The sequence below is a fragment of the Melozone crissalis genome, unplaced genomic scaffold (genome assembly GCF_028551555.1).
Source record: "Melozone crissalis strain CALT ecotype California unplaced genomic scaffold, PUWL_Pcris_2 ptg000198l_1, whole genome shotgun sequence".
Taxonomy (NCBI): Eukaryota; Metazoa; Chordata; class Aves; order Passeriformes; family Passerellidae; genus Melozone; species Melozone crissalis.
In genome coordinates this window covers 704,662-771,221 of record NW_026535962.1, presented here as the reverse complement: position 1 = coordinate 771,221, position 66,560 = coordinate 704,662, and the positions used below count along the sequence as shown (strand labels likewise).

Sequence of the window (66,560 nt, the reverse complement as noted above, 5' to 3'; positions counted from 1 at the left end):
GGAGATAAAATTCTCCACTTCTCTGAGCTGCCTATTTGAAGGAAGATCTCAGAGGGAAGTACTGAAGCCGTGGCATGTTTGAAGAATTAACTGCAGCACAGATAAAAAGCTTTAGAAGACCCCACAGGAGGGCTTTAATTTGAACAGTGAAATTCAGCTTAAAGAGCATGAATGGCTAAAAGAAGAAAAAATAATTTCCTGGTTTATAAAACCCTCTGGAAATAACAACCTGGGGAATGTGTTTATTTGCCAGGGGAGCCTGAGGTCTCTCCCCCTTTTTCCTCCAACCACTGGGCAGCTCTGGCCAGTCCAGCCCCCTCCATGGGGGTGCTCCTTCGCTTCAGTGCAGCTATTTTCCAGAGGTACGGAAAATTAACTTGCTAAAAATAGAGAACTGGGCACAGGAGGGCTCCAGCTGGAAAGTGGGATGAGTGCAGCAGCCGGGGTGTGCAGGGGAGGCAGCCATGCCCCAGGCTGCTCAGGAGCAGCTCTCGTAGTAGGCGACTTTCCTCTTGATGCTGTCCCGGATCCTGCCCACCTTCTCCTCCAGCCCCGACAGCCGCGACACCCTGGACACCAGGGCCTTGTTGCCTTCCTGAATTTCTGACTCCAGAGCTGAGGAGAGAGAGCAGGGAAGGGAAGGGTTACACGGTGGGGTTGGGCTGAGCCTCCGCCTTGCTCCTGCACAGCTCTGACAGGGCAAGAAAACCAACATGCTGCCCTCCCTCTAAACAGCCCCCAGACACCACTCCCTTCAGTTCTGAATGCCAAAAAATGGAAATGAGTGTGTGGAGGAAAATGGGAACACAGTGGCACTGCAGGCAGGGCTTCCCTTCATGGTGGCACCCTTGAAAACTCTCCATTTCCTGGCACAGCAGCAGCAGCTCCAGCCCACATCCCACCCTCTCACTGCCCAAAGTGTGCTGTCTCCTGTCACAGACATCGTTTATGGAAAATCCTTTCCTTAGGAGTTTTCCTCCTGAGAAGCTGGGAGGCCTCAGGAACAAAATGCAAACAATGGTTATCTGCTGCTGTGCAATGCAACAGGTGCATCTGTGATTGGTCTCATGTGGTTGTTTCTAATTAATGGCCAATCACCGTCAGCTGGCTCTGATTCTCTGTCCAAGACAGAAGCTTTTGTTATGATTCTTTCTTATTCTATTCTTAGCCAGCCTTCTGAAGAAATCCTTTCTTCTATGCTTTTAGTATAGCTTTAATATAATATATATCATAAAATAATAAATCAAGCCATCTGAAACATGGAGTCAGATCCTCGTCTCTTCCCTCATCCTCAGACCCCTGTGAACACTGTCACAGTCTCCCTCATCACACCACAGTAATCCAAGCCCTTCCCCATGGCGCAATAATGGCACGGAGTTTTGAGAGCCTTACTTTGCATCCTGAGCATGATGCCCACGGTCTCCTGGAAGAGCGCCTGTGCCTCCTGGCCGATGCTCTGCACCCTCGTGCCCCGCTCGCCCAGCGCCGGGCCCTGCCCCAGCCGGCTCTGCAGCTCCGAGTACAGCTCCTTCACCTGGGCCAGGGCCTGGAAAGGCACAAACACTGCAGCTAACACCCAGCAGCCTGGGCACGGGGCATTGCCAGTGCTGGATCCTGCCTGCATGTTAAATGGATGATAAATGTTAAACAGAGCATTGTCCGTTACCAAAGGTGTGCCCATTTGTGATGCACTCACAGACCTACAGACAGCTCCACGAGGCAGGAGGCCTCAGGCAGGACAGACCAGAAATGGCCCCAGCAAAGGGCCTTAGGATTGGGAATGGCTCTGGAGAGGCTCAGCAGCAGGTCGATGCTGTGGTGTGACAGCTCAGCAGCCATGACTGCACAGGAACGTGCCATGGCATCACCGAGGGCACAGCTGGCAGTGGGCACATGCTGAGCTGGTACCTGCTGTGAGCTGGTACCTTCTGGGCCCTGCTGGCCTGCTGAGAGCCGGTACCTGCTGGGCCCTGCTGATGCCTGCTCTGAGCTGGGCCCTGCTGTGAGCCAGTACCTGCTGTGACCTGGTACCTCCTGGGCCCTGCTGTGAGCCAGTACCTGCTGTGACCTGGTACCTCCTGGGCCCTGGTGGCCTGCCGTGGTTTGGTACCTGCTGTGCCCTGGTGGCCTGCTGTGCCGCCGTCCCCGCCGTGTCCCGCGTGTCCCCGGCCCTCAGGCGGTTCTGCTCCGTGCTGCGCTGCAGCTGTGACAGCCGCTCGGCCAGCCCGGCCAGCCCGGCCCCCATGGCCACCACGTTCTTCTCAGCTGGCCCGAGCACGGCCTCGATCTGCGGGCACAGGGATCAGAGTCACACCCAAACCCTGCCCGTGCCAGCCCTGCTGGCTGAAGGGCACGCACGGGGCACGGGGAGGCCGCCAGGGTCCCTCACCTCCTCCACGCGCTCCCGGATGAAGCGCAGCGAGGAGCCCGAGCCCCTGAGGGCCCCCTGCGCCTCCAGCAGCACGGTGTTGGCTCGCTGCAGGTTCCCCAGCACCTCCTCCACGCTGCCCTCCACCGCGTTCGCCCGGTTCCTGCGGAGAGGTGGGAAGCAGCCAGGAGTGAGGGTGGAAAAGGGCAAAGAATGGGAGTCCAGGGCACAGAGGTTTGCTTTAAAATCTTGGGAAACAGGAGAGGATTGCTGCTGGCAAGGTCACAATGTCCCACCCCCAAAACCCACACATCTGGACTCCAGCAGGTCTCCTTGTGAGAGGAACATCAGTTCCATTTCACAGCCTCAAGTAGGGGAAACAAACTAAGAAGGAAGGCATTTATCTCCCCTCCAAACTAGTCTGAAACGTTTATTTCATGATGCATGACAAGGTGGCAAAGGGAAATCAATAACCATGGGAGCAGCTCCAATGAACAGTTTGCTGCTCACAGTGGGACAGCTCGGGCTGGGTGACAGAGCCCTGGAGAAAGCCAGGCTCCCCTGTCTCATCACTTCCAGCAGGTTAAGCAGGTGTCAGACACTGCCAAGGAGTTTACAGATTTATCCTGCTGACCTTCTCACTGGGGTATTGCTGCAAGTCAACTTGTGACAAAGCAGATGCTCCAAATCGGCAAGGACACCCTGTAATTACTTTTTAAGGGACAGTGGAATAATTGTCCCAACTTTCACCCAGAAAACAAATAGCCCATTAACTCTCCCCATGCTCTCTTGTGCAATTAGGATGTAGGTCAGCAATATCAGCTAATACCAGGGCAACGCTGTCATCTCCCAGCAAGGCACTCGAGATAAGAGCAAAGCCTCCCCTGCTTTCCATAAAGCCCTTCTTGTCCTGGAATCTATAACAGGATCTATTCTGGGGAGATTTATCTGCACTGGGGCCCTGGGAGGTGTCTGGAGATTGCAGACTCATTCCTTTAGGCACTGGATGGACACAGAAGATCCTGGCCTAAAACCTGGGATTGTGCAAGTCAGGAGAGCTCGGGCAGAGCAAGATTGGAGCCCAGCTGAGCGCCAGCAGCTGCAGCCCTGCCAAGGGACCCTCGGCTGGCCATGGCCTGAACCCCCACCCACCTGGCCTGCTCTGCCTCCTGCTGCAGCCTCTTGGCCCTGGCCATGTCCTCGGCCGTCTGGGCAAGGATGTCCTCGGGGCACTGCAGCTCCGCCGCCAGCTTCTGGATCTCGCTCATCCTCCTCCGGACTGCGGCAGCATCCGTGGGGAGGCGCAGGGACAGGACTGACTCACTGATCTCCTGGATGGAGGCAGGGTCCGTGTCCTTGTCTGCAGACAGACAGACAGCGTCAGGGAAGGGAGGAGGAGGGCAGACACCCATGCACGTCTCACACACATCTCCTCATTCCAGGCAGCCTCCAGCATCCCTTCTGGACCCACCTCCTTGAGTTCCACGCACTTCTCATTCACACCAGCAAAGCCTTCAGGAAACAGCTGAAAGGATGCCTTGAGTTTGGCAACGCTAACGCCATGGCTGAGCCCACAGCAGCCAGGCAGCCCTCACTGAGCAGAGGAGGGTGTGTTTCTAGACAAGCCTTTTTTCATTTCACAAATACAAGTTAATAAATCAGAAGCAGGCAGAGCCCAAGGGACATTAGCCCCGCGATTAGTTCAGAAATATCTTCACTCATCATTAACACCAGGCAGCACCAAATGACCTGATTTTCTTATTTAGCTAATGCTCAGGAGGCTCATTATGTTATCACAATCTGTCTGTGAACAATAAGTCATCCCATCAGTTTGTAGGACAATACGGAATCCTCATCTGATTAACAGCCTGCTCCCGAGAAGGGTCATCTGTCTGTCTGTCTGCATCAGCGAGCGTGGCCAGAAAACCTCAGTGCATCAGGTCACTGCTGGATGGAAACCCTCATCCCTGGAGCATCCTAGATGCTCTGGGCTGGTGACAAGGCTGGTGACACAGCTGGGACTGTGACCTTGGAGGTCTGTGCTGAACCCAGTGATTCTGTGACCACCCCAAACAGCAGCTGTGCCATGCAGAAGGCAGACTGCAGCCCTGCCCAGCCCTGCCCTGGTACCTGCCAGGAAGGCGCGCAGGCGCTGCAGGAGCTGCCGTGCCCGCCTCACGTCCCCCTGGAGCTGTGCCCTGCTGAGCCCCAGCTGCTCCGCCAGCCGCCGCGTGCTGCTCTGGATCTCACTGGCCGACAGCTCTGTCCTCTGGATCTGCACACAGAAATCAATCACTGCTGGGGCCTCTGCTCCCTCCAGAGCCCTCAGCCCGGGCCTGGGCCAGGCACGATGCTATAATGCTATAAAGATGCAGCTATTCCCTGCTCTCACTGTGCCAGAGCTTCAAAGGGCTGTAAAGGTTAATGACTGAGGGTTGGGTCTGCAAAGGAAACTCTCAAAGAGGGACAGCACCATTCAGCTTTTAAAAACACCCTTTGAAATGAATTTTGAATCGCTTTGAAACCTCATTTTCTCTTTGCAAGGCACAGAAAGAAGCTGCAAGAGCCCTAACCCATGAACTCTCTCTGGTTACATCAAATGTGCAGAATCTGAGAGTTTTCCATATTCCCAGCCCTCCTGCCACACTGATCCCAACCCAGGAGGGAGAGAGGTTCCCTGTGCTGTGCCCAGTGCCTTCAGCTGGGGAGGCAGGAAACACACAGAAATCCACTCCAAAATCCCTGGGTTTCTGAAGCTGCCCAAGGGGTTAAGCCCTGAGGTGGGTATTCCTCACTCTCTGCTGTGGTAAGCAGAGCTCCAAGCATGGATGGGCAGTGCCCACACTCACCAGCTGGGCACGGGCAGTGCCCACACTCACCAGCTGTGCACGGGCAGTGCCCACACTCACCAGCTGTGCACAGGCAGTGCCCACACTCACCAGCTGTGCACGGGCAGTGCCCACACTCACCAGCTGGGCACGGGCAGTGCCCACACTCACCAGCAGTGCACGGGCACTGCCCACACTCACCAGCTGTGCACAGGCAGTGCCCACACTCACCAGCTGGGCACGGGCACTGCCCACACTCACCAGCAGGGCACGGGCAGTGCCCACACTCACCAGCTGGGCACGGGCAGTGCCCACACTCACCAGCAGTGCACGGGCAGTGCCCACACTCACCAGCTGTGCACAGGCAGTGCCCACACTCACCAGCTGTGCACGGGCAGTGCCCACACTCACCAGCTGGGCACGGGCAGTGCCCACACTCACCAGCAGTGCACGGGCACTGCCCACACTCACCAGCTGGGCACGGGCAGTGCCCACACTCACCAGCTGGGCACGGGCAGTGCCCACACTCATCAGCTGGGCACGGGCACTGCCCACACTCACCAGCTGGGCACGGGCAGTGCCCACACTCACCAGCAGTGCACGGGCACTGCCCACACTCACCAGCTGGGCACGGGCAGTGCCCACACTCATCAGCTGGGCACGGGCACTGCCCACACTCACCAGCTGGGCACGGGCAGTGCCCACACTCACCAGCTGTGGATGGGCAGTGCCCACACTCACCAGCTGGGCACGGGCACTGCCCACACTCACCAGCTGGGCACGGGCACTGCCCACACTCACCAGCTGTGGATGGGCAGTGCCCACACTCACCAGCTGGGCACGGGCACTGCCCACACTCACCAGCTGGGCCGTGTCCCGCAGCCGGGCGCTCAGGCTGCTGAACTCCTTGGCCGCCCGGCCGGCCGCAGCCAGGGCGCCGCTGGCCAGCGGGAAGAGGCCGTGGCAGGGCTGGCCAGCCCCGCAGGTAGAGCTGTTGTCCCGGGGGCACAGCAGCCCCTGGCAGCGGGCAGGGGTGCACGGCTCCGCTCGGGCCCCTCCGCACACCTGGGCAGGGAGAGAAGAGCTGGGGTTGGGCAGTGCCCGGGTGGACGCACCGTGGTGCCCATGGGGAGGCAAACTGAGCCCCACAGGGGTGGCACACCCTGCCAGGGGAGCTGGGACTGCTGAGCCCGTGCTGCAGGAGCTGTGTGGGCACGGGAGGGAGCCCAACGGGCTGGCACTGACGCAGGTGGCACAGCCCAAAGCGCTGGAGATGTGCCAGTCAGAGAAGGGCAGGCAGAGCTGGATGCCCCCACCTGAGCCAGTGGCACCTGGTCAGCATGGCATCACCAGCCTGAGCTGCAGCACAAACAGGAGCAAAGCAGGAGCCAAGCCCCAGTGGCTCCCGATGAGTAACAGCACGCCAGTGTGGAGCAAACCTCCCTGCAGAACCACCCCTGTGCCCTGCTCGCTTTGGGGAGAGCTGCACCTGGGAGCAGCCCCTGGGAGCAGCAGCAGCTCTGTCTCTGGCGTCTGTCAGAGCTGCCCCAGGCTCTCAGCGCAGCAGGGCACCTCCACGTGCCCAGCCAGCCCAGGCTGGTGGCTCAGAACGTGCTGGTGCCCCCAGCAGCAGAGAGGGGAGAGAGGCTGGTGGTCTCCACAGCAACAGACACTGAAATGGGTCTCCATGGCAATAACAGAGCGGTGAGGGAGGAATAAGGGAAACTCAGCCAGAAATTAAGGGGGTCTCAGAGATACAGAAGTGACGTGAGAGAGTCCCTGCAGGGAAAAGGGCAGGCTGGGAGGGGGTGGAGGGCAGAGCTGTGGGATCTGTGACCCCCGGGCAGGGGATGCTCAGCCAGCTCTCCAGCTGAGTGTGTCTGGACGGTGCTTTGTGTCCTGCCGTGCCTGAGGAGAGGAGCAGGGCTGCAGGATGGGATCCTGAGCTCTGCAGGGCCCCTCGAGAACCACGTTACAAACCCTCTTTGCATCCTCACCTGGTTGATGACAGGGGTGAGGTCGGGCCCCGAGGCCAGCTCTCCCTTCAGGGCCAGCAGCCGCGCCGTGTCCCCAGCCAGGTCCCCCTGCAGCCCCTGGGCACTGAGGCGGCTCTGCCTGGCCTGGGCCAGCAGCCCCGGGGCTCCCCCGGCCAGGCTGGCCGCGCTGCTGGAGCTGCGGTGGGCAGAGCGGATGGTCTGCAGGGCTCCTGGGGAACCGAGGTGACAAAAGGCACAAATGAGTCACAAATGCAGCACAGCCCCTCGGGGAGGCACTGCCCCTGCCCTGCGCTGCATTCCTGCACAGGACAGGGTGCAGGGTTAGTCACCAAGGCATCACCAAAACTGCTTTTGGTTCCAAACACCTTCCAGCCATTCCCTCAGAGAGCTCCTGAAGGACTGGACTCAGGGCTGGAGTGTAAACTGAGCTCAGGGCTGAAACTAAACTGAGCTCAGGGCTGAAACTAAACTGCAGCCAGCCCAGGCACACCCGTGATGCTGGCCTTTGGCAGGGCAGGACAGATTTCAGAGCCTCTGCCCGGCTCCTGAGCAGCCCCATCATTGCCCTCCAGCACGGGCTGGAAGGAGGTGGCCCGGACACTGAGCTCTGGGCAGACAGAGAGGTGCAGAGTGAGCAGTGCTGGCTCCCTTCCCCAGCCATGGGCCAGGCTGCGTGGGAAGCACCTGGAGAGGAGATGTGTTTGCTGTTCTGAGGCTGACAGCAGGGTAAAATCTCCCTCTCATCCACCAGGCAGGGAGAAACCCCAGGCAGTCGCGCTGAGGTAAATTAATGACTGCAAATGAAGAGATGTTGCAGCTGCAGAGCTGTACCTGACAGGTCCGTGCTGAGGCTGCTTTCAAACTGGGTCTTCTTGCTCTGGTACTGGGAGCTGGTGACAAACAAGCTGCTGTTGAGGGCTTCCAGCTCCCTCGACAGAGAGGCAGCCTCATCCAGGAAATGAAGGTCGGGATTTATGCCTCGGAGCTGCTCCCTGGCAGAGAACAGGAACAAAATGAGAATTAGGGAGAGCAAAGCAGACAGACAGCAGGGCTGAGAGGGCCACCTGTGCTGGGGCACTGCCAGCACCTGGCAAAGGGGCACTCCTGAGCCCAGAGACAGCTGAGGACACGCCAGGGCCTCACAGGTTTGATGAGGGGAGCTGGGCTGCAGCCCCTCCACAGCAGGGCTGTGCGCATGCAGGGACCAGGAGTGATGGATGTGCCCTGGGAGTGCCACCACACAGCCCTGACAGTGCCACCACACTGCCTTGAGAGTGCCACCATGCAGCTCTGAGTGCCACCACACCGTTCTGAGTCCCACTACACAGGCCTGAGTGCCACCACACCGCCCTGAGAGTGCCACCATGCAGCTCTGAGTGCCACCACACCGTTCTGAGTCCCACTACACAGGCCTGAGTGCCACCACACCGCCCTGAGAGTGCCACCATGCAGCCCTGACAGTGCCACCACACTGCCCTGAGAGTGCCACCATGCAGCCCTGAGTGCCACCACACCGTTCTGAGTGCCACCACAGCCCTGAGAGTGCCACCATGCAGGCTGCCCACACTCCTCCTGCCTTGGGGACATTGTGCACAGGACAGGCACAGGTGGAAGTGGGACAGGCACACGTGGGAGTGCTGCTCTTCTGCTTCCCTCATGAGCAGAGCCAAGCACGGCAGGGACAGAAACGAAGCAGAACCGTGCAAGCAGCTCCCAGAAAGGAGCTCCCAGAGTGGATCAGGGCTGTGCCGCACAGGCAGCTCCCATCCCTCACCTGATGGCAGTGAGCTCGCTGCCCGCCTGGGCCAGGCCCTGCTGTGTGCCAGGGGGGTGCCCCAGGATGCCCAGCGCCTGCTGCAGGTTGTCCTGTGCCCGCGCGAGGCGGGGGCCCAGCTGGGAGCCCCCCGTGCCCGCGGGCAGCCGCGCCGTGGCGTTGGCCAGGCCGGCCTGGCGCCGCTGCAGGAGCTGGATGTCCCCGTCCAGGGCGTGGAAGCAGGGGTGGCAGGGCTGGCAGCCGGGCTGGGAGCTGCAGTGCCCGCGCTGGCAGCGGTCACAGCGCTGCCCGGTGACCCCGGCGCGGCACAGGCACCGGCCCGTGGCCGGCTCACATCCCCGCTCCTCCGTGCCCTGGAAGTCACAGTCACACTCTGTGTGGGACAGGGGAGGGGAGGGAGAGACAAGGTGGTGGTGAATAACTTCATATAGCTGTGTAAAACCAGCCCCTTAATTAGGGTTAATGAGTCCCACCCCAAGCTGATGTCCACCCTCTCCTGCTGGCACAGGCAGAGGAATGGGCAGAGCCCCCAGCCCTGGAGCTGGCACAGCCCCCTGACCCTACAGGGCCAGCCCAGGGGGCCCAGGACTCACCCAAGGCTGCCCAAGGGAGGGCACCGGTGGGTAAATCTGTGCTCCCACCAGGGAGTACCAAGCCCAAGCAGTACCTGTGCACCCTCCCCGAGCATCCCTGTAGTGCCGGGCTGGGCACTGCTGCTGCCCCGCGGCCGAGCACGTCTGTCCTGTGAAGCCGTCCCTGCACGGGCACTGCCCTGTGAACTGAGAGGGCAGCACGTCAGGGACAGCTGGCACCGCTCTGCCCCAGCTGCTTCTGACCACCAAAACCACCCATGGACCATTTCCCCTCTCAGTGTGTGCCCAGGCCGTGCCCGAGGTGCCCCTGCCAGGCTGCAGCTCTGGCACAGGATGCAAACAGGCTCCAAACAGCCCCAGCACCACCAGGAGGGGGCTCAGCCTTGTTTCAAAAACAAAGCAATCGCCCACGAGCAGCTGCTTTGCCATCTCGGGTCTCCTCCCCACGCTGAGCTCATTTGGAACCTATCTTAGGCTCTTAGAATTTGTCATGGTTTGGGGTTTTTTGCATTTAACTTTAATTTTCCCAGTTGCCTCTTAAGCCTGAAGTGGCACACATGCTTTTCATTGACAAATGAGCGTAATTAACTTCCCTCGCCTGGATGAAGATGTCTTATTAGGACTTCCTTGATAAATATCAGGCTTGTTAAGTGACTTAATCTTGCCTCAATAATTACCGCTTCCTTTCACTTTCCTGAATAGCCTGTCGTGGTGTTTTCTAAGAATCAGGAGAAGCAAAACAGGAGTGGGATGCACTGGGGAACACGCAGCACTTTTTGTGACGGTCCCTATGGATGGGGCAGGACAAAGGAGCCACCCAGCAGGTGGGCTTGGTGCTCTGACAGGTGACAGTGAGGGGACACAGAGCCATGGCAGTGCCACCGTGATCTGGGCAGCTCAACCCTGAGAGCCCCTCCCAGCAACAAGTGGGAAGGAGAGAACAGGGGAAGGGAAGGGAAGGGAAGGGAAGGGAAGGGAAGGGAAGGGAAGGGAAGGGAAGGGAAGGGAAGGCTGCAGCAGGAAGAGGAGCCCCCAGGAGGAGGCTGCAGTGGGCTGGGGGTACCTGGTTGCACTGGGGGCTGCGGGAGCCGCGGGGGTGGCAGGCACAGGGCTGGCAGCCCTGCCCGCTGCTCAGGCCCCAGTGCCCGGCTGCGCACTGCCCGCAGTCAGTGCCCACCACATTGGGCAGGCAGGAGCAGCTGCCGGTGTCGCCGTCGCAGGGCACAGTGTCCTGCCGTGTGCCCAGGGCATTGCAGGTGCACCCTGAAACAGGGATGGGATGGGTGAGGAGCAGCCTTGGGGGGAGCCCCCAGACACCCAAGGGGGGCTCGCCTCCCTCCCTGCCCACCTGAGCTCAGGAGATCTGATCTACACCAGGCTCTGACAGCATCCTCCAGACAGGAGAGCTGCACCTGCATCACCCCCTGGACCCTGGGAGCACTCAGGACACAGCTGCACCCCCCAAACCCCACCTGCCCTGTGCTTTTTGTTAAACTGACACCTGAAACCACCCCCAGAGCTTTTATAAACCTTTACAAAATGGGCCCTTGGCTTGAAAACCACAAACCACAGCTGGGCAGGACAGAGCTCCCTTTTGTAAGGGGCACCCCAGGGGCAGAGGGTGTCCCAGGGGTACTCACTGCGGCATCCAGCAGGGTTGGCACCAGCCAGCTGGGCAAAGCCTGGCTTGCAGAGGTGGCAGCGGTCGCCCTGCACGTTGTCCTTGCAGACACAGCGCCCCGTGGCCGGGTCACACACAGAGCCGGGCACGGTGCCCTCGGGGTCACACTCGCAGGCTGCAAAGGGGCAGGAAAGGGCCCAGCTGAGGGGGCAGCTCCTGGGGCAGGTGCTGGGGGGTTTTTGGGGGGCACTCACGCAGACAGGCCTCGGGGTGGCTCAGCTCCCGCCGCGGGTTGCGGAAGAAGCCGCTCTGGCAGCGCTCGCAGTTGATGCCCTCGGTGTTGTGCTGGCAGCTGTCACACACGCCCCCGCCGGCCCCGCCGCTGGCCCGGTACAGCTCGGGGTCAAAGTGGCACGAGGACGAGTGGCCATTGCAGTCACACCCTGAAAAACCCCAGCAAACGGCTCCGATGGGGCCAGCACCGTGCAAATCCCCCCTGGCTGCAGCAGCGGCGGCACTAGAGGGTGCCCAAGGCTCCCGTGTGACACGGTGACACCCGTGACTGCCCCGCGGTGGCACCAGGGCGCTGCTGCAGCCACGAGGGGCAAAGGTGCTGAGACACTGAAACACCGTGTCACAGCAGCCCCGCAGAGCCCTGGGAAGGGCTGGGAGCTGCGGCCGGGTGGGATTTGGGGTGGGGGGATTTGGGCCAGGTGGGATTTGGGGTGGGGGGATTTGGCCCAGGTGGGGTTTGGGGCCAGGTGGGGTTTGGGGCTGGGAGCTGCAGCAGGTGGGATTTGGGGTGGGGGGATTTGGGCCAGATGGGGTTTGGGGCTGGGAGCTGCGGTCGGGTGGGCTTTGGGGCAGGGGCATTTGGGCCAGGCGGGATTTGGGGCGGGGGCCGTACGCTGGCAGGCGTGGGGGTCGCTGTCCTCGGCAGGTGCCCAGGGCCGGGCGTTGAACAGGGCAGCGCAGCGCTCACAGTGCAGCCCCACCGTGTTGTGCTGGCACACGCAGTGCCCGGGCACCTGCTGCACAGACAAGGGGTCACACACCCACCCTGGGGCAGCAGCTCAGCGCAGAGCCTCACCCGTTCGTGGCCAGCAATGAGCCTCCCACAGCCCATTCCTGGTCACTGTGGCCAAGGAGCACCCCAGGCTGGCAGTGCAGCCATCCCAGTGGTGCCCAGGTCCCTGCCAGAGCCATCCCAGTGATGCCCATGCCCATGGCAGCCCATGACAGAGCTGTCCTAGAGTGCCCAGGTCCCTGCCAGAGCCATCCCAGGGTGCCCATGCCAGCCCATGGCCAGCTCACCGTGCCCTGCTGCTCCCCTGCAGGGCTGCAGTGCTCGGCGTGGCCGTGGCAGAAGCAGCTCCCCAGCACCTGCAGCTCCGTCACGGCGTAGAAGGTGCTGGGTGAGTGGTAGCCCTGGCGGGGGACGTGGGGCAGCTCGGTGAAGTTGATGCGCAGGTTGGTGAAGGGCCCCAGCCCTGGTGGGGACAGGGCATGGGTGAGCAAGGGAAGGAGGATGTGGCACAAGGAGCAGCAGCTGAGCCATCAGCAAACACCAATTATTGCTCCTTGACAGCCCAGAGGAGCAGCTCAGGGTTCCCCAGGGGCTACCCCAGTTCAGGGAGAACCACGATGAGCCTCACTCCCCTCTCCCTTCCCAGCCCTGGAAGAGCCCACCACTTACTCCCGATGACCTGGCTGTAGGAGGAGCTGATTGTAGACCCCAGGTCTTGGACACTGAATTTCACCTTTGAGGGGAACAAACAGGTTAAAAAGCAGGAAACTCAAGCTGCTCTCTGCTCCTGCTCTGGGCACTGTGTGTGCTGGACTTGCCTCTGCCCAATGCCACTGAACACAGGGACAGCCTTTAGAGCTGCAGGGGACACAACACCTGCCTGGCACAGAGCAGCAAAGTGTTCCTGCAGAGGAGCAGGGATCTTCCCAAGGGCTGCCCTCAGCACTGCTGGGTGCCACGGGCCCCACCCCTCACCAGGTGTGCCAGCCTTCCATCCCTCACCAGGTGTGCCAGGGTTTCATGCCCCGCCCCTTACCAGGTGTACCAGGCTTCCATGCCCCTCACCAGGTGTGCCAGACTCCCAGGCCCCCCCTGTCCCTGCAGCCCTGCCCACCCCAACCCCAGCACTACCCCAAGCCCCCAGTACCCACCGTGCCCCCGTGCCCGGGGTGCCCCTGCAGCTCCTGGCACCGGGGGTCGTGCCAGCCCTCGGGGGAGCCGCGGGGCACGTGGGGGAAGGCGGTGGCACAGTCTGAGGCCAGGTACTGCAGCACCTGCCATGTCCTGCCAGCGTCCAGGGAGCGCTCGATCAGCATCGCTGCGGGCGGCGCCTGCGGGCAGGGACAGGCACACGGGCTGGCACCAGGCTGGCACCATGCAGTGACAGCTCACGAGCACAGGAGCTGCCCCACACACCCACCCTGAAGTGCAGCACCACGCTGTGCAGCTGGAACATCTGCTCCAGGTCCAGCTGCAGGGACACGCGCTCCACACCTGCGGGCACAGAGGGCACCGTCACAGCGGGACATGAGGACAATGCCAGCCATTTCCTCCTTTCCTCCCCGTCCCCAGAGCTCAGCACCGTGCCCTCCTCCCCTCGGGCGGGCTGTTGGCAGCCGTGTGTGCCCTCACCGTTCTGGGACTGCCACCAGCGCGCGCGGCCGGCCGAGGACAGCACGTTCTGCACGCGGTGCCCGCTGTGGCTGTGGGGCAGCCTCGAGTCACACCTGCAGCACTTCATGCTCCACTGCAAAGAAAGGACAGCAGGAATGACCCCTGCAGCCCCTGCAGAGGCCTCGGGGGTGAGGAGGAGAGGGAATGTGGGTGCATTGAGGACCAAGGAGCATCAGCACAGCTCAATGAGAGCTGGAGGACCACGATCAGCGAGACTGACGACACTCAGGCCACTCAGACGTCCACACCTTTTTGAAAGCCACAGCTCAAGGTTTTATGGACTAAAAACTAAGCCCAAAATGCCTTTGACTAACACAGATTTTTGGCGAACCATCAGAATTGTGGTTTTTTAAGCAACCCCCTGGTTTCTGCAATGGCAACACTGGCTAGAGAGCCCCTTGCAGCCTTTCAGCTCTGCTTTGCCCTTTCCACCCAGCCCTGGGCTGTCTCTCCTATCCCAGGGCTCGGGCCGTGCTCAGCCCCCAGGGCTGTCCCCCGGGAGCAGGGCAGGAGCTCGCAGTGGGTCACAAGCCAGGGGGTGGAAGTCGAGTGGCTCAAAGTTCAGCCCTTCACTTGAGCAAGTGACCCGGGGAGTAAACAGAGATCCAGCACAGGCAGTGGGAGAAAGGCGTCCCCCGGGAGCAAACAATACCCAAATTGTCACTAACCAGGCAACGCTCCCTGCAGGCACCGGCAGCCACCAAGGGGCTGGATCAGGAACGGCAGAGATTGAGCAAGGGCCGGGACAGGGAAGGGATGGACAGCAGCCAAGGATGGGGTGGGCGAGGACCACCAGGAAACCGGGATGGAGACAGCCAGGGGGGGCCCAGGTGGGAAGGGAAGGGCTGGGGAGATGGGGATGGGGAGAAGGGGAATTGGGAATTAGGAGATCAGAAACTGGGGAAATGGGGAATTGGGAGATGGGGAATTTTAGGAAACGGGGAGTTTTAGGAAATGGGGAGTCAGGTAGATGGGAAATTGGGAATGAGGAGATGAGGAATTAGGGAGATGGGGAATTATTAGGGAGATGAGGAATTGGGAATTAGGAGATCAGGAATTAGGGAGATGGTGAATTAGAGGGATAGGGATTTTGGGAGATGGTGCATTAGAGGGATAGGGAATTTAGGAGATGGTGCCAGAGCCCACAGCAGCATCCCTGGGGACACGGGGAGGCCACAGCTAAAGCTCTTGGAGTGGATCCAGGGACTGCAGAGACCACTGGGAGGGGGAAGATGCTGCTCAGACCTTGGAATGAAGGGCTCAGCACCTCCAGCCTGGTGGGAACAGGTTATCCAGAGAAACTGAGGCAGTGCCCAAGGCCAGGCTGGATGGGGTTGGAGCAGCCTGGGGCACTGGAGGTGTCCATGCCAGGGCACTGGAGCTGCATCATCTCCTCCAGCCCAATCCCTCTGGCAGTCTGAGGTGCCAGTGGCAGCAGAGGAGGCTCCCAAATGGAGCAGTGGGACACGTCTGTCACTGTCACATCCCACAGGGATTAGGGAGGATGGAGCAGAGCGTGCCAGGGGTGGCAGAGCCAGCCCTGATGGCTCAGAAATGTCACCCTGGCTGCAGGGGGGGTCTGGGCCTGGCGGGGGCACAGCTGGCACAGGGAAGGCAATGAGACACCCTCTGCAGGGCTGGCAGGGGCTGCACTGGCTCTGGGTGACTCCGGAGGCATGGGGGTGCTGGGAGTCAGAGGGGAATCAGCTTTCAGGGTCTGGGCAGGGCCAGGGGGGGACAAGGGACAAACAGCACTGCACAGGCACCCTGTGCTGAAACCTTCCTCAGGATGGTTAAACAGAGGAGCCAAATCCAGCCCAAACCCTAAACAGGGCCCTTCATAGGCTGGGGAGGGGACAGCAGGGTGGCAGCCACTGGGACACAGTGACACCACCATTAATGGCTTCCCCTTTAAAAGTAATTTGTGGTTCACAAAAATGAATCTGTGGTCTCATTCCTCACACAGCCCAGACCTGGGTCTGCTCTGTCCCAGGCCTGGGGACCTCCCCCAGCTGGGTGCACAGTGAGATCCTCACTTGGAACCCATCTGTTTCCGTAATTTCCCCAGTCTTTATGTTCTCTGTCTATAAATACCCCACACAGGAGTTGGCAAACTACAGTATTTATAACAATATCACAAAGTAAGCAAACATGGCACTGAAAATATAAAATCATGCCATTTCCCTGGCTCTACCAGCAAGAATCACAAATCATTTAATCAGGGCTAGGCAGAGCTCATTTCAGAGAATGGCCACGAGCAGCAAATTGTCAGGGAGCTGCAGGAATTATCCACAGAAATAATCTAGTGAACAATTGCCAGCGGTGATTAAACTTCCCACCAGCCCTGACTGTGCTCAGCAAATGGGAAAGGAAGGTTTCCTGCAAGGGGAAAGGTTAATCTCGGCTAAATTATTCATTAGGAGTAACTCGTGCATACTTATGAGCTCATTCACACAGCCAGGGACAGCGTGGCTGCAGCCCCACTCAGACCCAGTGCTAAATGAAAATGAAGATTCAGGGTGTGAGACAAACCCTTCCCAGGCAGCCCAGGGCTGTGTTGGCTGCAAAAATCTCCTTTATTTTTTTTCCCCTCAGTTTTTAAATTAAGACTAAAATTAACACTGGAAACCAAATCCATGTCACATCCCCGCAGTGAGTTGTGAAACCCCTGCATTGCACAACAGCAGGATTTGCCCTGAGCAGCCGTGACTATGTGGCTCAAAGTTCCTTGGGACAGAGGGAATTACCAAAAATGAGTGAGGAGAGCTCCAGCAGCACGTCCCTGCTGCAGCCCTTTGCCATTTCCATTTCTGACCGGGCTCGGGGGATGCAGCTCTACATGAGCAGAGGCAGGGCAGCCCTGGGGATCTGTCACACTCATGATTCTTTATGGAAAATCCTTTCCTTGGGATTGTTCCTCCTGAGAAGCTGGGAGGCCTCAGGAACAAAATGCAAACAATGGTTATCTGCTGCTGTGGAATGCAACAGGTGCATCTGGGATTGGTCTCATGGGCTTGTTTCTAATTAATGGCCAATCACAGTCAGCTGGCTCAGGCTCTCTGTCCGAGCCACAAGCCTTTGTTATCATTCCTTCTCATTCTATTCTTAGCTAGCCTTCTGAGGAAATCCTTTCCTCTATTCTTTTAGTATATTTTTAATGTAATATATATCATAAAATAATAAATCAAGCCATGTGAACCATGGAGTCAGATCCTGTCTCTTCCCTCAGCCTGGGACCCCAGTGAACACCATCACAGGGGATCTCTCTGGGCATTGCTGGCTCCCACACAGCCTCCCCTCCCTGCCAGGCTCTGCTGGGAGCCAGTGGGGAGGGAGGTAAAAGGGGCTCTGGGTCTGCAAGGGAATCTCTTCGCACCCTCTGTGCCTCCAGGCTGCTCCAGCTGCCCCAAATCCGGGTTGTGGAGGCTCTGGGGTGAAGGGAATTTCATCCCAGACCTCCGAAAGATAATTCACAGCACAGTTGTGTGAGAGGGAAAACTCCTGTGCTCAGAATAAATAGAGTCATGTCTCAGAAATAAATGGAAAGGGGGGAAAAGTCCACAAAGAACAACCTGAAAGTGGCTGAGCGTGGCAGCTCCGTGTGCTCTCCTCCTGCCCTGGCCTTGTGACCCAGCTCCTGAGCAGCTCCCTGCTCGTGCAGGGCAGCAAAGCTCGCACAGTTTAACCCATGGCCCCTGCCCAAGGGTATTTCAGGAGCTCCTGCTGCCATTTCAACATGAGCAGAGAGCCCTTGAAATGAAACCCTCCTGGCACAGCAGCAGGGCCCAAAATAAACTGCACTTTTCATCAGCAGGGAGGGAGGCTGAGCTGTGCAGCCGTGGAGCAGAGACCCCTCCCAGCTTTGGGGGTCTCACCATTGCCCTAGGGGAGAGAACACTGTGCCAGGCAGCCCCTGGCACTCAGCCCGTGCACACCAATATTCCATTGGGACGCCAATATTCCACAGGGACACCAATCACCATTCTGATTCTATCTGGGAACACTCTGGAAAGCGGTGGGGATTTGTACACACACAGATTCGTGGTTATTAACAATGGGGTGGGCAAAGGCCCCTGCAAAGCCAGGTTATGCCATTCCCTATTGCAGCCCCAGGACACCTCTCTATTCCAGCACTGGTGCCTGCAGCAATGGCTGTGCCAGGCTCCTGGAGCAGGGCACAAATCCATTCCTTGGCCATGGCAAAAGGCAGCAGAAGCTCCCAAGGCTCTGCCATCATGGTTAAACTGCCCAGTGAGCAACTGGCATTCCCTAAACTGGACTGGGATTCAGTTTGGGAGCACAGATCCAGCACAGAATCACAGGGAGATCAAAGGGATCACTGAGTGCAGTTCCCAGCCTCACACACGATCCCCCCAAAATCCCCAAAACCCCAGCCTGGGCCTGAGGTTCTCTGTGCCATGACATCAGTGTCACTTTGGAAATGACACTGGAAATGAGCTCTGAGGTTCGCTCAAACACAGAGAGGGCTCTGCCCCCAGCTTGGATTTACCCCAGATTCAGGGGGGCAGCAGAGGTGGGGTAAAGGCACGAGTTTGTCCAACATCCCAGGGATGAGGATTAAGGAAATGCAGTTCCTCTCCCTCACTCAAAAGCTGAGGTGGGTAAAGGCAGGAGTTGGACAAACCTCCCAGTGGTGAGCTTTAAGGAAATGCAGTAAAAAGCTGAGGTGGGTAAAAGCACAAACCTCCCAGGGATGAGGTTTAGGAAATGCAGTTCCTCTCCCTCACTCACAAGCAAGCTCGTGGGCGCTGCTTTCCTCACCCCATCTGTTCTCACATCAGCAAAACCTCATCTGAAACGCGCCAGGCTGATCTGACAGGCTGCAAAGCCCAGACTGCAGCAGCTTATCCCACACCCCACCCGGTGCCAGGCAGGGAGGAGGCATCTCCAATCTGCAGCCCCCGGGCCAGGAAATGAGCTGCAGAGAAGGGAGGAGGGAGCAGCCACGGGAAATGGGCTGTTCTGGGCAGGTGGGGGCACAGGGAGTGCCTGAATGCCTGGTGAGATCAGCCCTGAGCAGCAGCCTGGGCAAACCCCTCACAGGACAGAGAAAAACCCAAACCAGAGCCACGCTTTGGTCCAGCCAGCCTGGTTGGATTGCACAGATCCGTTCCACGGCTCTGTGCAGAGGCTGAGTGGGAGGCACAGCTCTCCCTGCTCCAGCCCGGGGTGGGCTCCCAGCTCCCTGAGGGATTTGGGCAGGTGGCCCAGCCCCAGCACAGCCCCAGCGCCGTCTGGCACGTCCCTCCCAGCAGATATTGGCCCCTGTTTTTGGAAGCAGCCAAAGAGGAGCCGGTGCTGAGGCTCCAGAGCAGCCCTGCCAGGCAGCTGCCCCCATCCATCAGCACAGGGAGCCTGTGCTGTGCCAGGGGTGGGCTCACGTCTCCCTGCCTGGCTCCCACAGGTGCCTCTGGAACTCTCCTCTCATCCCCCTGGATAGCTCCATGGCACCAGAGCTGGTAAAGGGGCTGCCCACCCTCCTCATCCAGGCACCCGCAAAGCTCAGGTGAGACAGGCAGAACATATATATATATTCTGATATATATATATCAGATACATTTACATATATTCTGATATTTTTCATATATTCTGATATATATACACCAGATACATTTACATATATTCTGTTTTAGAGTTAAATGCAGTGCTAACTGAGGCTGACCCACCCCCAGTCCATCCCACCGAGCATCCCTCAGCCCCTCCCGACCCCAAGCCCATCCTCTCTGCATTTCCCGGCCCATTCCCGTTTCCCTGCCCCGCAGGCTCCATCAGCAGCCCCAGCCGGGCCATTGCCCTGCCTGGGCTATAATGGGCCATGCCGAGCCCCGCCAGGGATGGAGCAATCGGGAGAGCAAAGAATAAAGGTTACAGGGATCCGGGGCCGGGCAGACAATGGAGCAGAGGCTGCGGCTGATCAGTGACCACCAGAGTTGCAAAATTGGGCCCTGGGGCCGGCAGGAGCAACCCCTGGTCCCCTGCCCTCTGCTGAGCTTGCAAAAGCACCCCCGGGTCTGCGCCTGTTTGGCAACTGAGCCGCAGCAGGGCTTGTCACCAAAAAGAGCCCTAGAGTCTATAAAAAGCAAGCCCGTTTAATTTATAGGGTGGGAATAGGGAAATCGAGTTCACTTTTGCTTAAATTAGGGAAGTAGAGAAAGGGAGGGAAGGATTAGGAAATGCTGAACCCGTGGGGATTTCTCCCAAGTTGAGAGCTGGTATAATCAAATACCTCCATCAGCAATTACAGCTGCAAAACAGAAATCAGGGGATTTGCTCTCAGTAACTCTGACTCTTTAATTTCAATAAAGGATCAAAATGTCAGCAAGAGAAGAGCCCGTTCCCAGAGCTGCAGAGCCCAGCTCAGCACAATGTTAACAGCTCACATCCCCTTTAACCCTGCTGCTTGTAAGGCAAGGGACGAGGGACACGAAAACCAAAGAGTTTTGGGATTTGTAGCCTGGAAGAGATGAGTGCAGCCCTGCTCCTGCCTCCCTCCCTCCCTGGCCCTGCAGCCCCATCTATAAGCAGAAATTTGGAAGGAAAAGCTAATGAAGGCACAGGAAGCAGTTGGGGTTTATTTGTGAGCACAAACGCTGATCCTTGGGAGCAGCAGCAGAGCTCCAGAAAAAGGGAGGGGAGGAAATGCCTGACTGAGACTGTCAGCAGGAAAAGGACCTGAGGGAGGGGAGATGCTGCAGCCAGCCCAGCGTGCAGGAGGATTGGATGCTCACACTCCTCTGGGACAGGAGCTGCCCTTCCCTGAGCTCGGGGATGAGTGGAAATGTGTCCAGCCCAGCCAGGACAGCACAAATCCACAGCCACAGCTTGGCCTGCAGTTAGCAGGGGATGGAAACCACAAGGCTGACTCACAGGAGCTGGGCTCCAGTGCAGAAAGCTCTGCCCCAGTGGGGAGCTGCCACTCCTTTCCTCTGGAGCATCCCTTCCAAGCCTGCTTGTCCTGCACTGAACCCTCAGGGCAGCTCCCAAGGCATTTTCAGGGTTAACAGCAGCCACAGAAGGCTGCAGGAAGTGCTCACACCAGGGACTCATCACTCTGCAGCTCCCAGATCTGTGCTCGGGCAGAGTTATCCCAAAATTCTCCCTCTGGCTCAGCAGCAGGGTGGGAATCTGCAGCTGGATGCAGCATCATCCCCCAGCAGCATCTCCTGCCCCCACACAACCAGGGGCTGGAAACAACTTCAGCAGCTTTTCCAAGCGGGAACGTTCCCATTTATGACAAGCAGATACGAGTTCAGTTTATAACTGAAATGCCCAGGGACAGGAGGGTTGGGGATGGTTTGCCCGCAGCGCTCCATGCCAGAGCCTTGGTGCCCATGGTGCCCATGCCGGAGCCTTGGTGCCAGCTCAGCCGGGGGATGGCAGGGAAGGGCTCCAGGGACAAATCCCAGCATCACAGAAAGATTTGGGTTGGAAAGGACCTTAAAGCTCATGCCAGCTGGGACAGCTCAGAGCTCAGAGCTCCCTCCAGGCTGGAGCATCCCTGAGAGGTGGGGAGGATGAAGAGGATGGAAGAAGGGAGGATGAGGGGAGGAAGGCTCTCCAGCCCCGGGGGAGCTCTGGGTGCAGGGAAGGGGCCGTACCTGTCCGTGGGGGGTGCAGTACGTCTCGGGCTTGCTGAGGCCGCAGGTGGAGGAGGCTCTCAGGTGCGGGGCCCGGCCCAGCAGCAGGTCCCCGGGGGCCGGGTAGCAGGCGCCGCCCTGGGAGCAGGAGCGCTGCGCTGCCAGGGGCTGCAGGGCGGCTGCAACAGCGGGAACGGGGCTCAGGGGGTGCCAGGGGGCACAGACAGTGACCAGCCCCACAGACAGGGGCACAGACTGTGACCAGCCCCACAGACAGATAGACAGACAGACAGGGGGCACAGACAGTGACCAGCCCCACAGACAGACAGCAACCAGCCCCATGGACAGACAGACAGGAGGAGCACAGACAGTGACCAGCCCCACAGACTGACAGACAGGGGGCACAGACAGCAACCAGCCCCACAGAACCAGGCGCTGCTCACTGCACCAAACCAGCCATGCCTGGGACAGCCTCCCCAGGGCACGTGTGAACAAGAAGGGTGTTTCACTCTGAGGTGAAATATTTTTTTTTAATAACAGTGCTTTGTACTAAGAGTTACTTCCAAAGCACCTCCTTGCCCTGGCCCCAGATTTCGGGCTGCAGGGATGCTCTGTGCCTTGCCCATCGAGCTCAGCAGCCCTGGAGGCGTGCCATGGCCCCAAAACCAGCCCAGGTCGGTGTCCCCTGGTCCTGCAGCTCAGGACAGAGAGCAGGCTCCTGCCAGCCCCAGCACTGCAATCCAGCCCAGGCTCTGCTGCTGCAGCTGCTGCACAGCTGCCATCAGCAGCATTGCTCTTTACTGAGCTGCCATCAGCAGCATTGCTCTTTACTGAGCACCCATCAGCACCATTGCTCTTTACTGAGCACCCATCAGCAGCATTGCTCTTTACTGAGCTGCCATCAGCAGCATTGCTCTTTACTGAGCTGCCATCAGCAGCGTTTCTCTTTACTGAGCTGCCATCAGCAGCGTTGCTCTTTACTGAGCACCCATCAGCACCATTGCTCTTTACTGAGCACCCATCAGCACCATTGCTCTTTACTGAGCTGCCATCAGCAGCGTTGCTCTTCACTCAGCTCCCAGTACCAGCATTTCTCCATACTGAGCCGTTCCCCTGCTCTCTGGCAGCCCAGGGTGAGCCTTACCCAGCAGGACGAGCACTGCCCATGGCCACAGCTGGCATTGAGGCTCCATCCGGCCACAGACACGGCTGGGGAAGGGTTTGAAGTGAGTCTGAAAAGAGCAGAAATGTCAGTTCAAAAGCTCACTCTGGGTCCTCCTCCCTCCTCGCTTCACAGAGAGGTACTTTGAATTAATCTACACAGAATAGCATGGGGGTGTAAAAATCAAGAATAATGCAAGGAAAACCAGATGCTGAAACTGAATTTGCCTCCAGCGCAATGAGCCCCTGGCCCAGCCCTGCTGGTGCCGGTGGGATGGGGCCAGAGGGGATGGAGTGTGCACACACAGAGCCCTGCAGCCCCCAGGCACACTCTGGGTGCCTCCTGTACCTGTGCTGCCCCAGCCCCAATCCCAGATCCAAACCGGCACCATGACCCCAACCCACATGCCAGGAGAAGCAGAAATCCATAAAAAACCTCCCGTGAGCGTCTCCCGCAGGGAAAGGAGCCCCGTGGGACAGCCCAGGGAGGGAACGCTGCCAGCACACACCCACAGCGAACAGACACCTCACCTGGCCTGTCCCCTGCGGTGTCCCCCGTGTCCGTGTCCCCGGCAGAGCTCCGAGCACCGGCCGCTCCCGCAGGCTTTAAGCGCGCCCTGCCTCACCTGCAGAGAGGTGCTGTGGGTGCAGCGATGACAAAGGAGTGATTCAAGGTGAGCCCCAGACATCCACACCCTGTGAGCGCAGCGCGGCTCCGGCAGCGCCGGGCGGGCACGGGCACGGGCACGGGCACGGCGGGGGGGGGGGGGGGGGGGGGAATACTGATGGGGGCTGTTTGACACAAATGGCGTCTATTTAACCCAAATGGGGGCTGTTTAACCTAAATGGGGTCTGTTTAACCCAGATGGGCTCAATTTAACCCAAATGGGCTCTATTTAGCCCAAATGGGCTCCATTTAGCCCAAATGGGCTCCGTTTAACCCAAAAAGGCTCCCTCCAGGCAGGGCTGGCTCACTGCGCTCACCCCGGCTGCCAGGGCAGGGCCGGGCAGGGCCGTTATGCCAATGGAAACACAACTTTATTATTGTTATACTGCTGCAGCAAAGTCAGGAATGTCTAAAGCCCTGTTTGGAGTGAGGGCAGCTCAGAGCGCTGCCCACACGCTGAATTCCAGCTAAAGCTGCTTTTCATCCTCAGCAAAATGGAGCCCTTTCCATGTTCTCCAGCGAAACAACCCCAAAGCTCCTGTCCCGCACTGGTGGGGGCTCAGCAGGACCCTCCAGGTGACTCCAGGTCCCTGCTGTTGTTGCTGTCGGTGTCACCCTGTCCCACCCGCACCCCGAGGGACACAGGCACGCCAGGCTGAGGGCCAGCAGCTCCCAGCAGGGCTGCACACGGAGCTGGAAAAATAAAAAATAAAAATAAAAATATCGTCCCTGGGGCTACGGAGTGTGCGAGCTGGGCTGAGGCGGGGCACACCTGGGCACACCTGGGCGTGCTCGGCAATGCGGTAACGCCGCATTCCTGCTCCCCAGCCCCGCCCGGGGCAGCAGGGAGGCAGAGCAAACCCTGGAATGTCTGAAGGGAGAGGGAGGGAGGGATGGGACGTGCCCCGAGCTGCCGGCTCATCCTCGGCACGGCCGAGCCCGCAGAGGCACCTCGGGGTGTACAGGGTGCCCAGAGAGCCATAACAGGGCTAAACATCACCTGCAGCTCAGGGTCCGCAAGCTCAAACAGGATCCGAACCGAGGGAAAGGATCGTTTATAGAATATCAACTGCGAACCTGTGAAAATGGGAGAGGGAAAATCAGCTGTGGACGGGTGGGCGCTCAGGGACAGGGGATCCCAAAAGCCCTGGTGACAGAGTGGTGGCAGGTCCGGGTTCTGGTGGCTGTCAGACCTGGAACAGCTCCAGTGCTGTCCTGGGTGGCAGGGAGGAAACGTGCTACAGGTGGAGACTGGAACTGCTGCTGAAAATGCACCACAGCGAACAAACGCGAGCGCTGGAGCAGTCTGGGGTGGGTGGCACAGACAGGGGGATGCTCACGGGGCCCGAGCTCCTCTCCAGCCGGTGCTGAGCTGTGCCAGGCTGCGCCCGCAGCCCTCCGAGGGCTGGGCCAGACATTCCCTGGAAAACAAACAGCATTATGGACTGCTGCAGGAAATGGGCTCTGAGTCACGGGACATCCCCTGCCCGGGGACACTGCCCAGGAAAACCGAAAACCGCTCCTGCAGGGGCAGATCAGCACCAAAAATATCTCCTGCAGGAGAGATCAGCACCGAAAACCTCTCCTGCAGGAGAGATCAGCACTGAAAACCCCTCCTGCAGGAAAACCTCTCCCCCAGGGGCAGATCAGCACCGAAAACCTCTCCTGCAGGGGCAGATCAGCGTCCCTGCCGCTCCCCGTGCCGACAGAAACACAAAAGGAACCGAAATCAGCGGCACAGCACAGCACAAAGAACATTTAATCCCTTGAAATGCAAAACCTGCGCTAAGGAAAGGGATGCTGCTCGAGGATGGTTTTATAGTTCAAGCACACAGAAATTGAACAATACTTAATGCTGCTGTTACATTTTTCGTTGAGGGATTAACAATGTGTGAAGCACAATTCCTGAAAGCACGCGAGCAGCTGCTCTACAATGGAAAATACCAGGCACAGGGATGATTTCCCTCTGCTGAGCAGGATCTTGGCACAGGGAGGGCAGAGTCTGGACTCAGCCCCTGACAGCCCAGAGCTGGATGAAATCTCCCATCACAGCCTGAGTCCTGTCAGGTGCTGCTTCCCTTTGTGTGGGAAACACCCGCAAGGGCCACGGGACATGGAGCTGGAAGCACTGAAGCTGCTTGGGAAGAGCAAAACTCGGGAGGGTTTGTCAGGGGTGAGAAGTTGTGTCTCATGTTGTAACTTTCTGATAACCCTCTCGGTTGGAAGATTAATGATATCAGTAATAAAAGAGGTTTTTCTCCACCTAATCTCTTAACTTTAATTCAAATCAAACCATCTTCTTACTCCAGCAGAGATGATTTAAATCACTGGCTTTGCTAATTACCATGATCTCCTTTAAAAGCATTTCAGGAATTCCTGATGAAATTCCAATTCCTGTTCTGAAAACCTGGTCTGTAAGCAAATAACACTTTGAACCAAAACGCCACTGACCTACTCTGGGTTTAAATTCCAGTAACTCTGGGAGGTGGCTTCAAAGGGCAGCGGCCCTGCGAGCCCAGCCTGTGTGAGCAGCCCTGCAGCAGTGCCAGCTGTGGGCACAGCTGTGGGCACAGCTGGCACAGGGCCGTGCTGCGTGGAGGGCACAGCTGTGGCCAGCCCAGGGCTCAGGAGCTGCTCCTCGCCCAGCCCAGCCCAGGAGCTCAGCAGAGCTCCCAAATCCCTTCCACAGAGCTGTGCAGCAAAGCAAAGGCTCAGGAGTTGCCCTTAAATTAAATTGGGTTTTCCTTTTCCCCCTGCTCCTTTCCCCACCCCATGGGGTTCCCTGGGCCTGACCCACGATGGGTGGGCACGGACTGGCCCAGTGTCCCCAGTACCCCCAGTGTCCTCAATGTCCCTAGTATCCTTGTCCCCAGTACCCCCAGTGTCCCCAGTGTCCCTAGTATCCTTGTCCCCAGTATCCCCACTGTCCCCAGTGTCCCCAGTGTCCCCAGTACCCCCAGTGTCCCCAGTGTCCCCAGGCTGCACAGCCCCCAGGCAGGAGGGACACGGTGCAGAGCTGGCAGGACACAGGCTGGCACTGTGCCCCCTTCCCACCGGGACCTTGATAAAATTATCCTTGCAGGGGAACAGCGTTATTTTTGTCACGTCCCCGTTTTCCAAACAGTAAAATATTCCATTAGGAAAGCGTCCAGCTCCCCTCTGGGGGGTTTTGGCTGTTCCAGGCACTGGAATGGGGGGATCTCTGCACCCATTTGGTGCCAGCCAGCAAACCCCCCAAAAGCCTTCCCTGCAACATCCAGGGCAGAAGTTTAAACTGGCATTTAGGGACATTTAGGAACCCCTTTAAGGCACAGATGTCCCATCAATGACACGCTGTTTGCTGCTCCTGCCTGCCAGCTTTGAGCTGCCCAGGTAGAACAGAGGCTGCTCCCACCTGTGCTGCCCTCCCTGGCTGGAACGAGGGGTGGGCACAGCCCATGGAGCAGAAAATAGCCAGCAGTGCCCGACCCTTGCCCACTCATGGACACGTGGGGGATGAGGCAACAGCTCTGTGCAGTTCTGGTGCCCAAGGAGCTGCACCAGGGGCACAGGGCAGTGCTGGCACCAGGGTACAGGGACAGGGCAGTGCTGGGCACCAGGGGCACACAACAGCGCTGGGCACCAGCAGCAGGGTCCCTGCTGTGTCCCTGTGACCTGTCCAGGACAGCGATGGTCCCTCAGGCCCCACAGCAGCGCAGGTCACCACACTGACCAGGTCACCACGGCCCGGCCACGCGGCCAGAGCTGTCTGCAGCCTGTGTCCATCATGGCCTGGGGGAGGCTCCTCTGGCACAGCTGGGCTGTGGAACCACACCTGCATTATTTCATTCATTCTCAACAGGACAGGTCCTTAACACACCTTGCTGGGCTTTAGGGTTTCCATTCCTTTTTCTCTCCTTATTCCCCTGAGTGTCTCAGGGTGACACCGCCTCGTGCTGTGCCCGAGCAGATCGGACACCCTGGAAATGTCCTGGGTGGGGGGAGTGCCCTGCTGTGGGGAAGTGTCCTGCTATGGGCCTGCTCTGGCAGCAGGGGCAGCTCCCCTTCCCTCCCAGCCCCTTTCAGGGCAGCTCTGCTCCTCCCAGAGCCCCCAGCACGCACCCTGGGCATGGCCAGCGCCTGCCGAGCCCCTGCCCTGCCAGCGCAGAGAGTGCACCAGAGCTGTGCCCCTGCTCCTGCCAGCCCAGAGTGTGCCAGCCCTGGGCAGGGAAACCTGAGCTGTGCCCCTGCTCCTGCCAGCCCAGAGTGTGCCAGCCCCGGGTGTGAAACCTGAGCTGTGCCCCTGCCCCTGCCAGCCCAGAGTGTGCCAGCCCTGGGCAGTGAAACCTGAGCTGTGCCCCTGCCCCTGCCAGCCCAGAGTGTGCCAGCCCTGGGCAGGGAAACCTGAGCCCCTGGAAGGCTCCGCGGGGCTGGGAGCAGAGCCCAACTCAGCCCAGCCCGGCCCGGGCAGTGCTGCCATCCCAAGAGCATCGCCAAGGGCACCCTGGTACCAAGGTCAGCCCGTGGTACCAAGGTCATCCTCGGTACTGAGGGAATCCCTGGTGCCGAGGCCGCCCCATGATACCAAGGTCACCCCTTGGTACCAAGGTCACCCTGGGGTAGCGAGGTCACTCCGTAGCACTGAGGGCACCCCTGGTACCAAGGGCACCCTGTGGTACCAAAGTCACCCGTGGTACTGAGGTCAGCCCATGGTGCCCAGGGCACCCCTGGTACCAAATTCACCCGTGCCCAGCCAGCGGTGCCAGGAGGATGCTCAGCTCTGGCAGAGGCAGCAGCAGCCCCGGTGCAGCATCCCCTGCACTGCCAGAGCAGCATCCCTGGGGCTGCTGGAGCCTCATCCCCGCTCTGCCCCACCCCAGGCTCCCCTCCCAGCCGGTTCAGGTCAATCCCCGGCTGCTGATGCTGCTGGGGAGGTTCAGGCCCAGCTCTTCCCCCCGGATGACGTTAAACCCACGCCACAAAGCCCGGGTTAATCAAAGTTGTGATTAAACCTGACAGAATCCTCATGCAGACGCTGCTAAATAAGATTTAGAACGGCTAAAATTAGTCTAATTTGGTGTTAATCATTAATCGTTTTAGCCACGCTTAATTCAATTTAAATGTCCGCACAACGAGCTTGCATAGACTTTGTTACTGAAATCTAAGCCAAAATCGAATTAAATGTTGTTAAATTAGATCAACACAATCTGAGTGCTGCCATGAGAAGTGTTTGCCAGAGATGATTATCAGCTGATTGGTTAATGCTCAAAATTATCCTGAGCTCTGTGCTGGCCCAAAAGCTCCAGCTCTCAGTGCTTTGGGAATGCATGGACATCCCCATCAGTATTTTATGAACAGAAATTCCCCTACCAGCCCTCAGGAAAAGGTTTGCAAACATCAGGTTCAGCAGGCAACAAAAACCCTGCCTGAAAAAACCCCAAAACCAACCAAAAATGCCTTTTGTAGGTGAAAAGTCACGGTGACAGTGCCCTTTGTGTCAGGGGCCGGATCAGCTCAGCCGCTGCTGCCGGGGCTGGGCAGGGCTGGAGGGGCAGCACAGTGACCCCAAAGAGCCGCAGGATTGGGATCAGCCGTGACCTTCACCTCCCCTGTCTGGCCGCCGTCTCCTCCGGCTATCTTTTCTCCAAAAGCCTTTTTTTCCTTTTTTTTTTTTTTTTTTTTGAGTGTTGCAGAAGGGAAAAAACAGAGCCCGAAGTCAGCGATCAGCTGCAAGCTCGGCCGCCAAGTTGGCAGGGAAGATAAGGACCCTTTATTTAAAGTAGAAAACCCCAGACGCTGAGGAGGGATAGACGAGTCTTTAGCAACTTTTACAGCCAGTCTTGCAATACAGTTTCCTAAGCAGATTCAAAACTTGCAAAAAAACCCAAAAAAACCCCCAAGTTTTCAGCAGGAGCGTTTCCTTGGAGCGCTGCAGGGCCGGGGCAGCCTCGGGACGTGCGGGATGTGAGGAGCCAGGGCTGAGTCACCGCCCCACACCCGGCACAGCTCAGAGACGGGGAAACCCCGCAAATTCAAGGGCTGTGCCCCTTTTTGGGGTGGTACAGTGGTGCCCAGCCTCGTGGGCAGGGAACCGAGCAATGTGGGGGCATCAAAGCTGAGGAGGAGGAGGGGAGGAAGGCAGGAAGGACATGAACTTCACCTCCTTCCACATGCACCAACCTCTCCCTAAAACTGCTGCTACAACATCAGCTGATATTTTAATTTCTACGCACTGCCTGGCAGAGCAATTCCCATCCTCTCAGCCACATGGATCTGCCCAGAAGTCTGACCCAGAGTCCATCACCAACAGCTTCTCGTGGCTTTAGCAGCCCTCTGGGCTCAGCTGGGATGTGCAGGAACCCAGAGGATTCCTGCAGTGTCTGCTCTGCTGGAGCTGCGGCCGCAGCAGTGATGGGGGTGATGATGATGATGATGATGCAATCGTTGTTGCATCATCAGTAATGCTGGGGTTACTGGTGTAACACTGCCTGGCTGCAGCCCAGGATGGGAACAGCACCGTGCTGCAGGTGACACAGAGAGTGACACAAATGGGGACACAAAGGGGGACACAAAGGGGGTGACACAGATTGAGCACCAAGCGCAGGAAAAGTCAAGAGTGGATCTGAACTCGATGTACCTTCTCCATCTTTGGAGCTTCCCCAAGTTCCCTCACTGCCAGGAAGTCAGGGGCTGTCACACCTGCAGAATCACCTGCTCGTGGTTCCCTCTGGTGAGGCACCTGGAGAAACCTTCCACAAGCACCTCACACCCCAGCCCAGTGACACTGTCACACCTCAGTCTGGTGACATGGTCACACTTCGGCTGGGGTGACACTGTCACACCTTGGCCTGGTGACACCAGCCTGCTGTGTCCCTGGGGTGTTTTCTCACCCCCTTGCCTGCAGTGTGGCAGCCAGGCAGGGACATTTTGGTGAATTGGCACTGGCAGCAGGGCAGGGACATTTTGGTGAACTGGCCACGCACAGCCCCAAGCCCTGACCCAAACCCTGCCCTGTTTTGGGAGCTGTGGACACAGACCCTCTCCCTGCCTGCCAGGCAATCACCACAGCCACTGTGAATATATGAAATTGAATAGATGAAATATTTATTGCAGAAGCAGGTACAGCAAGTCAGGCATCAGATCTCTGGTTGGGGAATTAGACTGAGACAACCATGGGGGTTTTTTTGGAGGAAGGAAAAACATACGTTTTTTTAAGAGAAAAAGGAGAAATGGAAGGAGGGATGGGAAAACGCAAGGAGAAATGGAAGGAGGAAGAAATGGAATGGGGAAAAGAAAGAATAAAAAAAAAAATTACCAGCCGGGGGAGGAAAGGGTTTTAAAAAAATAAATAAATAAAAGGGGTTTTTTTTCCCGTCTGGCCGGATTAGGGCAGGAGCTGCCGGCGCGGGGGGGCCGGGCCGGCCCCAGCTCCGGGCCCCGCTCCCGGCCCGGCCCCCGCCCCGCCCGCCCCGGCGGCGATAAAAGGCGGCGGAGGCGGCCCCGGGCAGCGGCGGCAGCGCAGCGGCTGCGACAGCGACTGCAGCGACACCAGCGACACCGCACCGCTCCCTGCACCGCTCCCTGCACCGCTCCCTGCACCGCTCACTGAACAGCCCTGCAGCAACACCGCACCGCTCACTGCACAGCGCAGCCCGCAGAACACGCCAGGTAAGGGCTGCGAGGGGATGGATGCGACGGGATGGGGATGGGGATGGGATGCTGTGGGTCAGGACGCTGCACAAAATGCGCGGTACCAGCAGCGTGTGCCCCACACCGCAGCGTGGGCACGGTGGCTCTGCCTTGGTCAGGATGGTTCTGTCTGGGAAGGGTGGCTCTGGCTCTGTCCAGGGCAGGGTGGTTCAGGCTCGGTCCTGGGCAGGGTGGCCCTGCCTCTGTCCTGGGGCACTGCAGGGACAGGGTGGCTGCATTTTCCTGAAGCAAACCTTCAGCAAAATCCCCCATCGCCATTTAAAGAAGCCCAGCTGCGGGTCTGCGGGGAGCCCGGGGAGCTCTGCCCTCATGGCAGCTGGATTGAACTCACGTCCCTCTCCCTTCTCCCCCAGCAGCCACACCAGACCGCGCTGCTGCCGAGCTGAGATGGAAACCATGCACGAGCTGATCCCCTTCGCCAAGGAGATGCTGAGCCAGAAGCCCAACAGGAAGATGGTCAAGCTGTACATGCTGGGCAGCGTGCTGGCCTTCTTCGGGGTGGTCATCGGCCTGGTGGAGACCGTGTGCAGCCCCTTCAGCTCCCAGCCCGGCCCGGAGGACGAGGAGGACAAGAACAAGGCCGGGGCGGCCCGGGAGCAGCAGCAAAGGGAGGATTTGGTGCTGGCCAAGGACAAGGCGCAGCCGGCGCTGCAGAGGGCCCTGGTGACCCGGCAGCACGCGTCCTAGGCTGATCCGCACAGAGACTCCACCGGGGGGGTTCCAGCACGCAGGGAAGGCTCGGCCCGACGAGGCTGCACGTCTGACACCCGCCGCAAGAGAAGGGCTTTATTTGCTGCTGTGCAGCAGTGGGGAAAAATACCTTTTGTTGGTATAAACCTGTGCGCCGTGCACAGCGTGGTTTCTTATTTTTCATACGGACGCGTTTTACACCATTTTGCAAGATCAATAAATATTTTCTATGGTACCCGTGCTCTCTCGTGCTGCTGTTATTGTCAGAGCCTTCTCCTGCTGCTTTGCTGAGGTTTTGCTCACACCTCTGGCTCCTTTTGCAGGGCAGGGGGGACATGGGGGACAGTGGAGGAGATAAACCCTGAGAGGCGGCTCTGGGGCTGCTCTGTCTGTCTGTCTGTCTGTCTGTCCCTCCGCTCCCTCCCCAGGGCCCAGCTGGGCAGGAGGTGACATTTGTGTCACACGGGCGCCACATGCCCCGAGCTGGAGCTGGACTCAGGGGTTACCTGGGTTCAGTGGCACAGATCTGTCCCTGCCGTGGCCACGTGTGCTCAGAACTGGTTTGAAATAAACCAAAACCCCACTCTTGCCCTGGCAGCCCTCCAGCAGGCTCCAGCTGCTGCACAGCTAAAAATCCTAAAGCCAAAATCAAAACCCTTCCACCTTCCTGGGATCTTTCACAAAGCCTAAAACCAAAACCCTTCCACCTTTCTGGGATGTTTCACAAAGCCGCCACAGCCACCTGAGTGTGCAGGGTAATGCTGGATTCCAGAGCCACAGATGGAAAAACACAGAGATGGCACCGCCTGGAGGGTGTGGAAACTGTTCCAGGCTCCTGGCTCCACTCAGAGCACTGCCAGGACCATTAGAGGACTTTCACCTATTTAAAAAATGTTCTGGGGCCTAGCAAGAATCTGTTGCATTTGGGACTGTGTCATGTCAGTCAAATAAAGCCTGCAGCCAGCCAGAGCTGAGTGATCCTGACCACATCACAGAGGGGAGGGCAGCAAACAGGCCCGGCCAGTCCTGACCAGGGCAGGAAATCTCCTTATCAGCTCAAAGACACCCTGAGGACAGGAGGAGCAGCAGGATACACAGCTCATGGAAACTGGAGATGCACCAGCAGCGTGCCACTCTCAGCTCACAGCAAAACACTGAGCCAAACACTGGATCATGGAAAATGGAAAAGCCCTGCCAGCCCTCAGTGCCCAAGGCACAGCTCCTACATAAGAGCAGCACCTGAAAATACCAGAGTACGGCTGAAGTTCACTATTTCATTTTCACAATACACAGCCCACAATTCATTTTGTTGACGATTATTTCTGTTACCAAAGCAAACCCAGCAGCACAGAGCGGAGAAAGAATCCTACCCAGTATCTGCCCAAAAATCTGCTCAAGCTTTTAAAGTACTTTTTCCTCATTAAAATTATAGTGTTTTTTTAAAAATAGTGTTTGAGAATTACCTCATTTAGTCGGTAACTAAATGGATTCAGTCTGTAACTAAATGAATTTAGTCTGTAACTAAATGAATTTAGTCTGTAACTAAATGCCCTTGGGCAAGGCTGAACTTGCCCTTCTCTGGCAAGGCTGAACCATCCCCCCTCACTGATACCAATGGAAGTTTCATGGGAAAACTGGAGAATTCAGGCCTGAAGGGGTGCACCAGCTCCACTGCCCTGCCCATCCCAGCTTTTAGAGAGGTTTCACATTCCCAGCAGGGAAGGCTGGGCTGGAATTCCTGGGCACACCTGGTGTGAGGACAGCGCAGGGAGATGGGGGCTGTGGCCGTGGCTGCGGGGATGGAGGCGCTCCCAGAGCTGCTGTGTCCTGCCAGATCACAGGTCCTGTCAGATCACAGTCCCAGCCCATCCCAGGGCTGTGTCCTGCCAGCTCACAGGATCAATCTCACCCAGGTGACAACCCCAGCCCATCCTAGACAGCCCAGAGCTGTGTCCATCACCTCACATGGATCAATCTCACCCAGGGGACAGTCCCAGCCCATCCCAGAGCTGTGTCCATCACCTCACATGGATCAATCTCACCCAGGGGACAGTCCCAGCCCATCCCAGAGCTGTGTCCATCACCTCACATGGATCAATCTCACCCATGGGGACAGTCCCAGCCCAGCCAGGTGCCCCCCCAGGTTTGCTGCCCTGCTGCTGCTCCTCCTCTGCCCAGGGCTGCAGCCCCGAGGTGATGAGCTTACAGCAAAGAGGGTTGGGAGCAGTCAAAATAGCCGCTCCTAAGGCAGCTAAGGGGATTAGACAGCTAAAGCACAGCCCTGCCCCTGCTCCTGCCCTGGGCTGGGCACTGCACCCAGCTCACCCTGCAGGGCCAGCCTGGGGCCAGCCTGGGCTCTGTCACGGCCCCGCGCACTGCAGGGACCCGGGACCCTCTGCACAGGGGGAATTAGAGCAGTATTGATCCCTGGTTTCACCCGACAGCACCCCACAGCATCCCAGACCATCCCATAGCACCCCACAGCACCCCACAGCATCCCAGACCATCCCACAGCATCCCAGACCATCCCATAGCACCCCACAGCACCCCACAGCACCCCACAGCACCCCACAGCATCCCAGACCATCCCAGACCATCCCAGACCATCCCATAGCACCCCACAGCATCCCAGACCATCCCATAGCACCCCACAGCATCCCACAGCATCCCAGACCATCCCACAGCATCCCAGACCATCCCATAGCACCCCACAGCACCCCACAGCATCCCAGACCATCCCACAGCATCCCAGACCACCCCATATCACCCCATATCACCCCACAGCATCCCACAGCACCCCACAGCCTGGAACACACGGGGCCATGGCCACAGCCCCTGCAAGGTGCCAATTACAAAATTGATTCATTGTAAACACTGGGATAGAGAAGAGAGAAACCAGATGGGACCAGTGAGCAGCTGGGGAGAGCATTTAAGGCTGAGTTACCCCCAGACCCTGCAGGACAAACTCCTGGGCACAGCCACACATTGCCCCAGGGCTGAGTTACATTGCTGGGTTCCCATGAGGATGATTTCTGTTGTTCCGAGACCTGTCTGAATGTGGTTTATTCCAACCTGTGAACGTGACACTTCCCTGGTGCATTAAATTCTCAGGAAAAATGCAGCTGGCACAGAATCTGGTGAGCCTTTGTGTGCAGCCACCTCTCACAGATCTGATTTCAGCCTGGAGCTGCCATCCAGCCCCTCATCCCAGGAGCTGAAGCCTCTCCAATGCAGGGCTGGATGTGTTCAGAGCCCTCAGTGCTATTTGAGTGCGGGCATGGACCCTGCAGGGCTGCCAGGCTAAATTTAGGGGTGCAGATAAGGATGCCAGCCCCAGGCACCAGCCCCAAGGGCACTGGGAACGTGGACAGGGGCCAGGGCTCCCAGCAGCCGCTGCCCAACCATGGAACGCCAGGGCAGCAATTCCCAATTTGGTCACACAGGGAAAAAACACAAATTCAGGGCTTGGAAACGACTTGAACATCGCAGTGTTTGCTGTAAACCAGCAGTGGGCAGAACTGGGATGTCAAACCAAACCAAAGCCATTCTCCAGTCCTCTCATCTCCCTTGGGACTGGGAGTGCTCTTCCAGTGGTGCAGGCTGGCAGCCATGGGGGCTGCAGGATGTGCGGGGAGAAAAGGAGCTGAGGGCAGCCCCTGATATTGTGATGGTCCTGTCTGCAAAGAAAGGAATTAGAGCTGCGTTCATGGCAAAGGGCACTGGGACAGCCGGGGAGGAAAAATAATATTTTAATGTCTATGAGATAAAGGAAAGCAAGAGAGAAAAAAAAATAAAAAGGAAAATCCTCTGCATTTGATAATGGTTTGAAAAATGCCAAATATCACTCAAAAAAGGAAAAGGAAAAAAAAAAAAAAGAAGCGGAATCCAAATTCCTGCCAAGTGTTTTCAGCCTTGGAGCTGCCTGCACAAACCTGCCTGAGCTGGGCCCTGGAACGAGCTCCCTGCAGGGCTCCCCGAGCTCCCTCTCCATTGTCTGGCAGGACAAATTCCTGCCCGGAGCAGGCAGCAGGGCAGGAGCGTCCCCCGGGAGCACAGCCCCAGCTCTGGGCACAGCTCTGGGCTCTGGGAACAGCCCTGGGCTCTGGGCACAGCTCTGGGCACCGCTCTGGGCACCGCTCTGGGCACAGCTCTGGGTTCTGGGCACAGCCCTGGGCACCGCTCTGGGCACAGCCCTGGGCACAGCTTTGGGCACAGCTTTGGGCACAGCTCTGGGCCCTGGGAACAGCCCTGGGCACAGCTCTGGGCACAGCCCTGAGCTCTGGGCACAGCTCTGGGTTCTGGGCACAGCCCTAGGCACAGCTCTGGGCACAGCCCTGGGCACAGCCCTGGGCACAGCCCTGGGCCCTGGGCACAGCCCTGGGCTCTGGACACAGCTCTGGGCACAGCTTTGGGCCCCGGGAACAGCCCTGGGCTCTGGGCACAGCTTTGGGCACCACTCTGGGCACCGCTCTGGGCACAGCTCTGGGCTCTGGGAACAGCCCTGGGCTCTGGGCACAGCTTTGGGCACAGCTCTGGGCACAGCCCTGGGCTCTGGGCACAGCTCTGGGCACAGCCCTGGGCACAGCTCTGGGCACAGCTTTGGGCACAGCTCTGGGCCCTGGGAACAGCTCTGGGCACAGCTCTGGGCACAGCTCTGGGCACCGCTCTGGGCACAGCTCTGGGCACAGCTTTGGGCACCACTCTGGGCACAGCTCTGGGCCCTGGGAACAGCTCTGGGCTCTGGGCACAGCCCTGGGCACAGCTCTGGGCACAGCTCTGGGCACAGCCCTGGGCACAGCTCTGGGCTCTGGGCACAGCTCTGGGCACAGCTCTGGGCACAGCCCTGGGCTCTGGGCACAGCTCTGGGCACAGCTTTGGGCACCGCTCTGGGCACAGCTCTGGGCCCTGGGAACAGCCCTGGGCACAGCTCTGGGCACAGCCCTGGGCACAGCTTTGGGCACAGCCCTGGGCACAGCTCTGGGCACAGCCCTGGGCACAACTTTGGGCACAGCTCTGGGCACAGCCCTGGGCACAGCTCTGGGCACAGCCCTGGGCACAGCTTTGGGCACAGCCCTGGGCACAGCTCTGGGCACAGCCCTGGGCTCTGGGCACCGCTCTGGGCACAGCTCTGGGCTCTGGGCACAGCTCTGGGCACAGCCCTGGGCTCTGGGCACCACTCTGGGCACAGCTCTGGGCTCTGCCCCTCCAAGGCTGGCAGCAGCCAGGATCACAAACCCCTTCCCCTCCATCAGCCTTTCCCGGGGCTGTTTGGGTGCAGGAGCTGCCCTGGGGCACAGAGCAGCCCTGGGGCACAGAGCTGCCCTGCCCGGGGTGCCCAGCACCATCTGGGGCTGTCCCCGTGCCCCATCCGTGCCCAGGGCCTGCAGGAACGAGGGACCACGCTGAACCACCTGCACCGGGCTCCCTCTGATGCTCTCCAAGTGAAACTTGATGCTGCTCGGCAAAGACACACCTCTTCCAGGGTGTTGTGCAAAATTCTGCATTTTAATGTAGGACAGGAAATATGAAAAGAGCCGGGCAGGACCCAAACAGCCCCGCTGGCCAGGCCGAGCTGCAGGGAGCACAGCAAGGCTTGGCTCGGCTTCTCCATCCCCACAGCCGTGGTTTTCCAGGCCTTTGGAAGCCGCAGCTCCTCGGCTGATGGGTTTTTAAAGGGTCACAGCGCTGCTTCCCTCAGGAGCAGCTCTGCACAGGGGTTTTTGCTCCTTCCTTCTCTCTCCTGCTGCGTTTCCTGGCTCCACGGTGGGATGGGTCGGTTGCAAAAGATTCTCATTCCCTTCCTGGGACTGGTTTTGGCCTTCTGGTTCTATTCCGCGAGGGACGCCTTCAAACCGGGTGAGTGTCCAAAGGGACTCTGGCTTTAAGGAAAGAACGACAAAAAGCCACATTTGGGTGTTTTGCATGGAAACCGGTCAGAGCTCGGAGCAAGGCCGAGCCTTTGTGGGGCGGTGGATACTGAAAGGGGCTTTAACAAAGATTTAAACCAAACTGAGCAAGGACTGTGCAGAAAAACCTCCTGAGGGAGCAGGTGAGGCAGGGGGAGAGGGCAATGGGGGCTCCATTTTCCTGGGTGCAGGAAAAGAGTTTATAAACGGGGTTTGTAAGTGCTGAAGTTTGGAGCACACACTCAGAGGGTTGCTGTTGTTACAGAATAGTTGGGGCTTTGATAAATTTTGTCCTGGTTTGTGGAAAAAGCTGCTGGAAGAGTCCAGAGCTGTCCCTGTGTCCCTGCATTCCTCGGGGGGCTGCAGCAGCTCCACAGCCCTTTCCATGGGATGGGAGTGCTGGATGCTCTGCACTCATTTACCTTCCTTTACCTGCTGATCTGGAGGGCACCCAGGGGTTTGTTATTTCTCAGTTTTGAGGTTTCTCTAATAGCACAAGGCTGACTGCAGGGCTGTGCCTGTGTCACAGAGATGCTCCGGGGCAAGCGGGTGATCGTGACGGGAGCCAGCACGGGCATCGGGGAGCAGATGGCGTATCACCTGGCACGGATGGGCGCCCACGTCCTGCTCACGGCACGCACAGAGCCCAGGCTGCAGAGTGTAAATGGGCACGGCTGGGGACCACGGCAGGGCTCACCCAGACATGGGGATGGGAACTCCCAGCACGGCCACGGGAACAGCCATGGCTCGGGTCACACATGGGCACGGGGACAGCACGGGTCACACATGGGCATGGGGACAGGCACGGGTCACACATGGGCACGGGGACAGCACGGGTCACACATGGGCATGGGGACAGGCACGGGTCACACATGGGCACGGGGACAGCACGGGTCACACATGGGCATGGGGACAGGCACAGGTCCCACCTGGGCACAGGTCACACATGGACAATGGTGATAGTCACAGGTCATGGTGACAGACCCCTGTGCTCTGGGAGCTCCTGCACACCTGGCAGTCCCTCCTGCACACACACACACCTGGCAGTCCCTCCTGCACACCTGGCAGTCCCTCCTGCACACACAGCAGTGCCCTCCTGCACACACACACACCTGGCAGTCCCTCCTGCACACAGATCTCCCCACGCTCCACACTGCAGTGTCTGTGCTGCACACACATCCCCACACACCCTCATTCCACAGCAGGCTCCTGCCCCTGCCCCTGCTGCTGCTCCTGCATTTCCAGCCCAGCCTGCACGCAGGAGCAGCCAGACTGCCTCGGGGAACGCGCTCACCCAAGGAATCATTTTCCAGGCTCCCTTTGAAGATCACAAAGCTCCAAACACGCTCCCAAAAGCCCAAACCACTGGTTTTAGGTGGGGACACATCACAGGGAGCTCCGACACCCACACCTGAAAGCCAGTGGGCTTCGGGGCAGGGAGGGGGCTCTCTGGGGCAGGGATGGGGCTCCCAGAGCAGGGATGGGTGTCCAGGCAGGGATGGGTTCCAAGAGCAGGGATGAGATTCCCAGAGCAGGGAGGAGACTCTGGGGCAGGGATGGGGTTCCCAGAGCAGGGATGGGGCTCCAGAGCAGGAAGGGGGTTCCAGAGCAGGGAAGAGGATCTCTGGGGCAGGGATGAGGTCCCCAGATGAGCCAGGCAGGTGCTGAGCCCCGCTCCTGGCCTGGCAGGTGGTGCGGCGCTGCCTGGAGCTGGGCGCAGCCTCGGCGCGCTTCGTCAGCGGCTCCATGGAGGACACGGCCTTCGCCCAGCGCGTGGTGAGGGAGGCACAGACAGCGCTGGGTACGTGTGAGCCCGCTCTGCACACTGCCAGCACCCCGGCCCTGCTGTGTGCCACGGGCAAATGGGGAGAGACGGGAAAAACCTCCCCTAACTGTGCCCCTTGCAGCCCCGCTGCTCTGCCTGCACTGCTGCCTCTCACACTGACCCCGCTCCTCTGCTCTGCTGCCTCTCACACTGACCCTGCTCCTCTGCCTGCACTGCTGCCTCTCACACTGACCCTGCACCTCTGCCTGCACTGCTGCCTCTCACACTGACCCTGCTCCTCTGCCTGCACTGCTGCCTCTCACACTGACCCCGCTCCTCTGCACTGCTGCCTCTCACACTGACCCCGCTCCTCTGCCTGCACTGCTGCCTCTCACACTGACCCCGCTCCTCTGCACTGCTGCCTCTCACACTGACCCTGCTCCTCTGCCTGCACTGCTGCCTCTCACACTGACCCTGCTCCTCTGCCTGCACTGCTGCCTCTCACACTGACCCCGCTCCTCTGCACTGCTGCCTCTCACACTGACCCCGCTCCTCTGCCTGCACTGCTGCCTCTCACACTGACCCCGCTCCTCTGCACTGCTGCCTCTCACACTGACCCTGCTCCTCTGCACTGCTGCCTCTCACACTGACCCTGCTCCTCTGCTCTGCTGCCTCTCACACTGACCCTGCTCCTCTGCCTGCACTGCTGCCTCTCACACTGACCCTGCTCCTCTGCCTGCACTGCTGCCTCTCACACTGACCCTGCACCTCTGCCTGCACTGCTGCCTCTCACACTGACCCTGCTCCTCTGCTCTGCTGCCTCTCACACTGACCCTGCTCCTCTGCTCTGCTGCCTCTCACACTGACCCTGCTCCTCTGCACTGCTGCCTCTCACACTGACCCTGCTCCTCTGCCTGCACTGCTGCCTCTCACACTGACCCTGCTCCTCTGCCTGCACTGCTGCCTCTCACACTGAACTGCGCTCTGATTGCAGCCCTGTGGCCTCCTGGCACCCTGCTGCAGTGCCACAGCCCTGGATTTCATCAGCCCAGTGCTGGGGTCTGGGGGATCCACAGCTCTGGCCATTGCAGCCAAGGGTCACGGCTCAGAAATGCTCCAGCTCTGTAGGGAGCTCCCCTCTCCTCTCCCTCCTGTCCCACTGACAGCTCAGGGTGATCTCCCTTGGGCCGTGGCATTTGTGTTTCGAGCTAACGAAATATATCACAACAAAATATTTCCTGGCAGCCACCATCCAGGCTGTATCCCTGCTCCGGAGATAACAGGCCACAGCTCTGACCCAAAAACCTGATTTCCTTGGATTGCACTTATTCTGCTCCCAGAAAATGTTGTTTTGCTGCTTGCAGCCCTCTCCCCCAGCACTAATGCCCGTTTTTCTGCTGGCAGGAGGCCTTGACATGCTGATCCTGAACCACGTTGGTGCATCCTACTTTGGCTTTTTCGATGGGGACGTTGAGCACGTCCGGAAGCTGCTGGAAATCAACTTCCTCAGCTACGTGGCCATGGCCACGTCAGCCCTGCCCATGCTGAAGGAGAGCGAGGGCAGCATCGTGGTGGTTTCATCCATGGCAGGTGAGCGGGCAGTGCCACCAGGCTGGGGACATGGGACTGCCCAAAGGCACCTGGGCTGAGTGCCAGAGCAGCACGCAGGGACACCAGGCACCCTCCAGGAGCCAGAACTGCTTAACACTAAAACCCCACCAAAACCAGCCCCAACACCTAACCCAGATGGGTTTGGGGTTCTCTTGATGGAATTTGTTTTCTGCTCAACCCAATCTCCCCGTTTTGGTTTTTGGCCAATTAAACCCCACAGTGCTGTGTTGGTCAGGGCTCTGGTGAGCAGCTCAGACCAGGGATAAGTTCCAGCTTTGCTCCATCTCTCCCCTCTGAGGGTTTTGTGGTTCCTGTGGGCTGCCCATGCCCTGAGCAGAGATGTGAGCCACAGCTTTGGCCTTAAGAGCTGGAAGGCAGCAGGAATATTTGTCAGGCTGCTGTTCAGGTGCCAGGATGGCACTTCCCCGGTGAAATCCTCACTGAGGGAGGGCAGAAGAGCAGCTCAGGCAGAGCAGCCTCGTGTGCTAACACAGAACTTCCCTCTGTGCCCAGGTAAAGTCGGGTTCCCCTTTACCGTCCCCTACTCTGCGACTAAGTTTGCCCTGGATGGATTTTTCAGCTCTCTGAGGCAGGAGTTCACCATTCAGAACATAAATGTCTCCATCACGCTCTGCATCCTCGGCTTCATCGATACAGGTGAGAGCAGAGCTGTGCCAGCCCTGCCCAGGGCTGGGCATCCCCACCCCGGCTCCTTCTCCTGCCCCCTCAGCCTGTCCCCCCTGCTGCAGGGGGATCCCACCCGTCTGCCCCCAAAAACAGCCTCAAAAGCCTTGTACTTCCCTGTGCCACGTAAATCTGGGCACTGCTTACAGGCTGGCACGGCCCAACACCCCTTCGGGTGCCTTCATCCCCGGGGTTTCCACTCTCCCCCATCCCCGGGAGTCCCCGTTCTCCCCCCCATCTCTGGGGATCCCCACTGTCCCCCATCCCTGAGGATCCCCACTGTCCCCCATCCCTGGGGATCCCCACTCTCACCCGTCCCTGAGGATCCCCACTGTCCCCCATCCCTGGGGATCCCCACTCTCACCCGTCCCTGGGGATCCCCACTGTCCCCCATCCCCGGGGGTCCCCGTTCTCCCCCCCATCTCTGGGGATCCCCACTGTCCCCCATCCCTGAGGATCCCCACTGTCCCCCATCCCTGGGGATCCCCACTGTCCCCTATCCCTGGGGATCCCCACTGTCCCCCATCCCTGGGGATCCCCACTCTCACCCGTCCCTGAGGATCCCCACTGTCCCCCATCCCCGGGGGTCCCCGTTCTCCCCCCCATCCCTGGGGTCCCCACTGTCCCCCATGCCCGGCGCTGACGCGGGGGCGCGCAGACCGCGCGGTGCGCGCTGCCGCGGAGGTGCTGCAGGAGCGGCCGGCGCCGCGGGACGAGTGCGCGCTGGAGATCCTCAAGGGCGCGGCGCTGCGCCGGAGGGAGCTCTACTACCGCTACAGCTCCACGCGGCTGCCGCTGCTGCTGCGGGACTGCGCCGCGGAGCTGCTCGATTACCTGGTGCGGAGCCGCTACCGCCTGCCCGCCGCGCCCGCCGCCCCCCGCCCGCCGCACTGAGCCCCGGCCCGGGACCCCCGCAGGGTCCCCGGCCACCGGCAGGGTCCCGGGCACGGGAGGGTCTCGACTCCGGGACGGTCCCGGTCACCGTGATGGTCCCCTGTCACCGGCAGGGTCCCGGTCACCGGGGGGGTCCCCGGTCACCGGCAGGGTCCCGGTCACGGGAGGGTCCCAGGTCACCGGCAGAGTCCCGGTCACGGGAGGGTCCCCGGTCACCGGGAGCGTCCCGTACCCCGGCAGGGTCCCGGCCCTGGGAGGGTCCCGGCCCCCGGGAGGGTCCCCGGTCACCGCCCGGTCCTGGCCAGCCCCGTTCCTCCGTTCCCGGCCGCCGCCGCCCCCGCCCGGTTCGCGATGCGCTGGCGGCACCCGCAGGGACGGAGCGGGACCCGCATTGGCGGCTCCTCCGTGCCCTGCTGGCCCCGCCCGGCCGCGGAACGCTAATTATTGAGCTAATTATTAAATAAAGTGTATTAACCGGACAGCTCTGCGTGTGCTGGCGGGGATTTATGGCCTTTCCCAGCTGCTCATGGGCACTGCCAGGGATCCAAGCGCAGCCACAGCTGCTCTGGGCACCTGTGCCAGGGCCTGCCACCCTCACAGGGAACAATTCATTCCTAATTTCTCCTTACCACACAAACCAGCACACACAGAGTGGGTTCTGCCCTTTAAACTTTCAGAAAATCACCCTCAAAGCCATTTGCCACCTGCCCAGCAGGCACTGAGCAGAATCACAACCCTGGGGAAGCTGAAGATCTTCCCTGTTCATCCGCTTGGCTCCTTTACTTCCTTTTGCAGCCCATGGGTTCCTCCACAGGGATATATTTTAGGGGTAAGAGCCCCCCAACAAACTGCCAGTGTTGCCCCCATGGTGATATCCCAGAGGATGACCCAGGATCATCAGCAGTGGATGGGAAATGGAGCCTGTGGCAGCCCTGCTCTGCCCAGGTCTGGCTGTGGATGTGTACAGGAGTGATGCTCCGTGAATCCTCAGGCAGCCAGCGAGGAAGGGAAGGGTCCTCCTGGTTTACAGGGGGAGAGAGGGATGTCCATGGTGCCAGGGATGTCTGCTCCGAGGGGACGCTGCTGTCCCAGCCCCTGGGCAGCCACCAGACCACTGCTCAGTGCCTTCCCTTCACCTCTGTCCAAAAGCACACCTGGCACTCCTGGCAGGCCCAGGGTGCAAAGGGACAGCCTAAAGTCCAACGCCACACGCTTCATTAGGTTAATGTTTGCCAAATCACCGGCAGGGCAAAGAGAAGGTCCATCAGCAAACCTGTGTGAGATAAGAGCCAGCTCAAAACTGCCCAGCCCCACTCGCGAGCTCCAGCCACCTTCACCTCCCCGTGGGGCTCGTCTGGTTCCTGCCTTTCCTCTGCCGAGGGATGGGCTTGCTGCTCAAGGTTCTCATCCCTTTGCTGGGAGCAGCACTGGCCTTTTATTTTTACTCAGCACCTGAGAACTTCAATGAAGGTGAGTCCCGGGAGAAGCAGGGACCAGCAGGGACCAGCAGGGACAAGCAGGCTCCACAAGCACCACCAGAGGGACCTGGACGGGGCTGGCACAGCCAGGGAGGGCTGAGGGAAGGTCAGGCTGCCCCAGGCAAGGGGTCAGAGCTGGGGAGAACTCACAGAGCTACAGCACCGGCTCTGCTGGAACAGTGCCTGACCCCTGTAAGTGACTTATTCGGGAAACAAGCACTTTTCCCTTTAAACATTCAATCCTTTATTGGCCAGCTCTCCCTGCTCCCTGGGCAGGGGTGCAGAGCTCAGGCCTCCCCACCCCGCTGGGATTGGGGTCAGACTGCAGTGGGGTCTGACCGGGCTGGCAGGGGCACAGGGCGGAGCTGCAGGGACAGGGGGGAGCAGAGGGGCAGCCAGGGCTGTGCCAGGGCTGTGCCAGGGCTGTGCCAGAGCTGTGCCAGGGCTGTGCCGGGGCTGTGCCAGGACTGTGCCAGGACTGTGCTGGGACTGTGCCAGGACTGTGCCAGGACTGTGCTGGGACTGTGCCAGGGCTGTGCCAGGGCTGTGCCGGGACTGTGCTGGGACTGTGCCAGGGCTGTGCCAGGGCTGTGCCGGGGCTGTGCCGGGGCTGTGCCAGGACTGTGCCAGAGCTGTGCCAGGGCTGTGCCGGGGCTGTGCCAGGGCTGTGCCAGAGCTGTGCCAGAGCTGTGCCAGGGCTGTGCCAGGACTGTGCCGGGACTGTGCTGGGGCTGTGCCGGGACTGTGCCGGGGCTGTGCCAGGACTGTGCCGGGACTGTGCCAGGGCTGTGCCGGGACTCTGCTGGGGCTGTGCCGGGGCTGTGCCAGGGCTGTGCCAGGGCTGTGCCAGGGCTGTGCCGGGACTGTGCTGGGACTGTGCCAGGGCTGTGCCAGGGCTGTGCCGGGGCTGTGCCGGGGCTGTGCCAGGACTGTGCCAGAGCTGTGCCAGGGCTGTGCCGGGGCTGTGCCAGGGCTGTGCCAGAGCTGTGCCAGAGCTGTGCCAGGGCTGTGCCAGGACTGTGCCGGGACTGTGCTGGGGCTGTGCCGGGACTGTGCCAGGGCTGTGCCAGGACTGTGCCGGGACTGTGCCGGGGCTGTGCCAGAGCTGTGCCAGGGCTGTGCCGGGGCTGTGCCAGGGCTGTGCCGGGACTGTGCCGGGGCTGTGCCAGGACTGTGCCGGGACTGTGCCAGGGCTGTGCCGGGACTCTGCTGGGGCTGTGCCGGGGCTGTGCCAGGGCTGTGCCAGGGCTGTGCCGGGGCTGTGCCAGGGCTGAGCTCTGCACCCTCCTCGGCAGAGATGCTCCGGGGCAAGCGGGTGATCGTGACGGGAGCCAGCAGCGGCATCGGGGAGCAGATGGCGTATCACCTGGCACGGATGGAGGCACACCTGCTGCTCACGGCACGCACAGAGGCCAAGCTGCAGAAAGTAAATGGCGAGGGGGGCATGCTGGGCTGGATGTGATATTCACCCCAGCCCGGGCACAGGGGCACACCTGGTACCCTGCAGACCCACCCCAGGGCACACCTGGTACCTGCACATCCACCCCAGGGCACAGCTGGTACCCTGCAGACCCACCCCAGGGCACAGCTGGTACCCTGCAGACTCATCCCAGGGCTCCCCCAGCCCCAGCCCTGCCTGGCCCAGCACAGGAGCAGCCCGGACTGGGGTTCCATGCAGGTGAGTCCCTCCGAGCCCCTTCTCTCCCCAGGTTGTGGAGCGGTGCCTGGAGCTCGGCGCTGCCTCCGCCCGCTACATCAGCGGCTCCATGGCCAGCCCCAGCCTGCCCGAGGAGGTGCTCAGGGAGGCTGAGAACACCTGGGGTAGGTGCTCCCTGCCCAGCCCCGTGCAGCCCAGCCCCCGGAGGCGCTGGCCCCGTGGCTGGTGGCACAGCTGCTCTGCCCACAGGGGGCCTGGACATGCTCATCCTCAACCACATCGGCCAGAGCGGCTTCACCTTCTTCAGCGGGGATGTGGAGCACGTCCGCAGCCTCATGGAGACCAACTTTGTGAGCTACGTGGCGCTGGCCACGGCTGCCCTGCCCCTGCTGAGGGAGAGCGAGGGCAGCATCGTGGTGGTCTCATCCATAGCAGGTGAGCTCCTGCCCACGGCCCTTCCTCTCCTGCCACGGTCCCTGCTGAGACTGCTCCAAAAGGCACAGGAGGGACCACAGGCAGGGCAGGCACTCATGGGCAGCACGTTATTAACTCTGCACAACTCAAATCTCCCGGGAAATTTATCTCCTGTCCTGTCAGGCTCTTGGCACCCTCTGATCACCTTCCCACGCTGCAGTGCAGGTGATTTCACACTGAACACACATTGGCAATACCTGGGCATCTCTGCAGGGAAACAAAAGCTGCTCTGGAAGGCCCTTTGTGCCACAATTTGAACATTTCTGAGTGTGCTTTATCTCGCAGTTTATCCCAACACCCTACATCCCAGCACTGGAGATACTGGCAGGGCAAGAGGAAGGGAAGCTGTGCAGCCTGGTTCCTGCCCAGCACCTGATCCCTAGCCCTGTGTCTGCTCCAGGTAAAATTGCTGGCCCTTTTACTGCCCCCTATTCCGCAACCAAGTTCGCCCTAGACGGATTTTTCAGCTCCTTGAGGCAGGAGCTCATCATAGACAAGGTCAACGTTTCCATCACGCTCTGCATCCTGGGCTACATCAACACAGGTGAGCTCAGCCCTGCCAGGAACCCGTTCCAGCCCATTCCAGCTGACCCCAGCCCCTGTCCCTGGTGCCAGCCTGCTCTGCCACTGCTGCTGGAGCCGCCCCTGCCTCTGCAGCTGTGGGAACAGGACCCCAGCCCTCCCAAAAGTGAGCCCTGAGGCCTTGGACTCTGCCAGGCTCAGTGAACTCAGGGGTGGAAAGCAAAGGGAGGGGAAGGACATTTATAATTGTCATTGTCACTGTTCTGAGCCTCGTTAAGCAGTCTGATCCCAGAGTCTGTGTGTTTGGCTCTGTGGGTTTGGCTCTGTGGGTTTGGGGTGCCCCGGACCCCCCAAAGCCGATGGCGCTGTGTCCCCCCGAGCCGTCCCTGTCCCGTTGCAGAGAGCGCTGTCCAGGCCGTGTCCCACGTCATCCCCGACACCCCGGCCCCCAAGGAGGAGTGTGCCCTGGAGATCATCCGGGCCGGGGCCCTGCGCCGCCGGGAGCTGCGCTACCCCGGGCCGGCCGTGGGCACCGCGCTGCTCCTGCACGGCCTGGCCCCCGAGCTGCTGGAGGGGCTGCTCCGCCGCAGCTACCGCCTGGAGAACGTGCGGAGAACGTAGTGCCGGGCCTCGGGGACACCTGGGACACCTGGGGATGGGCTGGGACTCCTGGGCTGTGCTGGGACCCCTCGGCTGTGCTGGGACACCTGGGGATGGGCTGGGACACCGGGGACACCTGGTCTGTCCTGGTGCACTTGGGCTGTGCTGGGACACCTGGGGATGGGCTGGGACACCGGGGACACCTGGGACACCTGGGATGTGCTGGGACAGCTGGGGATGGGCTGGCACACCTGGTCTGTCCTGGCGCATTTGGGCTGTGCTGGGACACCTGGGCTGTACTGGCACACCTGGGGCCAAGCAGGATGGGTCTACCTGTGAGCCCAGCTGCTCAGGACAGGTCTGGCTAGGTGCCCAGCTGCTCGGTGCCCTCTCCACACCCTGGGGCATCCCTGCGCTGACGCCCTGGCAGCCTGGGGCAGGGCACTCCAGGAGTCTGTGAGGCAGCACAAAAATGTCCTTTTTAGCAATAAGCTCTTGTAAAGGGCTTTTTGCAGCCAGGAAGCGCTTCAGAGAAGGGCTGCAGCAGTATCTGCCCTGCCCAGCAGCGGGTTCCTGCTCACCCTGCAGACACTGTTCCCCTGGAGAGCCACCGAGGCAGCTCAGCTGAGCCCTGGCCCAGCACCAGGCTTTGGGCCAGGCAGCACAGAGCCCCCAAAGCCACGAGAGAGTCTCTGAATCTGGAGATTTCTGTCACACACCCCTTCCATGCCGGTCTTTGTAGAAATAAATCCAACGTTGCTTTGAGATCTCTGCTGTTCCGGGTGTTCCTTCTCCACGTGCACAGCCCTTATCAGGGCAGGGCGCCCTTATCAGCGCCCAGCTGGCTGAACCGACCTCCTCCCGATTTGCATTAACGCAGCTTTCACTTCTCTAAAGACCTTAATGAATTTCTGCCATTCCTGACCTCTCCTCAGCTGCCCAAACACGGGTTTTATTCCCCTTTCCAACCTGCAAGAAGCCTTGCAATAATAGCATTACTGTGCTTCCCCAAAGCCGCTCAGGGGAACTCCGTCCCCGAGTGCCACGGGCAGCTCCAGCTCCCCCTGAGCGTCACACGGCAGCACGGGGAGATGCCCGGGAGAGAACCGAGCTGCTGGTTCTGCTCGGGGCCGGGCTGGACCCTCGGCGCTCCTGAGATAAGCCCGACCCCGCTGGGCCAGGCCGCGGGCACAGACAGGAACCGGGGCCCGGCCGCAGCTGCAGCGTTTCCTGTTGCACAGAGCGAGCAGGAGAGCGCAGCATGAGCTGCCGGGCATGAGGAGGGCAGCTGGGGCGTGCTCCTGCCCTGAGACACCCGGCTGGGCACGGCACCCGAGGGGCAGGACAGGAGCCTGGCACAGGTAAGTGTGCGGCGCCCACCGCGCCAGCTCTGGGGCTGGCAGAGGCCAAGGGCAGCACCAGGCACCTTTTCCCTCCTTTTCCACCCCAATTTCAGCCTACACAACCGGCACTGGGGAGTTGTAACGTGAACCGGCAAGAAGCAGAGGGTTTTTCCTGGTTTCCCTTGGAGCAAGAGGTGTAAGGCTTGGAAAGCAAAGATAGAGGACAGGTCTAATTACAGAGGGTAATTTGGGGTAGCAGAAGGAGGAAATGGAGCATTGGCTTGTCAAGAAAGCCTGCAGGGTTTGCTCAGCCCCGGGTGAGTAATGGGTTGGGTTTCTCTAAGCTTTATCCTGCTTTTCAGTGCATTTTTGGTGAGCTGAGGCTTTTACAGCCCTGGGACGGGCTGGGCAAGGCAGAGGCAGCACAGGTGGGAGAGGAGTGAGCTTTTCCTGGTGGGAAGAGATGGATGAGTGGAGGCTGAGCAGAACACACAAAAACAGAGCAAAATAAGTTGAAAAATGCTCAGCTTTTGGAGCAGTGTCCTGGCTGGGGCTTGTGGGCACCTTCCCCACCCCAAAAATGCTGCTCACATTGAAAGGAGACCCCTACAGTAAAAGAAAGCACCAGGAATGAGCTCTGAGCACCCCACAGCTACCATCAGGACAGTGTAAAGAATTTCAGAGCAGATTTTATACAAACTAAACAGCATGGGACTACCCTGGATGTAACTGGCGCTCCAGAAGCACTGCCCCACACCCACAAACCCCAGCACTGGCTGAATTTCACTGATCCCCCGTGTTCTGGGCTCTTTCCCAGGGCACAGCCCCCAGGGACGGGGCCGGCATGCCCAGGAGGGCAGAGAGCTACGAGGAGAGGAGCGAGCGGCGGCAGGAGGCGCGGGAGCGGCTGCGGGGCAGGGTCAATGCCACCTGCTGCAGGGTCAATGCCACCCGCTGCAGGGCCACCGTCCCCCCGGGCCGGGCCACGGCCACCAGCCCCCGGCAGGCCGAGTTCCTCCGCAGGAGAAACCTGGGCCCCGAGGCCGGGCAGGCCCTGCCGGGACAGGGACGGACGCGCTCGCCGAAGGGGGACAGCCACAGCCACAGCCCCTCCTGGGGGGCATCGTCCCCACGCTGTCCCCTGGCCTCCACAGGGACACAGACCCTGCCCGGCTCGGCACTGACGGACTCCAGCCAGCAGACAGAGTGAGCGGCTCTGCCCTCCCTGGCCGTGCCCAGAGTGCTCCCACGGAGGCTGCACAGACAGAGCTGGGGAGGGGTGTCCAGCTGGAGACCCTCCCTCAGTAACGCTCTTTGTTTGTCGTTGCAGCTGGGGAATAGCAGTTTTAAACAAGGTAAGCAAAGCGCGGGTGGTGGAACTCCTGAAAGGTAAACTGCTGTGGGAATATTTCCACTTCCCTGGAAAAACTAACCCAATGGACCCCCGCAGGCTCTCCTTCTCCACCCAAACATAGGCTGTTAATTCACTTTTATTTAAAAATATTTAGTTTTTTGTAGCAAGTTCATGCCATGTTTGTAAACTGAAACAATCCTATTATTAAACACCTGCCCTTTCCCTTTCAGGAAATGGTGCAGCTCTCCAACTACCTGAAGGTAGGTACCAAACAGTGCTCAGCACCCACTGGGACAGCTGGTTTTCACCAAGAATAATGCTTATTAAAATTATTAATATTGCTGAATGAAGGGGTGTTAAAAGCCCAATTTTAACATGGCCAAAAAAGCCAACAGACCCCAAAGACCTGGAGCCCAGGCAGGGCCAGCCCTGGGCTGGGGGCTCTGGGCTGGGGCTCTGGGCTGTGCCCCAGCTCTGGCCCCACTGACCGTGTCCCTGTCCCACAGGAGGCCCTGCACCGCGAGCTGCTGCTCAAGCAGAAGATGGTCATTTTACAGGAGCTCCTGTCCACCCTGCTGCAGGCTTCAGAGAAATCCTGGCAGGTACCAGAGAGCTGCAGGACCCCCCATCACCTCCCCTGCTCAGGGAGGGTGGGACAAACAGCAGAAAAGGCCCTTTTTGTCTTCTATGAGGATGCAAAATTAAGATGATGCATTTTGTGTGATATATGAGGCTTTCTGATAGGATCCTTAAACAATTTGTGCTGTTGTGGCATTTAAAAAAGCGTGGTTTGAAAGTTCTGTTGGGGCAGAGAAGCGAGTGATTGGGTGAGGGGGGACAAAAACTTGTGTTAGACACATCCTGTGGTGAGAAACTTCCGCCTTTGCTCGCCCCTCCAATATAACGTGAGCAGGAAAAAACAGCCAGCCACAGGTGCAGGAAGTGGCCACGAAACCTCAGAATACCAACAGGTGGGTGCTCCTTGCTGCTCGCTGCCCTGTGCAGGACAGGAGAGACTTTGCTGCTGCCTCTTGCTTGCTGCTGTTCCTCAGCCTAAAAATCAGCTTTTCATTGGCCTAAAATCAGCTTTTTATTGGCCTAAAAATCAGCTGTACCTCAGCCTAAAAATCAGCTTTTCATTGGCCTAAAATCAGCTTTTTATTGGCCTAAAAATCAGCTGTACCTCAGCCTAAAAATCAGCTTTTCATTGGCCTAAAATCAGCTTTTTATTGGCCTAAAAATCAGCTGTACCGCAGCCTAAAAATCAGCTTTTCATCAGCCTAAAAATTGCTGTTCCTCAGCCTAAAAATCAGCTTTTCCTCAGCCTGATAATCCCCTTCATGCTGGAGCCAACAGGCAGATGCTGCTGCTGGGAGGGGATTCTGTGAGGCAGGTGGGGCTGGCAAAGGGAGGGATGGATGGATGGATGGATGATGGATGGATGGATGGATGGATGGATGGATGATGGATGGATGGATGGATGGATGGATGGATGATGGATGGATGATGGATGGATGGATGGATGGATGATGGATGGATGATGGATGGATGGATGGATGATGGATGGATGATGGATGGATGGATGGATGGATGGATGGATGGATGATGGATGGATGGATGGATGGATGATGGATGGATGATGGATGGATGGATGGATGGTGGATGATAGATGATGGCACAGCCACATCTGTGCACAGCTGGAACCTGTGCAGACAGCAGAGGAAGAGAGCTGAGGAAAACCAGGCAGAACACTGCACATCTAAAATTGCTTTTCAAAATTCCACCTATGCACTAAGAGCCTTTAGCTCTTTGCACCAACAGCTGAACTGGGAAGATGGAGTCCTTGGGACTGTAAATGTGCTTCTGTGCAAGTTTAACCAGCGCTGAGACACCGGCAGCCTGGTTTGCTCGGCTCTGTCAGCTATTCCTGTAACACCGGGGAGTTTCTTGTCAGAGTCGTGACTTCAGACGGCAGTGGGCACAGAAGATATTGGTGTTCTCAGTACTGGTGGTGGAAACCAGCCCACGTGAACTCTTTGCTAGCAGTGTTATGTGGATTTGCATGCAGTCTGCTTGCACAGGGCCTGAGCAGCCTGACTAACACCGAGAGGAGCCGATGACAGTGAGGAAAATGAATCATCCCCGTGCCCAAATGCAGATGTTGCGACACAGAGCCAACCCATTTTCTAAGGAAAACAGGCAGCCAAGAGCGTTCCAGCAGCTGGAGCTCGAGGCAGGGAGGGAGGGCACAGAGAACAGTGGGGACAGGCAGAGCTGCATCTCTGCCAAAGCCAGCCACAACAGCCCAAAACCCCCTCGCTCCTAACTTGTCATGTCACTGCCAGCACCTGCACTCAGTAACCAGAGAAACCCCTCAGGACAGGTTCTTAATCCATAAAAGTGCCACTTCCCCCGTATCCCATTTATTCTGAGGCTGGGAAGGTTTCCTTGAGCTCTCAGCACTGAAGAGACTTTGATCTGATTACAGATAAAGGGAGAAAATGAGCCAAAACACAAACCCAGCAAAACTTTGGGGGCACATTGTGCAGTTCATGATTTCACATCTCACTTCAACTGCTTTTCCCCAGGGCCAGCTGAACGAGGACAAACTGAGGTGTAAACTGCGGGTGCTGGAAAATCAGCTGCAGGCCTGCAGCCAGGTAATGTCTGCTTCACTGACATACACGGGTGAGGAAAGGCAGGAAAACAAAAACCAAGCCTTGTCACTGGGCCGGGCCTCAGTTTCTCCATCAATCTGATGAGATACCGATCCAAAAAGGACTTTAACTCTTTGCTGAAGCAATGCTTCACAGCACATTAGCAGCAGCATTGACACACTCTGGGTTTGCTAACACTCATATTTAGCAAGGTGAGAATCTGACACATAAAGCACCTCAAGCTCTTTCTTTGTTTCAAGAGTTACTCAAAGGAGTGCGTGAAGAAGATCCTGATCGAGATGGAGGACCAGAAGCAGACCTATGAGCAGAAGGCAAAAGAGGCTCTTCAGAAGATGCTGGAGGAAAAACTCCTGACAGAGCAGCAGCTGCAGAACTCTCAGGTGAGCACTATGTCTTACACCTGGCTTGGCTTTAATTTAGCCCAGCTGTGACAAAGAAAACCCACAGGGAAAGGGAAAGGTGATGACAGGCTTGCCATCAGCAGCAAAGATAAAAAAATATGAAGTTTTAGCTACTCAGCAAAGCCCAAAGCAGCTTTAGTGCAACCTGTACTCACTCCAAAAGCTGCACACCAGGTTACAGACAGCTCACAGCTGGGGAAGTGTACTCGGGTTTGTCAGCTCCAATTGCAATCCCTTCCCTCCCACCATCCCTCTGGGCCATTCCTGCCCTGCTCACACCATCAGACACCGGGCCAGAGGTCTCCAGAGCTGTTTTTTTCTGCAGTTGCTCATTTATATGAAAATAGGATTTCCCCAAGAGGCAGCAAATTGCTTTGACCCACAGGATAACATATCTGCAGAAAGACAAGTGAGCTTTACCCCAAGTACCAGCGGGCTCCTCCAGCCTGCTGGCAGCACAGGAACGTGTTCCAGAGGGAGCCCTGCCCTGCTTGGCTCTGTCCATCAGATGGCATCAGCCCCACACGGGTGTTTGTGTGCTGCTGCTGCTGGGGGAGCCAGCACAGCCCGGCTGGTGGCACCAGGGCAGGCTGGCAGCATCCTCCGGGGCCGGGGGCACGCTGGGGCCTGGGTCACAGCCAGCCCTGGGTCACACTGACCCCAGGGTCCCTCTCTGCTCCCCAGAGAAGCCTGGCAGAGATGCGAGAGGACCTCGCCCTGTGGAAGGAGCACAACGCCACACTCAGAGCCGAGCTGACCAAGGAGACCACAGCACACACCGAGCTCCGAAACAGCTTCCAGGCTCTGCAGAGCGAGCTGCAGGTACGTGGGCTCCCTGCAGGAGCAGCCCGCTCTGGGATTTTGCTGCTGCCGGGTGCCCAGAGCAGCCCTGGCTGCCCCTGCATCCCAGGGGGGTTAATCCGCATTCATATGGGGATAGTTTTTCTGAGTTGGGCGTTATGTGGGGATAGTTTTTCTGAGTCGGGCGTTATGTGGGGATAGTTTTTCTGAGTCAGGGGTTATTTGGGGATAGTTTTTCTGAGTCGGGCGTTATTTGGGCGAGTCAAATGTTTAGTGAAGTTAGGAGGATGTGCAGGGTCAGTGATAGGGCCAGTGTGAATAGGATTATGCTTATTACTCTTCTCTGGGTTCAAACCAGATTCTAAGGATTGGAAGTCGATTGTAATTAATATACTAGAAGAGTGAGATCCTCATCAGTGCCATAGAGATGTAGAGGGATAATCGCACGGGCCGGGCTGGACGCTGGGGCTGGGGCAGTGGGAGGCCGTGCGGGGGCAGCACGAGGACAGCTGTGAGCCCAGCCAAGCCTGCCCGCTGTGTGTCTGTGTGTCTGTCTGTCTGTGTGTGTCTGTGTGTGTGCCTGTCTGTGTGTCTGTGTGTGTGCCTGTCTGTCTGTCTGTGTGTCTGCCTGCCTGTCTGCCTGTCTGTGTGTCTGTCTGTCTGTGTGCCTGTGTCTGTCTGTGTGCCTGTCTGTGTGTCTGTGTGTCTGTCTGTGTGCCTGTCTGTCTGTGTGCCTGTCTGTCTGTGTGTCTGTCTGTCTGTCTGTGTGTCTGTGTGCCTGTCTGTCTGTGTGCCTGTCTGTCTGTGTGTCTGTCTGTGTGCCTGTCTGTCTGTGTGCCTGTGTCTGTCTGTGTGTCCGTCTGTCTGTCTGTCTGTCTGTGTGTCTGTGTGCCTGTCTGTCTGTATGCCTGTCTGTCTGTCTGTCTGTCTGTGTGTCTGTGTGCCTGTCTGTCTGTGTGTCTGTCTGTGTGCCTGTCTGTCTGTCTGTGTGCCTGTGTCTGTCTGTGTGTCCGTCTGTCTGTCTGTCTGTCCCGGCGCAGCGGGCGGACGCGCAGAGCCAGCGGCAGAGCCGGGAGCTGCGGGCGCTGCGGGACGAGCGCACGGAGCTGCTGCAGACAGCCGGCGCCCTGCGCAGCGACAACGACCGCCAGGCCGCCCTCATCCGCCGCATCCAAGGTACCGGGGCCGCCTGTGCCCTCCGGGAACCGCCAGGGGCCCGGGGAGGGCTCCCGGAGCGCTCCACAGGGCTCGGAGCGGCGTGCGCACCACGCTCGTTCCAGCACGCCGCACATCTCAGCGTGCCACCGGGGCCGCTGATTGCCACAGCCCTCCAAAACTGTTCCTGGCCGGATTAAAGAGTTCAGGGAAGTGGCTTTGCCAGAGGAAAGGATGTGATGGGAGACCTGAAAAGAAATAAAAAGCTGAGATATGTCCTCAGCTTGAGGCAGGACTTGCCACCCTGGGCAGAGCATCAGCCCCGGTGCTGGGTGGTGAGGGCAGACAGAGGAGCTGGTAATGTCCTAAAGCGCCGCTTCAGACACAGCGAGGGAACTCACGCACGTTATTTTGAACTCACACTCGTTATTTTGAACTCACACACGTTATTTCAAACTCACACATGGCTATTTTAAAACATAATTAGGGAAGAGAAAGCGGGTTGCAGTTCTAATCTCGTAACAGGTCTTGCATGAACAGCTTTAAAATAAACCATAAATGACTTGAATACGAGGCTCGAGAGAAAAAGCTGCCAAAAAAGAAAGAGTAATAAACAGCTAAAAATCACATCCCTTCAGAGAAGAAAGTCCAGGGCAGCCAAAAACATCTGCTCCACTCTACACATGTGGAGAACAGAAAATACCACCCTTGCATAAATCTACAGAGAGATTTATACCAACCTTGATCTTCTATCCTTATTTCAGATAAATTGCAAAAAGAACAAGAGCAGAAAGTGACACTGGAGGCAACAATCAGCCATTTGCAGAGTAAGTAACACAGAAATGCACAAAGATAGAGGTCTCCTTTAGTGCTGTGGACAATGATATTGCTTTTTGTGTTCCCAGACGTGATCCACAACCAGAACAACCAACAGAAGAGCCAGGAGGTGACGGTGCAAAGGACAGGTCAGCAAACTTTGTAACCCCCACGTAGCACTCCCTGGACACACGAACACTAGCCCTGACCCTAGGAAAAGTCTGCAGTGGTCTAGAATAAAAGGTTATTTTAAAGCTACACAGAATGAATTGTTTTGCTAGCTAACATTAAAACTATAAACATATTTATGATGGCAAACACTTTAAAAAATAAATGGATTTCACTGCAAATTCTACTTCAGTGGCTCCACCATATTTTTTCCAAACAAAACACATTCCAGTTTATAATTGCAATTAGAGCTGTACTTGACAAAAAGAAAGCAATAAAAAAGGCATTTTAACTCTCCCTCCCCTCCGTTTCTGGCAACTGTTTAGAAATATTGCTCTTAAGATGATGAACTTGTAGCTACAGCAGAGACAGTGATAACAAACTCAGCTCCTGTGTCTTCTGCTTGGTGCATAGCACACCAATGTTATCCCTGAAGTGTGCTGAGTAAACAAGAGCTAGAGCCAGCCCAGAGCCTGGAGCTGTTTCTCATCAGAAGCCTGACTCTTTTCTAGACCAGGTTTCCACCACACAGACCCCACCTCCCACTCCTGCCAAGGAGAAACAAAACGCTCTGTCAGAGCAGCCCGAGGAGGAGGAGGAGGAAACAGAAAGTGTGAAGGATGAGATGCAGAAAAGGACACCCCAGCTCACAGCAAAGGAGAACGAGGTGAGGAAGGCACTCAGCAGAATCACCAAAGCTCCTGCAGGTGCCCAGGCCTGGCTCCTGTAAGGATTACCTGCCCCAAGTCTTATCCTGACCCCCTGATGAAGGCCCTGCACACAAGGGCAGGGTGCAGCAGCCTGGGCTGCAGGAGCAGAGCTCTCCCTGTACAATCCCCCTGCTCTCACAGACAGGAGAGCCTCAGCAGCCCCACAGGGAAAAGCCAAAGCCACGCTTTCAGAACCAAGCCCCTGAGCATAAAGGAAGGAGAGGAGGAAAGGAAAATGCTTGCAATAATAACAACAATAAATATAACAGCAAGGCTCTGCTAACAGAAGCAATGCCTGTACAAATGGGCTGCAAGAAAACCCAAAAAGCCAAAGCCTTTTACACACAATTTGCCATCAAATCAGCCTTCTGCCAACCAACAGCCCCTCAATTCTTATAGCAGTGTTCAGCCAGCAAGGATCTATTAAAAAGGACTTATAAAAGAATAATTTATAAAAGAGCTTGTGCTGTGACTGCTGGCAGCAAAGCAGGCAGGTGTGGGAAGCTGGCAGTGCCCCAGCACTGTGCCCTGAGCTGTGCCCTGTCCCTGCAGGTACCCAGCTGCAGTGACTCTGAGCTGTGCCCTGTCCCTGCAGGTACCCGAGGATGCTCAGCAGAGCCGTGCCCAGCTGCGGGTGAGGCGCTGCAGCCACTGCAGCAGCCCAGCAGCCCTGGGGGCACACAGAGCCCAGGGGACCCCTCCTGCTGACAGCCCCTCGCTGTGCCTGCAGTGCTCGGAGCTGCGCTCGGAGCTGGAGGCGCTGAGCCAGGAGTACCAGTGGTGCCTGACCCGGCTGCGGCAGTGCCGCGACGAGCTGAACCGCTCCCAGGGCAGCCAGGCTCAGGTGGGAGCTCCTGCCCGACCCCAGTGCTGCACACTGCCTGGGACACGTCCCCTCCTCTGTGCCCTGTCCCCCCTCTGTGCCCTGCACACTGCCTGGGACACATCCCCTCCTCTGTGCCCTGCACATCGGCCTGGGACAGTTCCCCTCTCTGTGCCCTGTCCCCCCTCTGTGCCCTGCACACTGCCTGGGACAGTTCCCCTCTCTGTGCCCTGTCCCCCCTCTGTGCCCTGCACACTGCCTGGGACAGTTCCCCTCTCTGTGCTCTGTCCCCCCTCTGTGCCCTGCACATCGGCCTGGGACAGTTCCCCTCTCTGTGCCCTGTCCCCCCTCTGTGCCCTGCACACTGCCTGGGACAGTTCCCCCCTCTGTGCCCTGTCCCCCCTCTGTGCCCTGCACACTGCCTGGGACAGTTCCCCTCTCTGTGCCCTGTCCCCCCTCTGTGCCCTGCACACTGCCTGGGACAGTTCCCCCCTCTGTGCCCTGTCCCCCCTCTGTGCCCTGCAGAGAGCACGTTTGCTAGGGCTGCCATGGAAGTGGCATCCCCCAGCACACTCCCAGTAACACAAGCTTCTCCTGGCAGAGACAGCGCAGCCCCTGGATCCCTCTCCTGGTGGCAGTGGCAGCAGTGGCCATCGCCGCCTTCCTGGCGACGTACAGCCTGTGAAGGAGCTCCCCGATGACTGACTTCACTGCAGGAACTGACCTCTGCTTCACCAAGAGCAACCTGACCTGACCTGACCTGACCTTCTGCTGTTTTGTGTGTGCACATTGGGTTTGTACCCCGAGCTGGTGTCACTCCAGCCAGCTCCTGAGAGCACGGGGACATCACCCCTTCCCTTGGCTGCTGGTGTCACTCTATCCTGAGCTGATGTCACTCCAGCCAGCTCCTGTGAACACAGGGACATCACTCCTTCCCTTGGCTGCTGGTGTCACTCCAGCCAGCTCCTGTAAGCACAGGGACATCACCCCTTCCCTTGGCTGCTGGTGTCACTCCAGCCAGCTCCTGTAAGCACAGGGACATCACCCCTTCCCTTGGCTGCTGTGGTTGCTCTGTTACTGCCAAAGGCTGCCCTGCCCAGCCGTGAAGATCCGAGGGACAAAGCCCCTGTCAGGATGAGAGGGACAGGGCATCCTGTGCCTGTGGCATCCAGCCTGCCTGGGGTTTATACCCCCGAGTTCTCCTCCTGTATTTATTGCCTCCCTAAAAGGGAGGTACTCGATCTTGGGCCATCTCTACTTTTACCTGACAAAGGAACCCAACCCAGGGGGGCTCCTCAGCACAGCCCCCTCACACCCACTGCTCTGTCCCACTCCTCCAGCCTCCCTCGTGGCCGAGCATCCCCACAGCCACACCTGCTTCCCATCACTGCCAGCACCACAAGAATTCATCAGAGACACGGGTTTAAAGTCCCTTTTGCAGCTGCACCGTGCAGGTTTTACAGCAGAACGTGCCCATCATTCATGTGCAGGCTCAGACACAATGACATCACCTCCCATGGAAGTAAATATACCTGAAATATACACGTAATGTACACGTAGTAAACACACATGGAGCCTACAATAAACTTCACTAATTCACAGCACCCTGGTGTTCAAATCATTTATTCATCTTCAGCTGCCCACTGCAAATAAACACACACTGACTTTGCAGGGTGTGATGTGCAGGCAGGCAGGACTGAGGCAGCAGAGCATCTGGGAGCACACTTTTTTTTTAAAGAAAATGTATTTGGTTTTGCCACCGGCCTGCGGTGACTGTAACAATTCAGCCTTCAGTGCTCAAGGCCCACGAGAGACGCAGGGGACAACACACACAGGGAGCTGGATCTTCTGCCTTGGTCCCTGATGCAGTGAGGAAGGCTAAAACGTCTGAGAACACACGTGCTTCACAAGGCGACCGCTGGAAGAGACACGACCTCGCTGGAAATGCAGAGATCTACAAAGTCGCTCTGAGCACCGAAAGCCTCCCTGAGCTGCCGGCACCAGGCATCCAGCACGTCCCGGAGCTCGGCGCACAGGCTCTCGGGGACGCTGAAGGAGCAGATCTGCACCCGGAGCCCGTCCTTGATGCGGGGGCAGCGGGCCCGGGCCGTGAACACCCTCAGCGGGGTGAGCGCCAGGCAGTTCTCGGCGCCCTCGGCGAAGGTGTACACGGCGGGGTAGCCCAGCAGCAGCCCGGCCACGGTGCACAGGTTCCAGCCGCCGGGTTCCACCTCGCTGGCGGTGACCGGCTCGGCTCCGGCGGCCTCGGCGTCCCGCAGGTGGCCCAGCAGGGCGGCGAGGTGGCGGCGCACGGCCCGGGCCTCGTCAGGGCCGCAGAGCGCCGGGCCCCGCCGCGCCGCCGACACATCCACGAGCGGCGGGGACCGGTCCCGGAGCCGGTCCCGGGCCGGCCCCGGCCGCAGCACCAGCGCCGAGCCGCCCACGGCCAGCACGTGCAGCCGCTCCGCGGCCAGCCCGGCCTCCCGCAGCCGGCCCAGGTAGCGCCGCAGCTCGGCCGGGCCCGCGGGGCCGCAGTCCCACAGCAGCGCCGGCTTCAGCCCCGCCGCCACCGCCAGCACCTCCCCGGCCGCCTGCAGCGCCCGGGCCGCGGGCAAACGCCGCCTCCGGCCGGGCCCCTGCGCCTCCCGGGCCGCCGCCACCAGCAGCGGCACCGGCAGCGCCGCGGGGCCCGGCGCCATCGGCGGAACCCGCCGCGGTTCCGGGGCGGGCCCGAGATCGGCCCGGCCCCGGCAGAGCCGCCTCCTGCGGGGCGGGACCGCCTCCACGCGGCCGGGGGAAGGATCGGGAGAAGGGCTGGAGTGGTGGCATGGCCGGGAGAAGGACCGGGAGAAGGGCCGGGGCAGCGCCATGGCCGGGGGAAGGACCGGGAGAAGGGCCGGGGCAGCGCCATGGCCGGGGGAAGGACCGGGAGCCGGGCTGGGCACAAAGCAGGGCACAGGGACAGTGCCCGCAGCCCGGGCACAAAGGGCACAGGGGCAGTGCCGAGCCGTGCTGGGAGCCGCTGACAGCTCTGTACCAGCACTGACTGCTCACAGTTGTACAGATCTGAACAATCAGCCCCCAGCAGACTAGAGGAGCTCCAGAGGTCCCTTCCAACCCCATTTTGTTATATATGCATTTACAATGCTGGCATATATGCATCCCTATAAGCCTCTCTCCCCACTAAAAGGAGTTCAGCCTTTGAGGTTGCTGCTAGAGCCCTGTTAAAGAGAAAAAAATGAGACAAGGTGATATTGTCCAGGCAGATTTAATAGAGCACAGATTATTTTCTTTCTCTCCTTCCAATGATCAAGTGTTTATATACATTGTATTATAGCAGATTAAAAAATATTACAGAATTGAAATCTGATGTATACAGAGGAGTTGTTTAAGCAAACAGCTGAAAAGGGTGAAGGAGTTAGAAGCATTCCTGTAATCCCCTCTGTTTTGAGCCACATCCAAAACAAAAGCACAACGAATTGCTGGAATTGTAGAAGATGACCAGATGTTATTTATTCAGACTGAGGCAAGGCACAGGTTAAGAAGCACTCCGGTGTATGTACACGGCCAGAAGGCAGGGCCATCACTGTGCTGGGAGCGGCTGTGCCATGTGCATGGCCGGGGCCTGCATGGGCCAGCCCTCCTGGTGGTTCTGCAGCAGGCGGTAGAGCTGCTTCAGGTGTGCCACGATGTTGTCCTTGATGTCGGGCGTGGAGATCTGCAGCCGCACGCTGCCGCTGTCGAAGGAGCGCGTGAAGTCCCCGGAGAACATCTCGTAGATCATCCGCGCCACAACGGGGATCACCTGGTGAAAAAGTCCCTTTTTCAGCCTAAAGGCATGTGGAATGGCCCTGTTTCTCTGCAGGAGCCCCTGTCCTGGATGCAGAGAAGGTTTCCACAATACCCTAAAACACACAAACCAATTCTTTTCAGCACATGTCACATTTGTGTTTGCTCTCCCAAACCACCATATTTACTGGAGTTTCCCCGGTGTCAGAAGCCACAGCAGAAAATAACAGATCTCAGTATCCAGGGGAATTGATCCCAAACCAAACAAGGCTGGCATATGTCACCCCAGAGCCCCAGTGCCCTACCTGCACCACGATCAGCTTCCTCTCCCTGGGTTTTCCATCGGGCCACTCTTCTCCAAAGCAGAAGTAGATTTCGTATGGTGGCTGTTTCTCAATTTGTCCCTTCTGATGGGCAATCAGCTCTAGGAGGAAAAGCAGAGTGCTGCAGGGTTGTCCTCTTTAGGCTGGAAACACCCATGACATCCCACCTCATTGCATCACCCCGGCCTTACCTACACAGTCCTCTGGCACCTCTCACACAGTTACAGCTCAGCCCTTGCACGTGAAGTGCTTTCTTTAAAAGCAAGGCCCTCTGACGTCTCTCAGAGCGTTAAATGAGTGCACAGTGCCCTTCTCCTGCCCCACACTCACTCCAAACTCCCCTGAAGTCAGAGGAGCAGTGGCCCCGACCTGCTGTCCACACCTGGTGCACCCAGGCAGAGCCCAGCGCAGACCACCCTTTCCAACAGCGCCATGCCCGGTGTCCAGAGCTGTTCTCCACAAGCAGAAGTCACCTACCGCTTAGGAAGGTTTCCAGACAGAAGAGCTTGACCTTCTTTTGCCTCTCGATGAGGTTTGGGGTGGTGGAGGAGGGCGCACAGGGCCCAGACCAGTACACCTTGCACTGGCAGAGGCGCACGGCGTAGATGGCGTGGCCGCTGACCTCCAGGATCAGTCCCCTGTCCATTACATCCAGCAGCCGGCTCGTGAAGATCTTCTGCCTCTCGTTGGTGATCTGCTCCGTCCCTGGGAACTTGACTTGCTCCAGGCTGATGGGCCCAAAGAGCTCCTCCTGGTCTGGCATAGGGCCCAGCTCTCCATAGAAAAGTCTGCAGCCCTGCGGGTTGCTCACGGTCGTTGTGGGCCCGGTCTCCTTTCCTCGATACTCAAACTTGATTTCCAGGTCTGTCACTGAGAGAGAAAGCACCAGTGTGGTTTTTCCTGGAGCACCAGCACAGGGACACCACACAAGCCCCGTTGCCCTCACAGGGATGTTTAAACCACACACAATTCTATTTAAGCTGTACAAGTTCTCCTCGCTCGCTCACAAACAGCCACAGGAAAAAAGGCAAAACACTATTTTCTGTGGGGTTTTAAAGCACAAAAGCAGAAGCACTGTCACAAGCCCACACACATACTTGGCAGGGAGCTGATCCAGAGCTCGGGGCTGCTGAAGAAGTCGTGCTGCAGCACCGTTGGGGGCATTTCCATATCCAGAGGTTCATTCTTTGGCCACACAGTTTCAGAGCTGCAGTTTTCTGCACTGGCTGGAGCCATCGGAGAATCTACAAAAAGGCAACAACTCCTCAATAAATCAAGATTTTACTTCAAGCATGCAGCAACTTACAAATACCTTCACTAATACATCAGTCTGTGCCACCAACCATTGATATTGAGAAATGGAAATGTCTCTTGAATTGGGACATGCTGAGATTGATTCAATTCTTCCTCCTCTTCATCATCAAGATCATTATCCTTTTCATCCCACGGAGCTGAGCCAGTGGAACCTGCAAACAAGCACATTCTTGTGGGTGGATGATCAGCATGAAACACTGGCAAAAGATCATCTTCACACTGGATATTAATTTGCATATTTTTCAAATTCCAGTAAAAAATTATAAACCTGATCCATACAGCACGCTAATTTCAGTTTAATATATAATTCTAGAAAGAGAAGGTTAAGTATTGATGAGGTAAGACACAGTGTTGCCAATATTAGGCTGTTTAGCAGGAAAACACACAACTGTGTGCAGCTTTATTAATTTCAGGACTAAAGGATGGTTCAGAGTGCTTGTAGTTTAGGTACAGGCTTCACCTGGGAGCTGCTCCTGCTGCACAAGGGCAGCTGCAGAGTTAATGCCGAGGGAAGGAGCTCCCTTGGATCCACGCCTGCCCAGGAGCCAGCCCAGGAGCCAGCCCGTGGCAGCAAGGCTCTCACCTGGATTAATGATTGATCCCTGCGACTGCGGGATGTCGCACACTTCATAAATTTTAATCGGGTTCATGGGCACCTCCTTGGTGCCATCGTACATCAAATTAAACTCCCGGCTCTTGTTGAGTGCACATCGCAGCTGGGCTTTCCACTTTGCAGGGTCTGGCTCGTCCACTCCTTCCTGGTACTTTCCTGTTTCCACGGCCCATGCCTGGGGACAAAGTACAGCCAGCTCAGGCCAGCCCTCCCCACAGAGCAGCTTTTATCAGAAACCAAACCTCCACACAAATGCACTGTAAAATCCTTCTCTTGCAGGAGTCCTAGGTAGAGCTCTTGTGATAACGAAAAAGGAAATTCCCACTTTAATAGTTTTTCTATTAAAATAAAGTGGAGAAAAAAAAAAAGTAAATCCAAATTCCAAAAGAATGTTCACAATTCTGGGTTAGAGGTTTTGTAGGTCTCAGATTCAACACCAGAAGTCATTTTTGACAGGGAGCCTGTGCAGGAGGAATGGACTTGGTTAAAATGGAGTGGAAGCACAGCCACAGACATCCGGCTGGCCTCTCCCTCTCTCACCCCAAAATCTGATTATTGGTCCAAGATGCCTCCAAGACAAAGGTCAGAAATTCCTCAAAGGAGCGCAGGGAGTTACAGCGAATCCCTTGGGATAAGAATATTAGGGACAGTGGCGATGAGTGCTTGTGATGAGCTTGTGGTGGACCTCTTAAGGCTTATGTAACAGCATTTCATGGTTTGCTGCCAGGAACAAGCCAGTGACCACATCCCAGCCCGAGCAGATGGAGCCAATAGCAATCATCTCCCAGAAACCAAGGATCACACAGCACCCTGCCTTTGGTGGTGGGAAAGGGTTAAAGAACTCAACACCACCCCAGGCAGTGCCAAGCTTCGCGTCCAGGTGCACAAAGTGGCTTTTCTGAGGTCAGATAAATGAAATGTGCCTGCAGACAGCTCCCGAGACGCCTGTCCAGCTCCGGGCCAACAATCCAGCCCTTTGTGTGTGTTCCAGAGCCCTGGGATGCCCGAGCCGCCCCGGCTCACCTTGAAGATGGTGTTCTCCTCCTCGTGCTGGGGGCTGTGCCGCGTCGCGTGCTTCCAGGGGATCTGGAAGCGCTTGGCCTCGCGGTTCAGCCAGATCAGCCCGGGGTACATGCCACTGTCCACCTGGGCCACCAGCCACGGCTTCAGCCGCACCCTGCGCGGGTGGAGGGCCATGCTCTGCAAGGGGGACAGCAGAGCCATGCTGGAGGTTACTCGAGCCTCGTTGGCTTCAAAGAGCCTGAACTGATGTAATGAGAAAGGGCCCTGTGCTGGGTAACTGCTGCTGGGTTTATGTACTGCACCCTGAGAGCACCAATTCAGGTTCAGCTGGGCGACTCCTCTGCCGGGGAGAGTCACACACACCTCCCTGAGGGGGCCCAGAGCTGTTTCAGGGACGGCAGCCCACATTCAGTGTCCCAGGGTGTTATTTGTGCTCGACGAGCGCACGGAGCGCCAGCCCTGAGCAGAGCTGGGCCGCAAACCCCGAGCAGGAGATAAAGGCACCAACAAGCCACAGCAAGAACAGGCAGCAGAGTTTCCAAAGCCTCCACGCACACCTTGAGAAGGGGCTGATCTGATCTCTGCTCCTGCAGTCCTGTCAGACTCTCAGCGAGGAGGAGAAAGGCTCACCCTGACTGGGAGGGTTTAACCGAGGCACAGGGGCTGCTCTACCACAGCCACAGACTCTGAAAGTCATTCTGTGGCTTTTCCATGAATGCCCTGGATGCAGCATGATCACTGGCAAACAGCAGTGACCTGTAATAACCAGGATGTTTATCCAGAAGGACATGAACTGCAGGTCTGCCTGTGCTGCTGCTAAAAATCGACTGCTGTTTACTTAATGTTTTTGTTAAGCAGCCCTGTGCTGCTCATACAATTGCAGCCAGCCAACAATATTTTCCTTGTGTAGAACAAAGCCAAACAAACAGAATTAACGTGTGTCTCTCTCTAAGAAGAGGCAACATTCAGTATCTTTAGATTTTGGAAGGGGATTTCTGCACTACGTGTGTGCTGAGAATGTGCATCTCCCATATTCCTTTGTAAATCCTGAAACAGAGGTGAGAAATTACAAATATTCCCATTAATAAAGCAGTTACAGGACAAGTAAAACCTTTGCCATAAGCCCTAAATATTGCTGGAGGAATTGCAAAATGTGTCTGGTAGCAGAGATGGAGAAGATTAAAAAAAATCCTATCCAAGAACTAGTCTGGGAACAGGTTTTATTTGTTCAAATACCTGCAGATCCCATTCAGAGGCAAGCGCTCACACAAAATTAATCCAAACACAACTCAGTTTATCTGTTTATCTTCTCTGCAAAGAAAATGTTCGGCTTCAACTGCAAACCATTTTCAAATAATAGTTTGAAAATGTGTGGGCACATTACCAGACTGTTTCCCAGGAGCTGCAAAGGATCAGGAAGCAATCATCAAAATTATTTTAGTGTTCCTGAAACTCTTCTGTGTTGGTTCTCCATGTTGAAAATGCTGCCAGAATTAAACCTCCTGGACTTGGAATTGAGACCAAAATTAGGTACTGATTCCTCTTGAAAAGGAAATAAAAAGTGACATTTTGAAGAATCCTTAGCGCGGCTGCTTTCCACCATTTCTTTTAACGTTACATCTCACATAACGTTACAAGCAGTCCCTGCTAATAACATGGAATGTGCACACACCTTTGCAAGACACAGAGTAAATTCAAACCCCCAGAACAGCAGAGGTTTGTGCCCCTGTCCCAGCAGAGGAGTCGGGTGACAAGGTGGGTGCTGGCAGGGATTGTCCCTGGGCCCGCAGACAGCGTCTGCCAGCGCTCAGCACTACAATGCTTTATGACCTTTTATCACCAATGACTTGTTGACACGATAACTGAGAGCAAATCAACTTGAATCCCATGGCTGGGCTCAGACGGTGAGTCAGCCTCTCAACAACCTTCAACTTCGATCCGGTGGGTTCCACCAATGCCAGACACCTGGGA

The 66,560-nt window shown here is 58.1% G+C and overlaps 7 protein-coding genes across 9 annotated transcripts; 4 read left to right on the top strand and 3 right to left on the bottom strand.

The window, feature by feature from the left end:
* Positions 1 to 458: 458 nt before the first annotated feature.
* Positions 459 to 22,673, bottom strand: LAMB3 (laminin subunit beta 3). The gene is made up of 22 exons (XM_054293932.1): positions 22,625 to 22,673; positions 21,502 to 21,659; positions 13,841 to 13,955; positions 13,629 to 13,702; positions 13,360 to 13,539; positions 12,878 to 12,941; positions 12,496 to 12,671; positions 12,089 to 12,209; positions 11,436 to 11,624; positions 11,201 to 11,356; positions 10,624 to 10,823; positions 9,635 to 9,746; positions 8,968 to 9,340; positions 8,025 to 8,185; positions 7,194 to 7,402; positions 6,058 to 6,261; positions 4,499 to 4,643; positions 3,521 to 3,728; positions 2,390 to 2,531; positions 2,111 to 2,287; positions 1,393 to 1,546; positions 459 to 615 (listed from the first exon to the last, which is right to left on the bottom strand). Exons 1-22 carry the CDS (start codon positions 22,671 to 22,673, stop codon positions 479 to 481), a joined length of 3,504 nt encoding a protein of 1,167 aa, XP_054149907.1. The 3' UTR covers positions 459 to 478.
* An 8,679-nt stretch (positions 22,674 to 31,352) lies between these two features.
* G0S2 (G0/G1 switch 2) lies at positions 31,353 to 31,871 on the top strand. Its single transcript, XM_054293998.1, has one exon. The coding sequence runs from the start codon at positions 31,385 to 31,387 to the stop codon at positions 31,682 to 31,684; it is 300 nt and encodes a 99-aa protein (XP_054149973.1). The 5' UTR covers positions 31,353 to 31,384; the 3' UTR covers positions 31,685 to 31,871.
* A 5,340-nt stretch (positions 31,872 to 37,211) lies between these two features.
* On the top strand, positions 37,212 to 42,547 carry LOC128949166 (11-beta-hydroxysteroid dehydrogenase 1-like). The gene is given in 8 exon segments (XM_054294002.1): positions 37,212 to 37,282; positions 37,284 to 37,346; positions 37,446 to 37,543; positions 38,123 to 38,253; positions 39,283 to 39,394; positions 40,763 to 40,948; positions 41,483 to 41,626; positions 42,312 to 42,547. Coding segments are annotated over 8 exon segments (1,041 nt in total).
* A 1,382-nt stretch (positions 42,548 to 43,929) lies between these two features.
* Positions 43,930 to 47,299, top strand: HSD11B1 (hydroxysteroid 11-beta dehydrogenase 1). Its single transcript, XM_054293909.1, has 6 exons — positions 43,930 to 44,017; positions 45,321 to 45,451; positions 45,735 to 45,846; positions 45,932 to 46,117; positions 46,557 to 46,700; positions 47,079 to 47,299. Exons 1-6 carry the CDS (start codon positions 43,930 to 43,932, stop codon positions 47,297 to 47,299), a joined length of 882 nt encoding a protein of 293 aa, XP_054149884.1.
* A 2,166-nt stretch (positions 47,300 to 49,465) lies between these two features.
* On the top strand, positions 49,466 to 58,212 carry TRAF3IP3 (TRAF3 interacting protein 3). Its single transcript, XM_054293917.1, has 14 exons — positions 49,466 to 49,727; positions 49,776 to 49,827; positions 49,952 to 49,976; positions 50,206 to 50,235; positions 50,482 to 50,577; positions 52,564 to 52,635; positions 52,893 to 53,033; positions 53,739 to 53,876; positions 54,896 to 55,031; positions 55,775 to 55,837; positions 55,916 to 55,975; positions 56,507 to 56,661; positions 57,300 to 57,548; positions 58,129 to 58,212. Exons 1-14 carry the CDS (start codon positions 49,466 to 49,468, stop codon positions 58,210 to 58,212), a joined length of 1,563 nt encoding a protein of 520 aa, XP_054149892.1.
* Positions 58,213 to 59,134: 922 nt separating this feature from the next.
* On the bottom strand, positions 59,135 to 60,226 carry CUNH1orf74 (chromosome unknown C1orf74 homolog). Its single transcript, XM_054293907.1, has one exon. The coding sequence runs from the start codon at positions 60,224 to 60,226 to the stop codon at positions 59,432 to 59,434; it is 795 nt and encodes a 264-aa protein (XP_054149882.1). The 3' UTR covers positions 59,135 to 59,431.
* Positions 60,227 to 60,922: 696 nt separating this feature from the next.
* On the bottom strand, positions 60,923 to 64,763 carry IRF6 (interferon regulatory factor 6). Of its 3 annotated transcripts, none has more exons than XM_054293902.1 (7): positions 64,590 to 64,763; positions 63,537 to 63,741; positions 62,979 to 63,105; positions 62,737 to 62,903; positions 62,117 to 62,509; positions 61,622 to 61,740; positions 60,923 to 61,332 (listed from the first exon to the last, which is right to left on the bottom strand). In XM_054293902.1, the coding sequence occupies exons 1-7, from the start codon at positions 64,761 to 64,763 to the stop codon at positions 61,111 to 61,113; spliced, it is 1,407 nt and encodes a 468-aa protein (XP_054149877.1). In that variant the 3' UTR covers positions 60,923 to 61,110. The 3 variants fall into 3 exon arrangements, with proteins under 3 accessions (XP_054149877.1, XP_054149878.1, XP_054149879.1); XM_054293903.1 differs by having other exon boundaries at positions 62,737 to 62,900; XM_054293904.1 differs by having other exon boundaries at positions 62,737 to 62,883; positions 62,983 to 63,105.
* Between the last annotated feature and the right edge of the window lie 1,797 nt (positions 64,764 to 66,560).

Coding starts and splice junctions, on each gene's coding strand:
- G0S2 (XM_054293998.1), top strand. CDS start 31,385: ATGGAAACCATGCACGAGCTGATCCCCTTCGCCAAGGAGATGCTGAGC.
- CUNH1orf74 (XM_054293907.1), bottom strand. CDS start 60,226: ATGGCGCCGGGCCCCGCGGCGCTGCCGGTGCCGCTGCTGGTGGCGGCG.
- LAMB3 (XM_054293932.1), bottom strand. CDS start 22,673: ATGGAGCCTCAATGCCAGCTGTGGCCATGGGCAGTGCTCGTCCTGCTG. Junction 10,824..11,200: donor CAACCCTGCTGGATGCCGCA/GTGAGTACCCCT, acceptor TCCCTGTTTCAG/GGTGCACCTGCAATGCCCTG. Junction 9,341..9,634: donor TGCTCGGGGAGGGTGCACAG/GTACTGCTTGGG, acceptor TGTCCCACACAG/AGTGTGACTGTGACTTCCAG.
- TRAF3IP3 (XM_054293917.1), top strand. CDS start 49,466: ATGCCCAGGAGGGCAGAGAGCTACGAGGAGAGGAGCGAGCGGCGGCAG. Junction 52,636..52,892: donor AGCTGCAGGCCTGCAGCCAG/GTAATGTCTGCT, acceptor CTTTGTTTCAAG/AGTTACTCAAAGGAGTGCGT. Junction 57,549..58,128: donor CCCAGGGCAGCCAGGCTCAG/GTGGGAGCTCCT, acceptor TTCTCCTGGCAG/AGACAGCGCAGCCCCTGGAT.
- HSD11B1 (XM_054293909.1), top strand. CDS start 43,930: ATGGGCTTGCTGCTCAAGGTTCTCATCCCTTTGCTGGGAGCAGCACTG. Junction 44,018..45,320: donor ACCTGAGAACTTCAATGAAG/GTGAGTCCCGGG, acceptor CCTCCTCGGCAG/AGATGCTCCGGGGCAAGCGG. Junction 45,847..45,931: donor GGAGGCTGAGAACACCTGGG/GTAGGTGCTCCC, acceptor CTCTGCCCACAG/GGGGCCTGGACATGCTCATC.
- IRF6 (XM_054293902.1), bottom strand. CDS start 64,763: ATGGCCCTCCACCCGCGCAGGGTGCGGCTGAAGCCGTGGCTGGTGGCC. Junction 62,510..62,736: donor CTGGATCAGCTCCCTGCCAA/GTATGTGTGTGG, acceptor TTTCTCTCTCAG/TGACAGACCTGGAAATCAAG. Junction 61,333..61,621: donor GGAAGCTGATCGTGGTGCAG/GTAGGGCACTGG, acceptor CTTTTTCACCAG/GTGATCCCCGTTGTGGCGCG.